We start from the raw sequence: 72,089 nt of genomic DNA, 5'->3' as shown, positions 1-72,089 counted from the left end.
AGCAGCTCCTGCTGTGCCCTGACTGCGGCCATGTCTCCGCACAGCGCTCCGAGGGAGGTTTTAGTAAGTAATTTCCCCATGGGGATCAATAAAGTATCCATTATTATTATTATTATTATTATTATTATTATTATTAATGTCCTCAACCTCCTCTGGTGTTGGGCCTTTCTTGGGTGGCATACTGAAGCGAGAGCACGAGGCGGCCACCACGAAGGACCCGGAAGCGGAATTTCTGATGATGGCGCCTGGCTAGGCCTGCTGGCTGATGGTGGAGCCTGGCTGTGGCCTGCTGGCTGATGGTGGAGCCTGGCTGGGTCTGCTGGCTGTGGCCTGCTGGCTGATGGTGGAGCCTGGCTGTGGCCTACTGGCTGATGGTGGAGCCTGGCTGTGGCCTGCTGGCTGATGGTGGAGCCTGGCTGTGGCCTGCTGAGCCTGGCTGTGGCCTGCTGGCTGATGAAAAACCATCCTACTTTGACAAAACTTCCTACCCGTATTATAATTTGACTTTGACTTGCGACTAAACCTAACCCTACCCCTAACCATAACCCTAACCCTAACCATAACCTTAAGAAGTATTCTGGATGGGTGAGAAAAAAAGAAGTTAATTCGGCGTTGGTTTTGTGCGCATGTGCCACGTCTGCGCAGAAACATTGGGTAGGATGTGTTTTCAGGTAGGATGGATTCCCAGAACACCGGCCCACATAGACTGCGAAGGCCGGGTTCTCAGGAGGATGCAGCCCATGAATTTGGACAAAGCTACGGTTTCATGGTGTGTTTCCCCGTAAGCTTCTTTCTTGAATCTTTCCAGGCATTTCAGATGGATTTATATCTCTTGTGAAACTTTTCTTGCACTAAAGGTATGTCTGCTCAGGGAGAACACAGTGAAGCTGAGAGAAGAGGAGAGAAAGTGAGCTGACGTGAAATAAGAACATCCATGCATCAATCCATGAGGTTGGAAAGATTTGATAAATGACAAAAATTCAGATTTTTTTCCCCCTAGAATTTATTCCTCTTTTGGTTCCTTGATGAATGAGCCTGGAATTCATGGGAAACACTGAAACTTTAGATAAAAGGAGAATAAAGATATCTGAATTGAGAGGGTTATTGAAAAGAAAAGAATAGCAGGATAAGTCTAGAAGACCAATGTCTTGTAAGAGCTGAATATGTTTCTTTTGTCATGCCGTGAGCCAAATTCCATGAAAGTTGGCATGAATATTTTTGTATAGTCATCCTATGTTACTCCTGTTCCTCTGCTGATCCGTTAACGATCTGCCCAGCTCTCCTAGAGTAACTGCCTCTCTCCTGGAATCTCCTCCATGCTCTTGAGACTGTGCTGGGAGACACAGCAAACCTTCCGGCAATAGCACATATTGATGTGTCATCTTGGGGGAGTTAGACCACCTGTGCAACCGCAGCAGGTCCAGGTATCGCCTCATGCTACCGGTAGTGACAGTGACCCCAGCCAAATACAAAACTGGTGAAAAAACAGTCAGAAAAGATGAGAGGGGAAAATATCAGTGGCCTCCACCTGTAAAAGCATTACTTTACTACTTAACTGACCAGAAGTTTGACTGTCTTGATGCTATACTTAGATTAAAAATTGTTTCCTTAATTTTTCTGAGCAGTATATTCGATGATACATGGACAGTTAAGTTGATGCTCCTGAAATACAGAAATAAGCAGATACAAAGATCTGAGCATGTTTGAAAACTTAAATCCTGACTGGGGTAAGGGAACTACAAAACCATGAGACCCCCAGGGTAGCAGCAGTCCCCAGTTGTAACAGGGGAAAATTGTAACACTCTCGGTTTGTTCAGCTGAGACTGCTGAGACTCACTCTGCTCAGTGGGAATCTCTTCCTGCCTCTGGAAAAGGAGTCGTATCGTTCAGCCTTGGAAGTTGGTTTGAGTCTTGCAAAACCAAACAGGCCAGCATGGTCAAATGGACTGGTGCTCCTTCTATTAAAATAGAACAGAAGCCCAATAGGATGCACAATAAAAACATAATTAGACACCAATAATGTTAATGCTTTATGATATGCTTTTACTTCTTGAGATCCAGTGAGTTAATACAGTATGTTACTCTCAATCTTAGTATTGTGCTTTCTTACATGAAGTTTAATATTATAGCCTTGTTCTTATTAGTATAAATATGCCCTCACCCCCAACCAGTCACAGCAGATGGCTGAACCTCCCTGAGCCTGGTTCTTCCTGTTAAAAGAGATTTTTTCCTTCCCACTGTTACCAAGTGCTTCCCCATAGGGAGCTGTTTGACTCTTTTCTTTGTATCATTGTAGGGTCTTTACCTTACATTATAAAGTGCCTTGAGGTGACTGTTGTTGTTATTTAGCACTATATAAATACATTTGATTGGAATCAAATTGAATTACTAGTTATTGCTTATTATTATTGCACACATATACTATATAGAATACTATTGTATTTCCACAGGCAGTTTACAGGTATTAAAGAACCCATCTGCTCTTAGTACCCAGATTCAACAGGACACTTCTATGAAATCTGTGTTTCAGTTGGACAGAGCCGTTGCAGTAGCCCCATGAGACAAGGGTGGTCATAATGTTTTGACTAATGAAGAACCAAGTGAATAGTTATTTGAGTCTTCTCCTTTCCTCTTCCAAATAAGTGGGTCAAATGCTGATCTTTTTATAAATGTCATGGTATTTTCAGTAAGCAAAATGTTAGATGTTTTAAGAATGATTTCCCCGAAAAACATTAAAATCAAAGCTAATGTTTTAGAAAAGTAAAGTTCAAATTACTTGTGTGGAAAAAAGGAATAAAAGCAGTAAAATCCCCTTTGTGTGATGTAAATCTGTGATATCAAAGGAAGAATCCATAAATGCAAAATAGTACAACAGGAACACTGAAGGCAATCTTAACACCATTTACTACGGTCCAGATAACAATATGAAACGCGTGTGGTGTTGCAGGCGCCGTGGGTTTTGGTGGTCAAACATAGCCCTCCATTCTCAGCAACACATGAAGAGCAGACAGAGGCAGCTGAGGGCCAGAGCGCTCTAACTCATTGCCAGTCAGTGTGGGGTTGTGTGATGATAATAAGGATAACTTCCTCCAGGATAATGGAGCCGAAGCATATTCAGGCCTCAGTGTGCGCTGTCCCCGAGGATGGCCCTGTCTGCTGTGAATATTCTGCATTTAAATGGTCCATTAGAAGCCAAACAAACACAGACAGGCCTCCATACTAATGACCAACGGGGTCCAGGGGTGAGGTAGGGCACCTGCCATGTCTGTGTGTCTGTGTGTGTGCGGGAGAGACGCAGACAGTGTGTATAGGGAGATGATGTGGTGCGTTGGAAAGAGATAGCGAGAATTTAAGTGTGCGTGTGTTGGACTGGGAGGCTGATTGTGTGTGACATGGGTCAGGAGGGTAGAGCTGGAGCGGGGTGGGGTGATTGAGAGTATGAGCTCTCTGGCCAGAGGGGAATCCTCTCCTCGGTCCCAGTGGGTGCTCATTTGCATGTCTGTCCCATTTATGTGTGTTTGCATGCTCTCACATTATCCATCTTTTGAATAACATGTCTTTGTTGGCTTGAATGCATTTGCGTGTGCATATATGTGCATATTGCCCATCATATTGTCATGTGCACAAGTTCATGTACATATTCACTTGAGTGCATGTGTGAGTCTGTGTGTGAGAGAGAGTTGCAGGGGTTATTCTAATAAGAGGATGGTAGTTGTGGACCCCGGGCCCTGGTCGGCCCCTGCCTCATTATCATTATTAATATTTGAGGAATAGCCTGTGCTGGGTGGACAGATGCCCTCTTCTCTCAGCACACAGCAACTCATGAAATGTGACAGGGCTTGTCCTCGTCCACCTCTGTAGAAATATGAGGATTGAGGTGTCTAAACCAGGGGGAACCGAGGTTCAGCTAGAGTTTATCAGAAAGAAATTGCGGAAGGATACATACATTATGACTCTGCGGCTGAAATGTAAATTCTGATTAAATAATGGTGCTAAGATGCATTGAAGACTTTTGGTTGTATCTAGTTACCAGTATGATGTGATGAACATGCTAATGTGCTTTTCTCTGTATAACTCTGGCTAGCTAAACAAACCCACCACGCTGCACCTTCTGATTAGCTACAGCTACACAAGTATTTGTCATCTGAATGGTAATGACTCATTTCTCTGTATCTGTGTTGATCAGAATCAACTATTAGAGAAAAACTGGATGATTTAAGGCTACGTTCACACTGCAGGTCTTAATGCTCAATTCTGATTTTTGATCAAATCCGATTTTTTTTGTCTGGTTGTTCACACTTCAAATAAAATGTGACAGCATACGCGCTTCAGCAAACGGTTCACGGTCCTCAAAGCGGCCCGCAACGCGCTCTGTTTATGGAAGTAAAAATGGCGGCTACAGAGCTAGTAGGTGTTGTTACAGCAGTCTATCAATTCTCTACATATGCTAATCAAGTGCAAAACCTCAGTTTCTGTCCACTGACTCGCTTCCGCTGCCATGCTTTCTCGTTTGTCTTCTCCGGTGCCGTCTGTCTTGTGTCAGTGACGTAAAAGACGGATTTAATGCGACAGACCATTTGAACAGCAGTCGCTTTCTAAAACATCAGATATGTATCGAATTCAGTACCATGAAACTGACTTAGGTCAGATTTGAAAATATCAGATTTGTGCTGTTCAAACTGTCATTCCATGATCGGATATGGGTCGCATAGGATCAAAAAAGTCGGATTTGATGCGCTTTCACCTGCAGTGTGAACGTAGCCTAAGTGTCCCAAAAGCTTTCAGATTAATTGCAGTTAAATTCGGTACACATACTTTTGACCTGAAATATAAAAGGTTTGATTACCTTTGACATTTGATGATACGACGAACATTGAGCAGTCTTGTCAGCCTGGGCGTTTCTTTGGGCATCATGTTATGATGGTTAACTCTGTAAAAGTATGTCATGTACATGGCAAATGAACTAGTACTTGTATCGTATCGTACTACACAATGCAGACTGCCCTGCCATACTGCAACTGAACAACTTTCTAAGTTTGAACTTTCTTAAAGTTTCTTAACTTACCATGGTTTAGGAAGAGATCTTTGAAGACTGCGGGAGTTATCAGCGATTCAAAAGTTGACCTTTTTTTTTTTCCATTTTTTAAAAAGTTGGTTATTCAAAATCTGTCAGTCTGACTGGAATTATTATTATTGCATTATGTATTTTCCATTTCCATTGCTAATCTCAATCCATCTGGGGAACCTGGGTGCGGAGTGAGTTGTATCCTCTCTGCTTACCACACTCACAGACTGGGTGAGATAGACAGATAGACAGAAGCGGAGAGACAGACACAGCGAGAGAGGGAGGGTAGTTGTTTGCACCATTAAATGCTGGAAACAAATGCAGCAGTTCTTCAAACAAGTGCCGACTCCTCTGTGATATATTTGCATATTCATGAGGAAAGGTTTTCTCTCTCTATTTTTTGTGGGTTTTTTGTTTCATATGCTTCTGTGGTTGCAGGGGGGTGAGTTATTGGTTTCTTGTGACATTCTGGGTGTTTTTTCCTGAATGCCAACTACACAAAATAATCCAAGTAATACAAACATATATATGTACGAGTTCACAGTTTACATGTGCAATGATGCAAACCTCTGTTCTGCAAGACTTTCCTTTTATGAACTTCAGAGCTGACACTTGGTCCTGCTACACCTCTACAGACGCATAATCTACATATAGAAGCTACGGTGATTCTCTGCTCAAGCCACAACCAAGCAAGAGGCCGCACACACACACACACACACACACACACACACACACACACACACACACACACACACACACACACACACACACACACACACACACACACACACACACACTCTATTTTTTTCCGCAGTTCAAGTTAAAAATCTGATCATCTTTTGATTACTCTCAACATGTTTTTGTTCCTATCTGTTCACATCTCTGTATTCATACTTCAAGCAATGTACAACAAATACACTCCTGTACACACACCCATGCACAAAGAAGCTACTGTACACACACCCGCACACGCACACAGGCACTACAAAAGACAGTGAAAGTAAGACAGCAAAGTAACAAAACGCAGCAGCAGCAGAAACAAGCGGGCAACAAAGCGAAGGCGTGTTATTAATGGAGCATTGTCGAGCGCGGTGTTTATTTTCGACACATGTGCTAGTTAACGCCAACAAACACTCTCCGTGTTGTACACGAGGCCAAAACAACACGCTCGGGGACCGCACCGAGCCAAACAAATGATGTCTTTTTTTAGTTAATTGTATATTTATACAATAGGAGGCAAAGGGAAAAATTCAGGGTAGAGCGAGCAGGCACCACATGTACTAATAGGATAGGATGTACAATTTGAAAGTGGACAAAGTGAGGCTGTGGATGGACAACATGATATAATGACAAAGTATGAAATTGGTTACCAGAGCCATTAGCAGATTTCAAATTGTTAAATAAACTTTACATTGATCTTCAAAAAACGGAAAAAATATTAAAAATGTTTAATAAGACTAGCAGTAAATGTCCTAATTTTTTCTTGTTGTTATATTTTAAAAAAATTATTGCAGTAATCTGATAACCATATTTTGCTTTGTCTGCTCTGTTATAGGTACAAAAACACATTTGCCTACTGTACGGGTTAGCTTTCATTTGCTGTGAGAAGCCATTTTTTGCCAGTTAAAAAATAACAGGTGTTATTCTGAAAATGTCCAGCTGGGAGTGCATGACAGAACGTTGGAGGCAGCGTGTTTATTCAGCTTTGAGTCTTTGGTTGTGTGATGGAAACGAGCCATGGAATAGTTGTTTTTCAGGTAAATGGTAAATGGTAAATGGCCTGTATTTATATAGCGCTTTACTAGTCCCTAAGGACCCCAAAGCGCTTTACATATCCAGTCATCCACCCATTCACACACACATTCACACACTGGTGATGGCAGCTACATTGTAGCCACAGCCACCCTGGGGCGCACTGACAGAGGCGAGGCTGCCGGACACTGGCGCCACCGGGCCCTCTGACCACCACCAGTAGGCAACGGGTGAAGTGTCTTGCCCAAGGACACAACGACCGAGACTGTCCAAGCCGGGGCTCGAACCGGCAACCTTCCGATTACAAGGCGAACTCCCAACTCTTGAGCCACGATCGGTGGCTTGTACTTGTTGCTTAACTGTTTGACACACAGTGGTTGTGTCGTCACTGCGAGTCACATCCACATGTGGATGCCTTTTAAAGTGGACATGAAACATTATATCTATAAAGGCTAATTTACACTGTGGATCCCTGCTCTCAAAACTGACATAGATTTACTACTGAAATACATGTTTAACGTTTTTAGGACATGTTTAGTGCCATCTTGTACTAGCACAGAACGCAATGTCACCAGGTTGGTTGGCTGCGGTTAACAGGCTTACATTAGTTTGTTAGCTAACTAGTGACAGAACTGAAAAAATCTATTTAGTTTTAGTCCTCTTTTTCGGTTGTCGCACCTGCAATGCAATGTATATAACTGTGACTGTAATGTGATTGCTGAACATAGTACAGTGTTACTCTAAAAGTGTAATGTGATTACAATAACACGTTACACCCAACACAAGTTGCGACATTTGTACAATTACTTAAGCAGTATGATTACTTTTACATAACCACAGTGCCATCTTTAACTGGGCAGTAGAATGTGCATGCAAATTGTTACCAATATTTTCTGCATGAATTTCCCAGAAACAAATATCCTTCAGACAGAAGACAGCAAAGTGGTGATGTATTAAATTCTGATTAAATATTCACATTTCCTGAGCTCCAACACACCACCAAGTTTTGGAAACCCCCCTGACTGAGAAGCAGATGTAGCACAGACATTGCAGATCAAGGAATAAATACCCACTGCCCCAGTTCTAAAGTCAGAACCAACGTATGGTGATGCAGTAAGGCCATCTTTTGAAGCAAACTGACAGTTTTACACAGAAAAGCAGAAAGAGTGTCAAATATCGTTTTAGGATACCTTTGATGCTCTGGTTTTTATGTTTCTGCGTGTTTACATTTATGCTGCAACAAATAAAGAATATATTTATGTTCATGTAATATATAGGTTGTATGTGTTCGGCTGAATAAAGTTTGCGCCTTATCGCTGTTTATTTCCAGAGTCTTTTACTAAAGACCTAAAGCTCCTGCCGTTCAAACAGGGAAACCCCCCTGCGGCTGTGAGATCCAGCTTCCCCACCTGTCAATCTCCACTCTGCCCTAGGGACATACCAAGTCTGTCTGGGGGTGGGGTTGATATTAGCTGTATTGCCAAACCTTTTTCCTCCCCTAAGTTGTTTATTTTCAGTTTAAGCTGACATTTTAATACACCACTGTGCTTCTTGTCTGATCATTTGCCAAAAATGAGGCAAAAAAAAAAAAACTCCCCTCACACAGTTGTCAGCTAGAGGCAAACAGGCCCAATCTGAGGTTTGACAAAATATAAGACCATAATGATCGCTAGCATGTGTATTCCTGTTTATGTGTGTGTTTAGGGTACTGTGTGTGGAGGGGGACATAGGCGTGTACACGCTAATATATGCCTTCAAGGTCATTATGATTACATAGTTACAGTAAATTTGTGGTAAACTACCAGTTCTCTTTGACTAATGTGGCTTTTTGAAGCCCAGTACCAACATTGCTGGGTTGGAGCTGATGTTCTGTCCTGTAAGTTTCCCATCTTTAGGCAATTTCAGGACAACAAAATCCAAGGCGTAAGTATTTTCCCATGGATGCAAACAAGACACTGAGGTCAACTTTTGAAATCTAGATTGAAGCATTGGTTTATGTAAATTGAAACAACTTTTTCTTTTCTGAAGAGATGGTCACCATCTGCCTGGGATCAGGAAAACCTGTTCTCATTTAAGCACTGCTGTTGTTAGAACTGGAGATATGCACAAGATGTGTTCGGAGCAGAAATGATGCTAACTCTTTGTCATCACAAAGAAAATCCTTTGTAAACTTTACATCCAAAAATGAAGATTTTTTTTTATTTATACAGTTACATTACACTACATAAAACATCACATATGTCTATTAACACACACTAACTAAATGGCAAACAATGGGGCTGAAAAGTGAAGCAGAAATAACCACGTGTTACAACCCAGCAATGCAGAAGAGCATCTTGCTGAACCTTGAAGCAGATGGGCTGCAGCAGCAGATGACCACACCTGGTATGGCTCCTGAGAGCACCACAACTTAAGTATTGATGCTTACCGTGTCCATCCAGCAGGGTAACACCATGTCAAATAGCTCAAATGATATCAAACTGGGCTCTTGAATATGACACTGAGTTATTGTGCTGACCTCCATGATCACCAGGATTTAATCCAACTTTTGTGATTTGGTGGAAGGAGACTTACCCATTGAAGTAACCAGTGAGTTTGCTGTGTGATACATGTTATTCAAGTGGTTTGAATTCAATTTTGATTCAATTTTATTCATACAGCGCCAAATCACAACAACAATTGCCTCAGTGTGCTTTTTATTGTAAGGTAGACCCTACAATAATAATTGTGGTCAGTAAAATCATAGCATTTTAATAGTTCTTTATTTAAGACTGAATATCATTTATCTGAATCTCTGCATCAATCTGACAACCAAGCTGCACCTTTAGATTCACTTCCAAATACTGGTGCTCTGGGCTGCCATGAATAACAGGGAGTTGGCCAATCAGTGACATCATGGTTGCTATGCTTATCTTTCCTACACAGTCTATGAGGCTGACACGTGCAACACCCCCATTTGACAATCAGATGCAAGTGCGACAGCAAATTCTTACCAATGCTGATGTGTTTCTCACATCTGGACATACAGGTCACCACCAGGTACACAATTTCCTTAAAATCACACACACGCGTTCACAGTGTAACAGTGCGACCAGTGACCCTGTGACCTTGTGTGTCTCAATGCTGTAAGCCTCTCTTTCTTCAAAGGCCGGATAATGCTGTCCCCGAGGGCAAACACTCAGTACTAACTGGCCCCCACCTCCATTTTCTCGTGTGTTTCCCCTTCATCCTTCACTATCTCTTCCTCCCTGTTTGCACTCTCCTCCTCCTCTGCTAGTTGGCAACTCCCTCCTTTACAATTCCCAAATCCGCTTTCTCTTTTTTTCCCTCACTGTCCTCCAATATCTAAGTAGTTTTTTCTTCTCTTTGTCCCCCTTGTGCTTATTCCCAGTCGTCTTCTCTCATCCCTTCTCTCTCCCCCTTCCTCTTCTGGTCTTCTTCTCTCTACTTTTTGCATGATGTTCTGTGGGTGAGCCACGGGGCAGAGAAATAATTCAAAGTCTTTGCATATTGCAAGCGCTCTGGTCAGCGGAGGAGCCCCATTGCACTGACACATTAGTTTATCTGGACTGACCCAGCAAACAGCCTACGCCATGACAAATAGCCTGGATGCTGCTACAAACACACACACACACACACACACACACACACACACACACACACACACACACACACACACACACACACACACACACTGAAAAGACAGGCATATGCAGAACACACACTCTGAGGCTGTCTGTGGGCCGGGAAGCATGGGTGCCTGTGGAGCAGACAGCTTTAAAGAAACCCCAACACCCCCCCCCCCCCCCCCCAAAAAAAAAAAGAAAAAAGAAAAGAAAAAACAAAACACAAAAAACAAATGAAAGTGGCGAGGGAGAGAGGGAGTAAAAATAAAGATAAAAACGAGAGAGATGTGCTGTAGCATCCCTTTAGGTAACAGAGTGATTTTCTGCATTGTTTAATTTTTAATCAGTTTGCCTTCCCCAGCATTCCTCAGCTCTTTTTTGCATATTCTGTATATAAATATATAATTAATGTCTGAGAGGCAGATAAAAGAAAAAAAATAAAACCCTCACAAGAGCATCAGAGAATCGTTTGTTGTTCTCGAGAACAAATTAATGCCAACTATAAAAAATGCGGACTTGCTGAGGCCAGGCTTTTTACAACCCCCCTCTCTTTTTGTACAACATCTTGCACATCATATGTTGTTTTGTTCCAAAAGGAAAGGCTTTGCTGGTCATTTTGAGGTGTTTCTGGATCAAACCTTGTCCTGAAGCCAGGCACGGTGAAGACTGTCAGCTAATGAAACAGGACTAGTGATGACTAAAGTGTAATAACACCTTACAGTGCTGTGAAAAAGCAACCCCCCCCCCCCCCTTTCTTCTTCTTCTTCTCCTATTTTTTTTCATAATTGACAAATTTACGTGTTTTACATTTACATGATCGTGAAAGGAATTTTAATAATAAACACAGATATCCCAAGTAAATACAAAATGCAGTATTCAGATGAAGATTTTTATTTACTGAGGAATAAAAGCTATCCTAACCTAACCTACCAGACTGTCTGTGAAAAAGTAAAGGCCCCCTAAATCTAATAACTGCTTTTGCCATCGTTGACTGCAAGAACTGCAGTCTAATAACTGTGTTGTTTCTTATAGTTGTATATAGTTTATAGGCATCTACAAATAAAATCTATTGTTATCAGTGTTGGGCAAGTTACTTTGAAAAAGTAATTAATTATAGTTACTAGTTCTTCAAAAAAGTAACTGAGTTAGTAACTGAGTTACCAGATTCTAAAAGTTTCAATTACTTGAAAAGTAACTATTGTGTTACTTAAAAAAAAAGTTTAACCCTCTGGGGTCCAGGGTATAATTGGCCATTTTTGACTACTTTTGATTTTCCCTCCACATTTCACCTTTAAAAACTATTTACTTTGCCTTGTTTGGCATCATTCTTTTCAGCACAACCTCACGTATCTGAATTTACAGTTATCTTATCATTTTGACATACTGTATTAACACAATTGATCTAAAATCAGACAGAAAACATAAAATCCGAGTTGAAAAAGTTATATTTTTTACTGTAACAACTACAAACATGTTTATTGAATCATATTTCATAACTTTAAATGCAAATATAAATGGTCAATTTTAAAATCCTATGCACAAGTTTTGCAAACAACAAAGTTATTTGCAGCCATATACCTTTTACCTTTTTTTTAAATAACCACTTCAAACTATTTACATAACAACCAGCTGTTCAATAAGACGCCACACAAATTATTTGTGCCACACCAAAAAAAAAATTAATTTCTGTCCACTATAAAGGAGAACATCACAGCCTGATACCTGCAGGTCTGACAGCAGCAGGTGTATCACTGCTCCTGTTTTCTACCTGGAGACAGCAGTCGCCTCATTGTTCTAACACACAACACAAAACTATCCACAACACTGCACACTAACTACACAAGACAACGCATGAACTACACACTCCAAACATGCTAAACGTCACAAATCTCTCACATCTCAAAACTCGCTCTCTCTCTTTTTCTGCTGTCTCTCTCTCTCTCTCTCGCCGTCACTCCTAAAACTTCCCCCTCTTCCACATCAACACAATTTATAAACTGGTATATATCACCTTGTTGCTTTGTCATCTTGAAGTGGTCATGTGATTGGCTTACCACGACTACTTTATTCTTCCTGAGTCAAACAGCAGCACTCATCCGATTGTTTTGCCCCCTAGATCCAGGTGTTGAGCCAAAAAGTGATCGCACTTTGTTTCTGCACATCAGAAGTTCACCTGTTAGGCAGCAGGTCCTGCTGCAATTTAAGATGGGAGGAATCCTTAAGGCGTTGGCTAAACATTGAACTAACCATGTTAGTGAAACTGTCTCTTTACATTAGTAAGTTTGATTTCCTCCATGCCTGTAACTCACCTGTTTTGTCCTCTGCGTAGATATCTCAGTGCCTACCTGAGAAAGAGTAATCTGTGGAGGAGAGCTCTGTCTGGAACCTGTAGGTGATGCTGCTTGGACGTTCACTAACTGGAAATCCCTTGTCTCATGATCTTGTAAATAGTTCACTGTAAATGGGTCCTGCGTTCGAGTCCAGCCTGCACATTGGTTATGACAATTTGACGATCTGTGACAAATAAACAAGGATTCATAGTTTTTCACAGCGCTGTACATTGGAAAACAGTTACAAAGATAATCGCCTGTTTCAATAAATAGTTTCCTTTATTGAATGCCACATATGGAGCGCATGTTTTTTTTATGTCACTGTGAATGTGAGACAATTAGTTGAATAAATAAAGGTATATGAGTATATGAATGAAAAGGAAAAAATGATTGACTACACTTGTACCTAATGTTGCACCTTTTTAACAAGTCTTTTCTTTTAAACCCTAAATCAGTGGTTCCCAAACTTTTTTGCTGGGCCCCCCTTTGTTTTACAAGAAAAATGTTCGCGTCCCCCACCACCTAAAAATCAAGAATAAGGGATACTATTTGCCCGTGATTTGGAGAGCCCAGCACGTGCTCCCGACGAAGGGAAAACCAATCCTGCAGGGAGACCTACCTTGGCACTTGTGCAGGTGAAGCCAAAGGGCAGATATGCTTCACCATATTTTCTAGTCTTTGGCTTAGAATGAAGTTGGTTTGGAAACATATTCAGCAATGCTTCATCTCCTGCTTTGCGTTTGTGTGGGAGCCCCGTCAAAAACCTGTCCATTATGCTAGAAGTGTCCCCGTCCCCCCCCCCCCCCAATAATGGCTCTGCCCTAAATTAAAGTACAAAATCCAAAAGCTAGGACTTCAAAACTGGCCTCCCAGTTATGACTGGGGAGTCAAGAACTGCTACCTAGGACATCAATGATGACACAACCAACATCTGACAAAAAAGCATAATACGAGGCACCAGCATGAGAACCCATTGGACCGTGGTGCTGGACGACAACTACCATCATGTTTTGCTAATAATAAAGATGGTGCCCCACAGAAGTTTTTGCTTTAATTTGTCCACCATCTGTATTTCCACTTTATGCCCACCCGCCCCTTCCTCTTCTATTCCTGGCTTTTCTCCCTCTCACTCTTTGAACCGTTTGAGCAGCAAGGCTCAGGGTGTTAGCAGGGAATTTGTCCAGCTTTGACAGGGGCGAGCCGTTTTTCCTCAACGCTCTTTGAAGAGCGACCGCTTATCGACACTGGGGCTAAGCGCCGGCCTTCTGAGCTCGGGCTGCAGCTCCACTGGGAGCGCAGCGAGGCTAGGCTCCATCACGATCTGGTCGCAAACTCACACGTACAATGTTCAGACACTCACATGCATGCACATGCACTCAAAGAGTGAAAAGCACGTACTCCTCAACACAAATGCGTGTAAAGAAGACACACATAAATTCACAAATCACACACCCAGGAAGACATTTGCAAGAAAGATGTAGTGACATTTGGATATGTGGGGAAGGAGATAATAGGGATGATGGAGATATGGGCACTAGCATATGCACTCTCACACACATACACACAATAACCTTTTCCCTTGGCATACAAGGGAGGAAAACAGAGTAACGCTGGCAAAAGGAAGATCAATGGAGCTTTGTGGCCTCATGGTGTGAAAGAGGTGAGCTGAGGAAGGTAGGATTTTATATTGGGATCTAACATCTATTGTGGAAAATTGACCACAACTTCATTCTGCAACTCATATTCAACAGAAAAAAAAGCATTTCTCTCCTACAACTGTGAACTTCAAACTCCAGAATCCCTTTTCAACTGTAGGAAACTTTGAGTTCAATTGGAACTTTGATCCCTTGCACAATAATGTGACCATGCTCATAGGCCCAGATATGACCGTGTTTCAGTAGGTCATCATGCTCATGACACAATGCGTAGTTGCACGAAGGCCACAGCATTATCTACTGGGAAAAGAATGTCCTGCTACGGTTAGATCAAATTCATATATTTGACTGAGTTCTTGTTGGCTAAACCTTCAGCGGGGCAAATATTTGATAAAAGCTTCTGTAATCTCTGAACTTTAAATAGAGCACACCTGTCCAGAGTACAGACAGAAAATAGAGCTCAAATTTATGGCTACCAAGACAGAACATGCCATAAAACAGCGTAATGATGATTACAAAATGATCATAAATTTGCTTTTCTTTCAGAAACACAAAGGTCAAGATTCATTAGAGGAAGCATCACTAAAATCAGTACGATTTGCTAACCCTGCTACCTTATAAACAGTGTTGCAAAGTGGGAAGCAGATTTATCAGTCAGCTTAGACCAAAACTTCTGGTCTCAGATTTGCTTAAAAACCTTTAAATTAATTAAAAATTCCAGTCTGCAATTAATACAATACAAAATATTACATAGAGTGCACTATACAGGTCATCGGATGTTCAAGATGGGCTTTACATCTTCCAACAACTGCTCACACTGTCAAGGCAATACACCAGACAATTACATCCACGCTCTTTGGTTCTGTCCACCAGTGCAAAAGTTTTGGCGCGAGATATGTGAAGACTTATCAAAGTGTCTGAAATGTAACATTCCAACTTCCCCCTTAGTGTGTTTCTTGGGCAGCTTAGATAATGTCACTTCAGAAAAGAATATAGCCCATATGATTTTCACTGCCCTATGCATAGCCAAGAAAACAGTCCTCATGAACTGGAAAAATAAAAATAATCTTAATTCTAACCAATATAGAAATTATCTATTAGATTACATTAGTCTTGACACAGCCTCTGCCACCACATCAGATCAATTGCTCTGGACTCCTTTTATCAGCTCCATCACCTAGTGGGGGTGGGGGGTCATAGTTTGGTCCCGCCTTCACTGTTGTGATTGGTGTGGGGGTAGGGACAGGCTTAGGGCGTCGGGGGGTTCCCCGGAGGCATCTTCCTTGGGGGGCTCAACCCGGGGTAGCGGTCATGTCCGGTTGGGGGCTCTGTTGGCTCTCAGGTGACTGTTTCCTCGCGGCTGCGTGCAGCGGGGCCAGGGGAGGGTCTGTGCTGAAGGACGTGGGTTACTGACCTGGTAGCCTGGCTGGCCCTGGGTGGGTCCGGGATGGGCGTGAGGTTCTGGGGGCGCTCCGTCTCTGGGCTGGGGCCCGGGCCGGGCCTCGGGGGCTTGGATCCTGGTTGGTGTGTTGCCGGGGTTGTGGGCGGGTGGGTGCATGGGGGCCCGGCCCTGGAGCAGGGTGCCGCCGGTGCGTCGAACCACCTGGGGGGCTCTTCAACTGGTGGGGGAGATGGTCACAGTCTGTAACATCTGAAAATAAAATATAATAAATAATAAAAACAAAGATCGACCAAATGGACCAATACGGCAATGCCACGATGATCCATTTGGCAAAGTAAATCCATTGGGTATCCTTGTTGGTCTTCAGACAACAATTCTGATGGCTAAAGAACCAAATGGGACAGGCGAGAGAAAAAAAAAAAAAAGATTCATTAGAGGAAGCATCACTAAAATCAGTACGATTTGCTAACCCTGCTACCTTATAAACAGTGTTGGGTGTAACAGGTTACAACAATCACATTACATTTATCAGTAAAATAACCTGTTCCGATTATCTGCATGCAATGTTAAAAACAAAGAAACATGCAAAGGAAAAAATATCACTGCACGTTGCTTTTATATTTTGTATGTTTTACAAATCCCTGGTAAAGAACTCTTTAAGCTGGAGAGCTTTTAATATGAAGTGACCAGCTTTTCATGGTTCACAACTTTGACAGTGTAACAAGTCTTTGCAGTGACCTTCCATCCAAACGAGGCATGTCATACTCTTGCCATGCAGTCTGAGAAGAGACGCAAACTATGTCATGATGAGTGAGCCAGCCTTGGCTATAAAATGCAAATAATGGAATGGATTAGACTATCGCTTGAAAGAAGATTAGAGTCCAAGGCTAAAGCCAGGAGAAAGGCCAGTAACATTTGATAAAGACAGAGTGGAGAAAGGCAAGGTAAGTTAAAGAGACGAAGGTAAAAGAGGGATATCGGAGTATTTCAGGGAACGATAAGCTAGGGATTGTCAAAGCAGTAAGACTAAACTAGCTTTATCATTGTGGAGAAATTTAAGGCATTTCCGAGTCCCTCGTCTTGACTATAACGGAATTTTTTCCAGCGCTATTGACGGACGACTTTAAAAATTAGCTTTCACCTTCTAATTGCATCCTTGTAGTGTCTGATTGGAACGATACTTTGAAGATAGTGAGCTCCCAAAATGAATTTCTCCTTCATTATCTATAATCTGTTCCCATGCCTGAGATGCCAGTGCAATTTGAGCTAAATCTGGCTATCAGAAGGACAGGGGAAAAAAAGAAGAGTGAAAAGTGCAAATGAGAGATGAAAATGTAGAAAAGATAAAAATGTCCATATGTTTCAGAGGCTGGCTATCTTTTCCTCTCACTCTCTCTCCTAGTTTCCGTCTGTCTCCCTCTCCCTCTCTGGTTCCAGCACTGACCCCACTCATTAAAGCTGATTAAAACTTTTCCAGCGAGCGCTGTTTGCCCTCAGAAGACGATAACCTCTACAAGGCTGCTACATAAAAGAATAATAGGCGACTACAAAGAGGGTTGGACAAAGAAAAAACCCCTTCGCCTGGGCCCAGCAAGGCCCCAATTGGAACATTTTAGAAAATTAATGAAATTTTAGATCAAATGAATTATAAATTAAGGAGCTGGAGAGAGGAAAAAAAGATGAATAAGTCATAAGAAAATGTACTCTTGCTATCAAACTGTAGGAACATGTTATCCTCCACCAGGCTTGAAGAAACAGGGTCAGGTTCAAGCCATGCGGATTGGGAGGAAAACAAAGGTTCCCGCTCAGCTCCTGCTTTGAAGATAATTGTTGCAACTGCACTTGAAAGGGGACTCTGGCCCCGGCTCCTACTGAGAGCGATCCACTTTGACTCAGTGGCTGTTTTTGTTGTTTTGTTGTTTGCCATTGTTTTTTAGGCGAAGCGGCAGCAGGGATTTGCGACATGTGGGAATGCTCTTTTTTTTAACAGAAATCGCATCAAATGCAAGCAGAAGCCGAATGTGTGACGCTGGCTTCTTTTTTTTCTTTCTAATTAATAAAATTCCCTTTAATGTGCTATTAAAAATAAATTTAAGACAGGAGGCAGTGTGGCGAAGGGTTTGTGCAAAGTTGGAGGCCTTGGAAAAGTTGCGGTTTTTCCTTTCTCTGTGTGAGAGGCTCTGGCTGCCATGCGACAGGACTAACGTGACTATTAGAGACATGTGCGACTTCCCTCTATGCTGGTCATGTTTGCATTCAGAAGCTGTCAAATGTAACTGAAAAATTCATAAAAGTGAGAGCTTGGCCTCTGTCAGTTGTCATTTTGCACCATTAAAGTCTATGGTTACATGTTGCTGAAGTGTTGGTTGAAGCGCTTAACAACAGCACAATCTGTCTTGTGCTAAAGGGAAGGCATGCCACACACTAACACTGCTGAGGGGTGTTAAATGGATCATTAGCGCTGAGCTGAGGAGGTGCCCTTTCTCTTGTGGGGGTCAGAGGTCACAGGCCTGAGGAAACAAACCACTGCCTGATCAAAGAGCGGTCAAGACTGGTCAGCCCCTCTGAGTTCATTCACTTTTATAAGCTAGCCCGAGTGGGTTTTTCTGGGTGTGTGCATACGTGTATTCAGGGGAAAAAATGCTAATTTTTAACACCAAAATTTCCCAATGGTTTAAGGTTGTTTTTTTTCCAAAATTGACAGTTTTTCCATTTCCATTTTCACAAAAAGTTTATGTGTGCGTTCATGAGAACATGATGGCTTTCTTTGATTTTAATGTACATTTTTTAATTCATGTGTATTAACATCTTTCACTTAAATAGAGATCCATGTTCTCCTTACATCTCATTTCCAATTTTTTGGAGACCTAGTTCCATTGGAAATAAAAAAAAAAACAAGATGTTTTGACAGTGGTGCTGATGATAATGGAAGGTTTTTACTCTGTTTGACCATGAACACTAAGCAGCGTCAGTAGTCTCAAAGCACTATTTTCAGCAAATAGCTCATCTATTAGTCTTGTAACAAATAGCTATTAGGTATCACACTGATAGACGTGAACCTTTCCCTGGGGCCATTTTCATCTCTAATGTTTGGATTTTAATTGTCGTCCATACTGCTTTGAGTGCTCAGGTAGAGTAGAAAAGCACTATATAAGAACCAGTCTGTTTACCATTTACCAACATCAGTCTTTTCAGTGAGGGCATTAAAATGTAACGTAAACTTGTTGTGCTGTATCTTGCAAACACAGCAGAGGGAAGCAGTGCTGTAAAGCAGCAGAATTTCCACAAATTTGGATGCAGAAAATGCAGAAATATGTTTGATCTACTGTCAGCTGATAGAACACAAGTAGACATTCAAACAGTGCAAGTGAGTCCTGTATTTTTTTTCTTCAGTTGTTTGGCCACTGCTAGCTCAGTAGCACATTATGCAAGCATACGAATGCAAACAACATAGCAGTTCAGTTACTAACTGCATCATAACTAACAGGTATACACTCAGAAACTCTTTCAGATACATTTCTTAATACAAACACAATTCTTGTTTTTTTAGCCTATTTTTTCCTTTCACAATTGATAATGTGGCTCTTTGCATTCTCTACCTTCACTGGGGAGGATTTTTCATATACTGGGGTAAAAAAAATAGAAACTCTTTGAAGCATTCAAAAAATATTTTACACACATTACTTTGACTAAGTTAGTTTTTGAGTCACACAAATGCTGCTTGCCATCTGACCCAATCCTTGGCCTATTCACCCTTGGACAATGATTTTCATGTGTGAGGCTGACTTTGTGGAAACTCAACAGCTAAATTCAATTACCCTTTGGACCATTATGAAAACAGGTGCAAGTCATTTTACCTTGATGATTAGCTATATTCCCTCAAACTAGAGTGCACTGATAGGAGCTAAGGGCTCGTCCACATTAGATACTGTTGAGCAACACTATTGTTAACCTTCTGAACTCTCCTGCTGGCTAGTGTTTATATCCTGTACCTGTGTATTCTATTGTCATCATCCATCCATGGATTAACATTCACCCATGTTCTAAAATTTTCAGCCTATTTAGAACACCAAGGCTTGACATCTTTTAACAGAAAAACTGTGAGGCTGTAATTAATTTATAAGGTTTCATTTGGAAAGTAAACTCTTCTACTATTTGAAAACGTATTTGGAGTAGTAACAGGCCTAAAAGCTATCTGCAGACAATGAACAGTATCAGAAAGTGATATCCTTAAGAAATCTGAGAAACCCCTGAAAACCCCTGACACAGGACCTGATAGATATACCTGGTTCTTACTCTTCACTGAAGCCTCACCAGAAATCTTCTCAGTAGAAGGATGGCTTTGAAGAAGCCATTGTTGAGGAATGAAAACAGGAAGAAAAGGCAGAGGTATGCGAAAATTACTTAGAAGTAGACTAAAAATCAGTGGTGATTAATCCAAATTTCATATTTTTGGTTCAAATCATCTTCAGGCTTTATGAAGGAGGTCAGGAGAGAGGCATAACACTGACTATCTACAGCCATCTGTAAGACACAGTGGAGGCTCTGTCATAATTTGGGGCTACATTTCAGTCAGAGGCGTTGGGGATTGGTGGAATTATAAATGCAGAAGTTAGATTTTGTTTTACCAAGGTACACCATCTGGGAAATGTCTGATTGGCAGCTTAATTAACAGCTTAATTTCAGCTTGACAATGATCCCAAACACACTTGAACTTTATCAGTCATTGACTGGCCTCCCCAGAGCCCATACCTCAACATTACTGAAACAGTATAGGATCATGTTGAAAGAGAATGGAACAAAAGCTTGCCAACATCCAAAGAAGAACTTTGAACACATTCCTGAAGGTAACTTAAGGAAATGATCAGAACACTTGCCTAAGTTAGTTGTGTTGAAGACAAAAAGTTGTCATACCAAATATTCACCTCTTATAGACCTCATTCCATTTATGTTTGCACAGTTTAGTAAATCGCTGCGCGTCTTTCCCATTTTCCTAGCAACAAATAAAGAAATGAAGGGTGACTTGAGCCTTTTGCACAGTACTGTAAAGCGCTACAGAGTCTGGGCGACCTGCAGATTGAACTGATGATTCTCTGTATGTCAGTCATTAGTACTGTCACTATGGTTCTTGACTAATTACGCATTTGGTGGTTTCATGGGCAATCCTTCCGTCTGCTTTATATGTTATAGTGACCGAAAGAGCCAATGGTAACAGCAATGCATTTGTTTGATTATCCATTGGTGGTCCTTTTTGCTTATCTGTAAGGGCAGTGAACAGCAGCCAGCTCCAGGTCAGCTTTCAAAGTGGAAGATAAAGTGAAGTACAGAGAATGGTTGCAAACGGCCTTTTTGCACTAGCAGGTATCGCTGTCAAAATCCCCCGAGGCTGACATGTTATTCCACTGTTTGAGCCAATAACTTGCCCTTTGAGCCATCCAACTGCGTGTCTGAGACAGTGTGTTGGTTATTGTGTTTGTGTTCAAGTATAAAAGAAGGCCAAATAAAACATTCTCCTCCCCTTTGTACCCTGACATGTGTGTTTGTATGTGCGTTAAGAGAAAGAACGAGAGAGAACGGTAATGGATAACGCCTACTCTCACATAGCTAGTGAGCTCTAACACACAAGAAAAAAGCTAAGCTAACAATAGATAATCGGACATGGGGTGCTAGTCTTCTTTACAATAGACCATCACCAGCGCTCAGAGCTTGTTACTGTATGCGCCTCAAAAATTAATGTGCCTCTCCCTGGCTGCTCTGCTACATGCCAAGCTTTGATATAAGGTTACTGTGCTTAGGGTCCCACCACAGGAGGGGTCCCAACTCTAGGAGTATGGTGTTTCATGTCTTCCTGTTTTAAATGCCCGCACAGGCTCCTCTCCTGGACCTGGGCACCCCTAAAGGAGCAAGTTCTGATCAAGGTCGTGCTTCTATTCTCTTTTGTGTTTAACAGTCAGCAAAAGAAAAGAAAAGGGCTGTTTTCACATTTTCTTGCAGTCATGCCAGTGTTGTGCAATTTTGGATTTAGGAGAAGGAGGAGGAGCTTAAAAATTACCACATCATGAGGTAGTTCATTAACATTATATATATACAGCTGTGAGCGCCATTTTTGGTTGTTGGGTGAATGTGTTTAGCTAAATTTCTAGACAACATGGTTGTGAGAATTACCATTATAGCTAATTAGTTAGCACTAGCAAAATAAGATTTGCACATATTTGCAGATAGCTAACAGCAAATGTGAACAAATAAGGTCTGAACCCAGGGACATGCTGCTCAGGGTACATGCATCCATGCAGTGCCTGCCTTAAACTCTTTTCAGACTTTCTAATAATTTGTAATAACCACATGTAAAGCCATAATGCTAATACTAGCTAGACCCATAGATTATAAATAAAGGTTGAACATAGCAACTGTCACCAATAGCAATTAGCCATAGCTTAATACACACTCTGTGTAATGTTTTATTTTGTTTTGGTGTGGGTTTCTTAAAAGGATCCATAATTTACAAAATGAAGACCATATATATTAAAAAAAGACTTGACTCAACAAAAAAGACCTTAAGGTCATTAGTACAATGTTTACTGAGAACGTAAATAAATAAAAAAAACAATCACTTCTTTATATGCTTAAATAGAAACAGTCCTTTTTCTACAACCTGAGGTGTTGCCCCCTACTGGTCATTAGAACAAACACAGGTTTAGGGCCCTCTCACATTCATCTTTCATTTACAGCCTATGTTTTACTTACGTGTATGGCCACACCTAGTCTCTGTATGTACCATTGACCCCGTGTAGAAGCAACCAATGCGGAATTAACATAGTGGGTATATAACTTTAGCTGCTAAATTTAATTTAAATTTAATTTCCAAGTTCAGCATAAAGCTAACAGATGCTAACTGTTGGAACGATTCAGGTAACTTAGTATGTATCACTATTAACAGATAGCAAATTGCCTAGTTTTAGTTATTGTATTATTTTATTAACAATTTTCTTTATAACGCTGTTTTGAAAATGTTTTACTTTGTTATTAGGGAGCAATAGTGGTTAGCTAGTTTTGCAAGCAGCATATTGTTAGCTCCCACATATATTAAGTGGACCAATCTCTAGCTCGTCTTCAAATTAACTTCAGAGTTTGGTGTTTCCTATTGAATTTGCTAAAGAACATGTAGCTTAGCTTAAATCCCAAATACTGAATAATCAGTTGCATCTTTTTCTTTAGAAATTTTACACCTTTACTTGATGGGAAAACTAGAGAGACGTAATAAAATAAGAGAGGCATGTTCAGCTTCAGTTTATATTTGGTGTTTAGCATTTAACTGACTCAGTCTGTATATTGTGCTGAAAAACCAAAAAGACAGGATTGGAAGAATACTCTAATTCGGTTAATTAATAGGAAACACTCACTGCGGGGCTCAAAGGTCTGATGATATTTTCACATGTGTGTCAATAAATGGTTTTGGCATGAACATAACTAACCTCATTGCTCATATGTTCTGTCACAGAAAGTGAGGAGACTTCGGTTCAACTTTTCATGTTTCATCCGTCTATTCTTGGCAGAAAGGAGCCTTATTACTGCATTTCAGTAAAAGCTCAAAATAGCCTGCACTAAAATGACCTTTTGGACAGAGGAAAACATATTTGCGACAATACTGCTCCCCAGAGAGAAAGTTTAAGATCATCTGCTGCTTAACGTGTGAAAACTGTAACAGGAAGTTGGCAGGCCCCTCACTGTTCTGACATATGCAGACACCCCCCCAACCCCCCCCCCCCCCACACAGGGATCTGTCAGTCAGTTTCAGGGGCACAGCTGCAGCAGGGCATGGGGAGAATTAGCCCCCTACTGTGCCCCCCATCACACCCCACCCGTCCATCTCCACCCACCAGTCTTCCTTCCCTCCCTCCCTCCAACACTCATTCTTCTGCCCATTCACCCCCCTAGCCGAGGGGCCATCTTTTCCTTTGGTCCTAATCATGGATTTTTCTCCAAATAATGTGGTTTATTTTAGTAAAGGGGGTGGGTAGGAGCCAAGCTCGTCAAGGCTGCCCCTCTCTCCCATTTGAAACCATACTGTATGTGCTGCAGGGAGGTAATGTGACAGGAAAATGCATGCCTCCGATGGTACAGCTGCTAATAATGTCAGGTCAAGTGGTGCTCTTCTCTCTTGTGCAGTTTAGCATTGATTTGTTTCATCCGGGTTCCTAAAGTTCATTGCTTCCCTTCAAATTTAAATCTGTGATGGGCAGTCGGTGCAGGGATGGAGGGTAGGAAATGTGGCTTGCGGTCCAAAGAGTGAGGGAATGATTATGTCGGTCAGCTTTTGTGTGCATAAGGGTTTAAGGGTTCACACTAGATTAGTGGCTGGAGGATTAAATTAGGGGACTTCAAGAAAATCCCTCAGAATCTGCTCTGTTTATCCCCATGTAGGCAAACAGAAGTTTACGTTTCACCATAAATACTCTACATCTGTGGTTAAAGCATGTTAGGTTTTTTGTACTTTTAATTACCCACAGGCCTTCTTTATACGTTTCATTTTTAATACAAGAAAAGTTCCCGTTTGCTTCTAATCCCATATTTCATTTGAATATCCACCAGGTCACACATGCTTTTCTTTGGCCACGTGAAAAGCCGGAAACTAGAGCTTTGCAGTTTTCTGTCAAATGATTTTCCATTGGGGTGTTGTAAACAGGCAGTGAGGAAATAAACCAAACCCTATCTATAACTCTGATCCTAAACTTAGATGGGTCACTTGTGACTTTGTGGATGCTAAGAGGTTAAACCAGCAAGTCCACTGAAATTCATATACTTGTAGCACTTCCGACTGGAGCACTGTACAGGTGAAAGACATCAAAAACAGAAATACAATTGTTCCCCATGCTGTACTTTGCTAAGAGAGGCATGATCACGGCATCACGATTCACATCATATTTGCACTTTGCACTCTGCATGTGTCAGCCTTTCACAGTATGCATGCATTTTCCCATCTACTTGGAGAGCATGTTGGTACCCCTGCATTCAAATCTAGCATTTCCTTTCATGTATGGCCTTGCACCACATGGCTGACCACAAACCAGCCTCCAAGAAATCTCTAAAATAAACATCTGCACTCTCTTTGAGCATGTCTCAACAACCATATGTGGTGCTCTGGCCCGTGTTTTACTGAAAGGTCCGGGGCTCTTAATGGCCCTGACATCTTGTGTTTAGGCAAAAAGGATTAAACCACTCTTTATACAGTACCTTGTTTTTTTTTTTAAAGAAAGCATCCGCTTACCAAATCAGCGGGTGAATGCTTGCAAAACTCAAATGCAGGACCGCGTAATGACAGCCAAGACCTCCGGTAGAGAGGCCACAGAGGTTGTAAAATAATGTGAGGCGGCAGGGAATACGGGATGACCAGTGCATAAGTATGGGTTTCTTTCTTAGTTATTCATGTCTTTATGTGTGTGCAGGCCTTGTGATCAGTGAGCCCCAGAGTGGAATGGTCGCCTCAAATAGAGTGCGACAATAGGCTTCATAAGTCAAAGTCTGAGAACCGTGTGACAATCTGCAGCACAGTGGGAAAGGAGGTGATACAACACTGGTATCAGGGAGGACGCTCGAATCCTCTCCTCTATTTCGAAACCACGCTAACCAGCCGAGTTTATGACAAATTGTAGACCAAGTTAAAGCAAATGACAAATTGCAAGTTTCTCATCCCACTGCGGTAAACATTTGCTCTCTAAGGTTCAGTTAATTTCTGGAGAGTCTTTTGGCTGACATCCAACTCCTAGGGTTTGGTCATTTTTTATTAGCATCTGTGGTCTCAGTTTTAGACAATTGTGCAGCATTCCATCACATTTACAAACCAGTTTCTTCCAGATGTGCATTTGGTGGGTTTGTAGATTAATGTTGACTTTGATTTACTACGCTCAGTAATATGCATATAATAATATAACACGGTTTTAATGCTGCTGGACAGGAGGTTAACCGTCAGATTTTATATACCTAGAACCCAAACACCAGTACCAGTTGCTCCTTGTAATTAAATGAAAATATTTACAAAAATGTCAGGGGTGTACTCAGTTTTGTGAGATGAAAAAATGACTCTCCCTCTGCTGTTTCTGCAGTTTACTGCAATAACTGTTTCTCTTTGCAGTAGTTTCAAATGTTTGTTTTGTTATGGCATCACAAAAAAAAGAAATTTGGTGGAGGCCAGAATACTTTGAGGCCTAAAAATGTGGAGTGTAGAAACCAGTGAATAATATCACAGTGGCTACTGCATATCACCCTTTCTTAGCTATACCTTTTTTTTATGGGCTGGTTGCGGCTCGGGACGTAGAGCTGGGGAACTACTAATCAGAAGGTTGGGGGTTTGATCCCTGGCTGCTTTTGAGTGAATGTGTGAATAAGGCTTGATGTATAAAGTGTTTTGAGTTCCCTTTTCACATGCAGTGCATGTCATATAGACGACTGCATAATGTAGGCGACAAAAACAATCTACTGAAACGTCTTGCATTTACATGCAGTAAAAATAGCATATTCTAAATACTATAAGTATATCCTTATTAGACTACCTTTAGTGTTCAACTGTTTTAGCATCACATGACAAAATACTTGAGAGTGGAAGGAGAACACAGGGAATTTACTTCCTGTCAAAATCAGAGCCTAAAATTGCAACAAAACATAAGAAGTGTTAACCAGCAACTGTTAAAGCCAGCTGCTGCATGCTCTCATAATATGCAACAGCTTGGTAATAGCTTTATATTGGTAACACTTTGGATATTGCTAGTAGAGTGGGTAACACAAATACAACTCAACTTTTCACGTCAGTACCTTCTGAAAGTTTAATATTAACATATAAGATCCCAAACTAGTGAACCAACCTGGCAGCAGGTGACCCCGAACACTGATGATACTGTTTTCTTTTATAGAGCAAAGGTCATCTCAGTTATGCCGATGGTGAGCTCTTTCAACAGATTACGACACAAATGCATTTTTCTCCAGTATAACACACAGGCTGAAGGTTAGAGGGAAGATTGCTGCCTGCTGCATCTGACAGAGATCCTTAAAGTTTTATTTATTCATTCATTTTTGGAAGAAATCCAACAATTAAAGAGTGAAATAAACTAATATGGCGAGAGAACAACAGCATAGGATGCACCCCAATATTCACTAAAGAGAAAAAAAAATAAATGATGAACCTCTGTAGCCAAAAGAAAAATACATCCACTGACCCCACCCCTCCCCCACTTATGATTTTCATATATCCCCTAAGGAATTCTTATTATTTCTTGGATAGCTGTGTACTGCAGTAATCTATGCATAAATGTATGTGCACAGTGTGTTATGCTAATGGAGGTGCATCACGACTAAATAAAAAAAACCTTCAATGTGCCGTCTGTTCCGAACGCACTCAATAAGCACAAAAGCCCCCCGAGTGGCAACGAAGGACAGATTGCGCCAAAACCAATTATTGCGCCTTTGTTTTAGCGGTTGTTAAGTCCACAGATCTCTTAAGAGCCGGAGCCCTGTTCTGATGTCTTTGAGTCAGGGTTGTTGGTGGATGGCATTAGCCACAGCTACAGCTACAAAGAGCCAGGCGGCGACGGGGCCTGAGCTCCGGTCCAGATGGCACACTGCCACCGCGACCTTGTCAGCACCTGCTCCCCAGGCACTTTGTCCGGGCATCGCTGGCGGGAACTGAGACAGACACATCATGCCACCCCATCGCCATGGCAGCTAATGAGACCCGTGCCTGCTTAATTAAGGAAACCAGCTTAATGCAAGAAAGAGGCAAGGTGGGGCAGGAGGGGGGACATAAAAAAAATAAAACACACACACATACACAGAGCATATGCTGGACTGCAACCAACCAAATCAACAGAAATAAATAATTGCCCCCCCACCCCCCCCACCCCCCACCCCACACACGCACACACACACACAAAGTGATCGCTACTGCCAAAATATCATTAAAATTGGAAATGTAAATCTCCTTATCGGCCTTCCAATGTCATGAATTAGCACTACAGCTCCACACATTAAATCAAGGCTAAAAATATTCAATTAATAAATGAATGAGTGGTGATGAACTTCTGATTATTTTGGGCTGCAGTCCAAGTGAACCTTATCAGGGAATGTCACCTTGGACTGGGCCTCGTTGGTGTGTTAAATGACATCGAGGCATCCTTCTATATCTGCTTATTTATTTCTTTCTCTTAAAGAGCACTCCGTATCGTGAAAGTCTCTCTGCTGAGATGATGGGGGCTGTCCATGTTTATGCCTGATTAGCTGAAGCACCAGAACACGTTCTTTCTTTAGCTACAGAAAAAAAGGCAATAAATCATAGATTTTATTAAATTCCAAGTAAAGCCACGTGCCTGTGATGGAATTACGCTCTTTAAAATGTTACACGTCAGCCCTGCTCCTCCCTTTGCACACACACACACACACACAGATTGCACCTTTTCCTCCTCTGCCCTCATTAAACACACACACTTTGCCTTAGTCTGTAGGACATAAATGCCCCTTTAAGAATGACAGCCTGTTCCCCCGAAAAAGAGAAGATTTGCAGGAAAAAACTCAAAAATTCAGTGTCCCTCCACATCTGAGGGCCCAGAGAGCGAGGGAAGGAAGGGAAAGGAGAAAGGAGGAGGAGAAGGGAGGAGAGGGGGGGAGGCTAATGTGCAAACTTGTTTCCGTCCTCTACGGCTCGCCCATCATTTATTCAGCAGCTCGGCGCTCGAGACGGGCCACTCGCATTTGCTTGATACTCAATTATACATTAGTGTACATCACTTGGCAATCTGTTCATATCAATTTAATTGGATTTTAATATTGCCTCTGATCTTGTTGTCCAATTAACAGTGCTGGCTGGCAATAAAGCAGAACCACACACTATGTGACACCTTTGATCCCCGCCATATGGAGCCCTTCCATTGATTACCGGCACCGCCACTGAATTTCACTCCCTCAATATGGCCTGTGATGAATGGAGGTGGAGGGGATGTGTTGGGTGGGGTGTGAGGTATGTGCGGAGGCATCATCATCATCATACACCCCCCCACCACCACCACCACCTCTACCACCACCTCCACACCCACCCAACCACTACTGATGTGATAAAAATTTCACTTCACTGCGCAACTTCATTTATTCTGTTGACATTCGCCTCTGATTAAAAACAATAAAAGGAGCGAGAGAAAGAGTGAGTGTGAGAGAGAGAGAGTGAGAGAGATGATGTGGCCATGCCCTGAATAGCATATGCAAATCCAACCCTGGGCATCTATCTTATGGAGGCAAAAGGGACCGGCTGCCTGCTGCCCACCTGGCACACTGGTACTGTCTTCACAATGACTTCAAACTAAAGCAATAACTTTTTCCTCGCTGTTTCCTGCGTCCGCTTTTCCTACTTATCTCTCTACAGACATTTTACACTGAACAAAACCTTGTTGAAAAGATCCAGATCCATGAGCAACAGTGTTCAAATACTCTGGTATTTTGTAACAAGTTACAAGTTAAAATATATATCTATATATGTTGAATATATATGAACAAAACAAAAGAACAAAAAACAAAAATAAACAAAACGAAACATTTTTACTTCTGAAATAGGGAAACTCGCCAGGTGCTAATACAAACAAAGTCAGAATCTAACTTTCAATCTCTTGTTTTGGATGCTATGATTTTGGTAATCATCAGTTAGGGAAAATATGCATTCTCCGTCTGGTTGGCAAATGGTTGCTAGGTGGTCACAAAGAGGTATGCAGTGCTGCACTGAAACCTTCCTGCAATTGCTTTGGTCAGTAACAGTGCTTGAAGGATGAAAGATGGCGACTTGTCTGTAAACACTTGTCAACTACCCGCTGAGCGGCAGTGAAAAGTGAGATGCAGACAGGCATGGAGACCATGAGAGAGCCCTTAATCAACTGAGGTAACTGACACTCATCAGAGGGCATGGCCATGACTGTCCAGAGCTCAGTGCAATACATATTGACATTAACTCATAGATACACTGTATAAAAAGGATATAAATTTCCTGTACACCTGCCTTCCTCAGTATTTCTTAAAAAATGTCTGACTGGACCAATAATATCAGTGTCAACATCTCTATGTTTACAGTGCAATCACCTTTGGGAATAGTGTCTCTGTTTTTCAACCATGTTTGCAGGGATGTGTCTGCATTTATGAAGCAGTTGAGGAATGACCTATCCATCTATTAAACTTTTACTTTTGAACCAATCATAAGTCAGTTTGAGTCTTGAAGGCTACACAAACATGTTTTTGTCATCTACCAAAGAGTAAACTGCTGGGTGGGTAAACATGAAGTGAATGTTCATGGTTATTTAGTGCTGAGGGAGGGGTTCTTCTGATTAGTACATGATGTATCCTTTTGTTCCTTTTCTACCATCTTTTTTCTGCACATCTCTATACCCTGTTCTCCTTTTATTCCTGATACAAATGAAGCAGCTGATGAAGAAAAATGTGAAACAAGGTAGAGAAAGAGCAGAGGTTTGGGAGTGGTGGTGGGGGCATACATTTTTTATAGGGACTTACATGAGTCCTCAAAGTGGAGAACAACAAAAGCAGCCTGGATATGAGAGCGGAGAAAGCTCACTCGGCCAGTGCAATGGTAGTTGTGGTGAAAGTGTTCCACCAGTCGTGTTCACACGGAGCTGGAGGGCAAGCTGTGCTCCTAAGATGTGCGTGATGGTGGAGGAGTGGTGAGGGGTGGGGGAGGAGATGGAGATATCAGGGTGAAATTGAGGAAATGGAGGGGTGTTGTAGGAGGGCAGATTGCAGAACAAGGAAATGGGTTGAATGCTGGCTGTTTGGAGGGTGCGGTTGGGAGTAGCACATGCCCTAGTAAGACATCTGAAAGGGCTTTGAAGAACTATGTGTGCACAGACCTGTGCTCAGTTTGACCCAGTTGATAGTAAATGCAGAGGAAAGGAAAGGTGTGTTTTCACTGAGGGGAAAAATTCTAACTTGCCTGCATGCCAAGTCACTCAGTGTGTGAGGCCTGACATCTGGTCAAGTGGTCAAGGTTTCTCCATCTGTTTTGCTTACAGCTAATGACGATCTATCCAACTATCTATCTATAAACAACAATAAAATGCAGAAGACATCTGTCCCATCTGCACTTCACCTATTTTTGGAACGTACGAGGATTACACCACTTATCTGTATGTGTGCCATTCTCTCTCTCTTTTTCCATGTCCCTGTTTAAAGCACCACTGAGTGCCAGTCTATCATTAGAATAATTAATTGTTCAACCAAGTGGCATATTCAGAGAGAGCCACTCGGGCAGAAGCAACAAGACAGCGGTTAGTGAGGAGGAGGAGGGTGAAGTCAAGCGTGAGAGTACAAAACACAAACAGGTTTTCCTGTTATGAGCCTGAGCAAGCAAGGAAAATGAAAGAAAAAAGAGTAGACAGAGGAGGAAATTATGCCTGCTCTCCTGTAATTTGTGTGTATGATGAATAAATTAATCAAACTCATCTTTTGACCTTTTGATCAGGGAATAGACACAGATGAAAGATTTGTTGTTGTTTCGTCTAAGCTGTAGGCTTAACGTGAAAGATTTACTTTTTAACTTTTTCATATAGCATGGGAATAAAGATGTGTGGAAAGTTGTTGACTTTAAAAACTGATAGAAAGTAGAAAGGCGTAACTAAAAACTGTGCAAAAGAATCAGTAGCAACATATAAATATGTAATCTGCAAATGCAAACTAATATGATGTAAAATACTGTATTAAAGTACAGAAGGCAATCCATCCAAATAGTTCAGCTATAATTCCAATCCTAGTTTAGAAACACATAAAAAAAATTGTCAAAAGCTACCTGATGTTTTGAAGTAAAGTTTTTTACCTATTTTACATATTTAGTGCTTCAGCGCAGCCTCATATCTGACATGTTAAGACTTCAACACATTAAGTACAGTAAACCTGCAGGATTTCTAATGGCCAGCAGGGGGCAACTCCTGTTATTACAAAACTTGACACTAATTAGCACCATATATTTTGGGATAATTAGACAGTTTCTGTAGTTTGTACAACACTACAGTGGATTTTAAATCAAATGTAGAATTGCTGCTTTAATTCGTGCTTTTTTCATGTTTATTGTTAGGAATTACAGCCATTTTATACAGTCCCCAAAATGAATGGGACAAACTAACATAATGTTGAATTAAAGGACTGTTTTTTAGTACTCGGATGAAGCTCCTTTGCAGTCAGTGACCGCATGAAGTTTAGAGTCCATGGACATCACCAAATGCTGTTTCCATTCTTGAGATGCTGCGCTGGAGCTTTACTGCAGTTGGCCTCGTCACCTGGTCTGGTGAGTTGACCTGGTACAAGTTCATCTTGGGTTAATCTGTCCAAAGAGTAGGCTCTTTAAATCTAATCTTGCCTTCTTTTTCCTGAGTGTAACCAGTGGTTTCACCTTGTTGAAAATCCTCCATATTTCCGTTCATAAAGGCGTCTCCTGATTGTAGACAGAAATTAACCAGACGTTAGAAATTAACCAGATTGTTGATTTGGCTCTCTGATAGGCATATTATGGTCTATCAGCCTAATGATGGCCTCCCTTACTTGCACTGACATCTCTTTGGGCCTCACGTTTAAAATTACAGTGAAAAGCTACATAATACAAATTCAAGACTTTGAAAGAACTTAATTTCTCATGAAATGATGAGGCCGCATCTGGCCTCAAACTGCTTGTTTATCAATTGTCCCATTAATTCTGAATACATGGGGGGGCTAACTTGTTGGTTTTTCATTTAAAATCCTTGGTGGTGGTGTACAGAAACAAAATAGTGTCTTTGTTCCAAAAATTATTGCCCTCTGAAAACACAGTCCCAGTGAGTTTACAGTCTCAATCCATAATATTATAAAATACAACATGATGTTCTTTTTCTTACAATAAAGTCTCCATTAGTGTCAAAAAGCAGGGCATGGTTTAGAGTGGGGCCACTTTGCAGCTGACAAGTTGGTACTGGCTGAACATGCAGTGTCCTGCAGTTTCAGTCAGACACACAAACCTGGCAACACTGAAAACGCTCAGCCGGAGGCTTTTAAAAGAGTCTGTCTATTATTAACACCTAAACGTTGTTGTGTGGAGCACAAATGCCTCTTTAAGCATCTAATTAATCTGCCCTGCCACTTTACATTGTTATATATATATATATATATATATATGAAGGATTAGCTAATCTTATACACAGGCACATCTGTAAACCACTTTGAAACCCTTCTCCACTCCGGCTTCTTACATCCTATATCTGACTTACACACAGAAAGCTGCTGTGTTCTCTGTTGGTTGCTGTGTTGGTTGGTCTGTGTTGCTAGCTCTCCGTGCATTCACAAAGTAAGGATAACGATATGTGTTCTCCTGCTGTATGGAACATAATGTCAGAAATTCCAAATGACTACAGTGGTCATAGCTGAGCTTCTAGTCATTATAATGATACAAAATACATGCTAACCCATAAAACAGGGAGCCTGAATTGAGCATTCCCCAAACTCTGAGAAACAGTACATACGTGAAATACGAGAAACTGTGCATATAAGAAACTGTGTTATACGAGAAACTGTGTTATGCACTGGATAGTTTTACAATTCGCCATAAATCCAGTAAGTAACTTCTGCAAAACTGTAGCTCCTTCTTCAGTTATTTACTCTTTAAAACTCACATTCAATTATTGCTCACAACTATACCATCTCTCTGTCTGGAAAGACTGTCAGTTTTCAAGTTTCTTTGGCAATAATCCAAACCAAGCTATATCTTTTTTCTTTTTCTTTGTTCACTTGGAACTCTCCCTTTTGTATTTTTAAACATCCTATTTACAATACATAATTTTAACATACTTAAGACACAATCTGCTATAATTATCTTTGACTTATCAATATAGCCAACACCTTTGTATGACAAACTCACAGATGAGAGCTCTTGATCATAATGTGTAATGCTCTAACTTGCTTCAACTGCAGTGCCTGGATTGAAGTCAGAACTGACACCTTCTGCTTTGCCTGGATACTGCCTGAAAGGGGCACACAAGGTGTGGCTGATGTTGTCACCTTCATATTCCATTAGTACAGCCTATCTCCACCCTGATAATGTGCCATCTTCCAACAAGACTGGGCTGTTGATTGTAGTTTTACACAGAGCTTTACTGATAGAGAGCAAAGCACGTGTTCCTTAATACTGTTTGTTGGAACTGAATTTAAAATTTGTCTAATAAAAACATGTACTTCAAAAAAACAAACAAACAAATTCTGGCTTGTTTTTAGTGTGTCTGAACAAAGCACTTTTAATTACTTTTTAAAAATGTCCTTTTCTTCTAGTTCTTCAGAAGAAGATGAAGATTATGTAATCCAGAGACCGAACACAACAAATGTATATCTGTCTATCTGTCTATCTATCTATCTATGGTAAATGGCCTGTATTTGTATAGCACTTTTACTAGTCCCTAAGGACCCCAAAGCGCTTTACACAACCAGTCATCCACCCATTCACGCACACATTCACACACTGGTGATGGCAAGCTACTATCTATCTATCTATCTATCTATCTATCTATCTATCTATCTATCTATCTATCTATCTATCTATCTATCTATCTATCTATCTATCTATCTATCTATCTATCTATCTATCTATCTATCTATCTATCTATATATTCTTAATAAAGTCTTTGGTGCTTTGTACTCCTTAGGTCAGTCATGTCAAAGAAAAGTTTGCTGGTAGCGCTTGACTACTTAGTCTGGAGCATTCCTGTAGATGATAACACAAACCCACAATCTTCCTAGTAGTGTCTCAGCAAATTCACTCCAAGGTTACACCATGCAAAACTCAGAGAAACTGCAAAAACCTAAGTATTCTAAAAAAGAACATGGCAGCATGGCTTAGGTTTGCAAAGCTGCATTGAAACCAAGTGCAAGAGGTTTGGAGCAATATCCTTTGGATAGGCAAGACCAAAATGGAGATGTGGTGCATTATAGCCAAATGCCTCATACCAGCTTTCAAGCATGGTGGTAGCGGGGTGATGATTTGGGTTTGTTGTGGCAGGACCTTAAAACTGTACATACACAAATGCCCGCAAACAACAAAAATCAATCAAATCAATCAAATGAAGACACACAGTGAAGAAGAATGGGCCAAGTGTCCTTCACAACTATGCAAGAATGAAAACTTGCTGCTCAAAGTGAATATTGAAAGCTACTGAATCATAGGGTGCACTTAGTCCACGGTCCTGTGAACAAACAGGACTGTTTGTGATGCATATCCTGTCATTTGGTGTAGAATGGTATCAGCTCAACCATCAGTCGATGTGGCCTGCCACTGATATCAGCTGATCTGACATGAACTTGACATCACCATGTTCAGTTTGTGGGAACAAGTCTGTGATGAAAACCTTTATAAAACCAGGAATCATGAATTTGCCATTGATAACGTCACGATTTAGACTTTGCATTGCAAAGTGGAGTAAGTTTTGATTTTTAAAGCGCACATATTGCATATTCTGTTCCATACTGTTACAGTGTTGGACAAAACAAAACGATGAAATCAACATATGTACAACTAGGCCCTGTGAGCGGAAAGCTCTGGATTTTTAGATTTTCAGTGATGGAAAGCAGCATCGTTTCAGTTTAGTTTAAGTGAAATGTTTTGGATTTTGCTGTATTTGCATGCAGCCTCAGGTTGTTGGAATTCTGTGTATTTACTATCAGACCATTTACAAGACGCATTGCATCTATAAGGTGAAGGAAGCCCAGTGACAAAAGATCTGATGTCCTCGTTCTACCTCAATAATAGTTCTAAATGTTTTCCATATATAAAAGCATTTTGGAAATGAGTTTGGTCTGATGTAGACATGTTCCCATAAAGTGCTTTAAATCGCCTCATCTGTATCACGCAGAGCCATGGGAGGAGGGCTAGTGGTTGGGATGGTAGATATGTGGATGAAGGGTGGGGGTGTGCAGGGTGGCTGCAAATGGTTGGGAGGGGGTACTCATCCTATTCTTATCTGCAGTGTCGCCCAATCGATAACTAGGACATCTAGATAAGGCCTCGAAAGCCTTGTGCACACACAGTTATCCCCTGAACCACTGAAGGACACACACACGCAAACACACACACGCAACTTCATAGATGCTGAAGACCCACACACAGGAAAACACACAGCTTGAGCACACTGTTTGCACACGTACACATGCTTAAATGTAAATTCACACTCCCCTCTCTGCTCTATCCCACAATCTGTTGCCTCCTAAATCACCCTCCCAGCACTCCGCAGGTCTAGATACACATTTCTGATAGAAGTCGGAGTACTGACTGCCACAATCTCCCTCCCATCCTGCCCATCACTTTGCCACGGAATTCGTCGCTAAGCTGTGGCGTTTTTACGCTCGATCGGTCAGCGACTATTTCCTCTTGTGGAAGGCACATCTGCTTTCTCCATCCGTTCTCCAACCGTTAGGGTCCCAGAAGGCAGTGTTAAATTAGGGAACACTGCAGCTTTATATAGTGTTATGAACCAGCTATAATCTGTCTCTGACGTGACCTGGAGACCCCGTAGAGAAACAAAGAAGGAGGCTGTAAATGGATATGTGTCTTTTTGTTTCTGCTTGTAGGCAGGAGAATATTGCTTATATTCCACACGCATACTGTACGTTGGACTGACTTGACATTTTTAATCTCATTTTGATGGTGCTAAGGCCACATCTCACAGGAGTTCTTTTTGATCTTATTCTGAAATTCAGAGCAGCCCTTACTCTTTCTCTTTACCACTTCCTTCTCACTCTTAGCACTCCTCCCTTCTTTCTTTAAATTATCAGTGCAGCTTGTGTGTAGGTGTATGCGTGCGTGTGTGTGTGCAGCTGGATGACTGGCCAAGGTCTTTGAACACTAAGACCTGGATGAAGGATTGAAAGGCCCCTTGAAGCCCCTTCAGCCAACGCTGACACCCTCCGGGGGCAGAGGAGCTAGGGAAGGGAGATCAAAACCAGAGAGAAGAGGCCAAGAGGTCGATGTGAAGCAAAAGATCCGGGGAGTATCTACAGTCCAAGGAAGTATCTGTGGTCTCTGCAGAATTTCTAGAAGGGTCAGCCCAGTGAGCAAAAAAGGCATCAAAACTGGGAAGAGTGTGCTGCTGTGAAATGTCGGCTTCTCCAGCAGAAGAATGGGTTGAAACATCGCCCTGAGGGGCTATGCCAGGTCCAATGGCATGCAATCCCTGTGATGGTGCGGCATAGATATCATACTTGAAAAGTCAGACGCCCATCGAATTCCTGAATTCTGAACTTTGGATCGCCAGTGGAAACCAACTTCATGCTGGTTCATTCGCGCTTAAAAGGCCCGATGAGCGCTCACCCACATTTTGCTCCTGGGGTTCATTAAAGTCTGTCATGGTCTCTATGAAAGGAGCAACAATGAGATGAAGTAGAGATGAAGCAATTTTCGGTCCCTCTCATTTCTCTTTGTCTCCTCTTAAAGCATCTTGTTAAAGCACAAACTGTTTCAAAGCCTCTTTCAATTGCCTCCCACTCGCTACTTTACAATTCAACGAGGAACAATTAAACAAGTGAGTAGCCCCAGCCATGACACTAAACAATGAAGCACTGTGATGGCAATCAATAACAAGTCTGCAATTCACCTCTCAAGGTCGGTGAACTCGGCAGCTCACTACATGGGCTCATGGACATCAACTGCTGGTCCGAATGAATCCTGGGCTGAATCCTCTGGTAATAATCTTTAATTCCTATCCACAATTAGCCTGCCCTCTTCCCATCCATCACAGGCCAAAAAAAGGCACCTGGGGCAAACAAGAATAAAAAACAAAAAAGGAGTCGAAAGAGCATTTCTCATTTAATTATTCATCCATTATTTCAGTAAACAGACGTACAGCTGGATGAATATTTTGGCTGTAATCAGCTGGACTCTCTTAGAATCTTTGGATTTTGCTCATATGCCTTTTTTTCCCCTCTCTCCTAACCTTCATCAGTCCAGTGTAGAGCAGCTGAAGACACATATGGGCATTGATTTTTGCCCAGAGCCATGTGGGCTGAACTCAAAGCGAGCTTGTCAGAAGAGTCAGCAAGAGGGGAGAGTGAGAGAGAGAGAAAGAAAGTACGAACGAAAGACAGAAGGGAGGACAGAAATCTCCCCAAACAAGCATCTGACAAAAAACAAGGTGCAGGCCTGACCGCCTGACCCTCACTACTTTGGACACCAGAAAAAAAAGAAGGGAAAAGAAATAAGAGGGAAACAAGAGGAAGGAGGCAAAAATAACAAAAGAGAGCTGCTTTCATTTCCCTAATTTGTGCTCGCTTTTTCTACATTTTCAACAAAGAAACTAATGCCCACTTCGAGTGTGTCCGTTGGGCCACAATCTGTCGGCATGCTTTGATGTGCTCATTGCAGCTTCCTCTGAAGTCCTGTACGCTGAGTTCCTCTAACAAAGGGAATAAAATAGGAGGATAAAGAAAAAGGAGAGAGCGAGAGAGACACCTGTTTTGTATTTGGCAAGGCACTGCTTGTATTCCTAGCGGACATTCTGCCTTCAGCTCTTATTCCTCTTGCTCTCATTCCCCGTCTTCCTCCTCTCCAGCACTGGTCCTTGTTGGAAGGTAAAGACTTGGAGAAAGTTAATGATCAAACAGGTAAATCTCATTTTCGTTTGATGTTTATTTATGTCTTTTCTCCATCCCTGCAGCATTCTACCTGAGACCCCACACGGGTTTATTCTTTTTTGCTGTTTTAAGTGCCAAAATGTACCTCAGTCAAACTCCCAAACAGGTGTGCATACTGATACAACAGAAACTAACTGTAAATTATGTCAAGGACAAAGCAGTTCCTCAAAAAAACCCTTTAAAAACACATTAACAGATGTTTTGGCCACTTGGCGGCAGTACATAAATTCATATAGCCTACACAACACTAAAATATTTGATAGAAATACATGCTACAAAGTTTTATGCCAACACTTGCCTGTTTACATACTCAGACAACTGTGTTATTTGTGCTTGTGGCCTACTGCTACACATACCACCACTATGTTCTTCAACTACGTGTTACTAATGACAGATTGTTGTACTATCAGAGCTATTCCACTGAAAACAGAAGTAACTGTCTGGGGCACCAGGTCATTTACCCGCGGACCCGAGTTTCATTTCGACATGACGTGAACAGTAAATTTAAACACCAGTGACACAACAAACAGGAATGAGTTGATGAAACTTTCAGATTCCACACACAAACGCTACTCTCATGTTCTTGACCGCAGTGTTTGTATGGACTCAAAGTCAGTTGCTATTGCTATTCCCCTTCAAACCCTTGAATTTCATGTAGTTCAGTACCATTCAACTCAGATTTACACGCATGCTGATGCTATTTTCAAATGTGTTACCATATAGATAAAAAAGTTATAACGAGCACAATATATAATTATAGAACATTTTAAAACATGCTGAAGACCTTTTTCCCAAACTGAAACTTCAGTTTGTTTTTTTTAGAAATAAATGTTTATGTCTGTTTTTAACCCTTTTTTTTTAACCTTTCTGGTTATCTGCTGTTTATGAATTCCTAAAGCAATTGGATATAACATACTTCTGTCTTTTACATTTTATTACTGGCTATGGAAATAATTTGCATCACTGTTTCCGGTATGCAGCTACTAAGTGGTCATTTGAACCCTGATTGGTTTCATATATAAATCTCTTGGAGTGGAGTGCTTCTCAATCATCTGTGTACACACATGGTGACTTTTGTAATTTTAATAAATCCAGTTAAAAGTTGTTAGCCTTTAATCAATGAAAAAATTTGTGCTGTTTTCTTCCTCAAACTGAATCAACAGATTCAGTTTGAATGGATTAAAAGTTGGATTTGTTTTAACAAGTTTTATTTATCCCCTAAAGTAAACAGGTGATGCTCATGCATCTGTGCATGCTACAGCCACATGGGGTATGTGTACATAGATGTGCTCCACATGTACACACTCAAAAACACATCATCAAGTAAAATAGTTGCATTTCCTTAAATGTAATGAAAAAAAAAACTGACTTAATGAGAGCAGGATGGACATGGATCAAATGTCCAATTTTCTATTACTTTGGACAATATTTTATCTCATATTTTAGAATGAGTGTCTTGAGGGCGTCGATAGACAGAATATGAATGAATACTCATATTAAAGATGGCAAAAGTTTCAAACAGTAAGATTAGAATATGTGGAAGTAGTCCCTATAAAACTAGAGTGAGGTGTTCACAAATGCTGTGAACAGCGTTTGCGAATCTTGCCACAGATTCTCGATTGGATTTAGATCTGGACTTTGACTGGGCTGTTCTAACACATGGATGTGTTTTGTTTTAAACCATTCCATTGTTGCCCTGGCTTTGTGTTTAGGGTCGTTGTCCTGCTGGAAGGTGAAGCTCCGCCCCAGTCTCAAGTCTTTTGCAGACTCCAAGAGGTTTTCTTCCAAGATTGCTCTGTATTTGGCTCCATCCATCTTCCCATCAACTCTGACCAGCTTCCCTGTCCCTGCTGAAGAGAAGCCCCCCCAGAGCATGATGCTGCCACCACCATATTTGACAGTGGGGGTGTGTTCAGAGTGATGTGCAGTGTTAGTTTTCTGCCACACATAGCGTTTTGCATTTTGGCCAAAAAGACCAGAGCACCTTCTTCCACATGGTTGCTGTGTCCCCCACATGGCTTGTGGCAAACTGCAAATGGGACTTCTTATGGTTTTCTGTTAACAATGGCTTTCTTCTTGCCACTCTTCCATAAAGGCCAACTTTGTGCAGAGCACGACTAATAGTTGTCCTATGGACAGATTCCCCCACCTGAGCTGTAGATCTCTGCAGCTCGTCCAGAGTCACCATGGGCCTCTTGGCTGCATTTCTGATCAGCGCTCTCCTTGTTCGGCCTGTGAGTTTAGGTGGACGGCCTTGTCTTGATAGGTTTACAGTTGTGCCATACTCCTTCCATTTCTGAATGCTCGCTTGAACAGTGCTCCGTGGGATGTTCAAGGCTTGGGAAATCTTTTTGCAGCCTAAGCCTGCTTTAAATTTCTCAATAACTTTATCCCTGACCTGTCTGGTGTGTTCTTTGGACTTCATGGTGTTGTTGCTCCCAATATTCTCTTAGACAACCTCTGACGCTGTCACAGAGCAGCTGTACTGACATTAGATTACAGACAGGAGCACTCTATTTAGTCATTAGCACTCATCAGGCAATGTCTATGGGCAACTGACTGCACTCAGACCAAAGGGGGCTGAATAATTACGCACACCCCACTTTTCAGTTATTTATTTGTAAAAAATGTTTGGAATCATGTATGATTGTCGTTCCACTTCTCACGTGTGCACCACTTTGTGTTGGTCTTTCACGTGGAATTCCAATAAAATTGATTCATGTTTGTGGCTGTAATGTGACAAAATGTGGGAAAGTTCAAGGGGGCCGAATAGTTTTGCAAGCCACTGTATCTCTTTAGAGAACGTGTTTCTAAGATTTTTAAGTTTGAATACTATAATTGTAGTTTTTTGAGGTCATCCAGGTCTTTGTCTTGAAGACATTCCTGCAGTTTAATTCACTGGTGTGTGTCATGCGGCTTCATGGATAGATAAAGTTGGGTATCATCTGCATAGCAATAAAAATGTGTCCTACCCCTTCTAATAATATTATACTAAGAAAGGCATGATTAATCTAAATAGAATTGGTCTTAAACCATAACCCTGAAGAACTCCATAATTCCCCTTAATTTCTAAAGACTACCCACTTACAAGGTAAATAATAACAGCATAAGACAAAGTGGCTGGTAGTGTAAAAGCACTTTGGTAAGTAAGACTAGAAAAATGTAACAGAAACACATGAACAACAGCGCATTCACCTTTTAACAAAATGCATCTTCATCATAAGATAAAGATGGCACTATGTGACACAGTAGCCTGAAACCCATCTTGTGCACAGTCCCACTAACACCCTGTTGTTCAAACCCTCTCTTTGCAAGGTGGAGCATTCAGCAACAGAGTCGTCTAATGGGAGGAGAGCTTGTTTTAGACAGAAAATTTACTTAGGAGCTGCAACACGGTCCAGTATGAAGCCAGAAATTAGTGTAATAGGTCCCTTTTAACAGTCCCTTTAGAGTTTCTTCAGTGATCTGCTAGTGCTAAACTTTCTTACTTTCTTATTATTACTAAAATAATCTTTAAGACAACACTTGTTTAGAACCACATAAATATGTGGAAACTGCTTGCTGTTGAAATGGTACACTGCAGGTCCACTTCTACACAGCTAGATTTCTGTTGTCTGAAATCAATCACCGCCCTCCATCTGAGAGAAAGAGACACACACACATCCCTTTTTTCACATCAAAGGTGTGTCTGTGTTTTCTGTGTTGTGTAAGCCTGTTCTTATTCTGTACACTTGACCTTCTGGCACCAAGGCCCAGTTATGGCTGAGAGAGACAACAAACAAAGAGCAATCTCTATCTCCCAGATCATTACGCAACCGACGCCGGGGAAGGCATGGTACAGAAATAGCCAAAGGGCAAGGTGGACGGCCCATCGTCAGGGCTCATCTTTCACACAGCCTGTACACCTGCATGCTGACGTGCTCACACACACACATGCACACACACTGATCTATGATTACAAGCCCTCAGAGAGACATACATTTACAATACTCAAATGCGCATACAGTAGCTGTTGACGTGTGTGAAAACTTCATGGACAAGTTTCAACTTGCATGAAAGGGGACGGACAGAGAAAGGCCTACAACCCTTCAGGCTTATGAAAACCTTTCAAATTACATTGGATAAGCTCAAAATTACATGGAAGTTGAGCTGTGAACAGAGTCACTTCTGTTTGTTCTAAAAAGATGACCTTTTAGAGATACAAGGCTTGCTTCAGGAACCAGTGAAACGGAGTTGTGCCCACAAATACCTGCGTGTCCAGAGCGACATCACCTTAGCGAAGTAGCCATGCCAGCTAGGCAAACGAGCATGCAGTAATACTATTTAATAGCCTGGTGTGGAAAAAAGTATTAAAAGAGCAACATAACTGATTTTGTATTTTGTCACTACAAGTGTTTTTGCATTTCAATCCACAAACAACACACTCATTCCATACCTTAACCTTTGTGTGCATGATAATGGTGTAAAATTGCATGTGGGAAGAGGTTAAACCAACACTTCAAGCATAAAGAACAACTTTACTGTTACAATACCTAATACAAACAACATTTCAAATAGTGTACTGTACATTTCCTGTCTCCCTCCCCTCACCCACAACCAGTACCCCTGCCCCTCCCTGAGCCTGGTTCTGCCAGAGGTTCCTTCCTGTTAAAAAGAAGTTTTTCCTTCCCACTGTCACAAAGTGCTTGCTCATAGGGGGTCAGCTGATTGTTGGGGTTTTCTCATTATAATTGTAGGGTTTTTACCTTACAGTATAAAGTGCCATAAGGTAACTGTAACTTTGCACAGTTTTAATAAAATTTAACGTAAAGAAACTGAATAAAACAAACCTCACTGAGACCCTGTGGAGGAGGTGGTCTCTGTATGGTTCCAAACAAACTCCAGAGCAGTTTTTTTATGTTCTGAAAGTGATCTGACCCGCAATTGAATCAAGCACCAAGCGTACATTACAAGTTTGATCTTAAAAAAAAGTCCCGTAGCCATGTATGCTTCATATTCGCAATATGGGAATTTACTACAGATGTGCAAAGGTCTTTCTAGCAACTAGGAGTGAACGTAAATTTTCTGTTTTCTCACACAGCACCTTCTTCCTGTATTTACTTACTTTTGCTAAGTAGTGACTTTTAGTTACTCCCGGCCTAGCCTCCTGGCCAGTCAGTGGGGTGAACGTTTGCACGCTCAACTCGATATTAGTAGTTTGGCCAAACAAGACATGTCCAATTGTCCAGAGTCAGAAAACCCCTGCTGTGAGTTTAACAAGGGACCATTTTACATGTCCTCGAACACAGATGCTGCAGTAAGACCTGGAGAAGGAACACACTGGTGGAAGATCTTTTTTATCCAAGTTCTGGTTAACAAAAGCAAACAGTGGGGATGGAGGCAGGTATATACTCAGACAGAGAAAGGAATACCTCTGATGCGCCTTTGTTAGAGGAAGTTTCTAGGAGAAAGGGAAAAGACTGGCCTGTTGCATGTCACTGGCAGTTCACCAACAGCTCAATAGTTCTGTGTTTTAGATGTCCTGATATGAGCGTGCAGGGTCTCGGAGGGTTAGGATACCAATAGTTCCTTACTTTGTAATAAATGTAATACAAAAAATGCACACTTGCTTCTTAAATATATTGTCCTTCTTTGGGCACATGCTTGTTAAATCAATTTGTACTGCTGACTATTTCTACCTTTTCAGTCCTTTTAGTGAAAAGAGAGACTGCACTTTATCTCAGTTCAGCAAATTCAAAGCTGGAAATCCACAACAATAAGTGTCTTTCTATGTATGCTACTTTGAAAGGATATCAAAGGTAGTACTACAAAGTCATGCCAACTGTTAAATTATACTGGCATCTCCAACCTTGTGTATTTTCATTGTTGCATCAGAGACAATATAAAAAGTAGGTATGACACTCAAGTCCTGAATAGAAATAGAAATAAGAATCCTGTAATGAGAAAGGTGGAGGGCTGTGCTAAAAACACCAATTTAACAGCCAAACCAAAAAACACATATGTGAGTTGTGTTATTGTAAATATGTATGCATGCAGTAGAGGTTCACAACAGTTTCAACTTTTTAATGGCAGGCATATCTATTTGTTATAGTTGTAAAGACAAGAATATAAGTTTTATACTAAATAAATTAAGTGCTGTTTAAAGTTTTTATTCACTTTTAGAGCTGTTTTAGGGTGAAAAGGCTCAACTTTTTAAGAGGTTTTAGCAGATTTGACCAATGATTTTACACACATTTTGAACATTGAAATCTCCTAACACAATGACTGTAGCACACGTGTATGTATGTATATATGTCTATATGTGGCCTATCACCTAATTTACAAAATGTGAATGAAACTCAACATCTAAGTTTTTAATGTTTCAACATTTTTGAATAACACTTATTGTAATTACAATACTGTTTTGTTTTTATATATGTCTGGTACGTTTACAGCAGTGTTGAATAATGTACATTTTAAAAAAACAACAACAAAAAACTATATTTTTAAAAAAACAACAACAAAATAAGACCCAATCTTTTAATCTTCAAACAAATAATTATATCCATTTCATAATCCCTCTACAAATGCAATGTTACGCTCTCCTTTTCCATTGCTCTCGCATGCTCCACGGACGTCACCTGTATGTAACTTCATGGTCACGGAATTTTGTTTGAGTCATCACTAAATATGGAATGAAGACTTGGAAAAGGACCACAGGCCTGGTAAGATTAATGACCTGTCCTCTTTTATTTAAATAGGGGTTTCAAAGTGATGGTAAGATTTGATTGTAGGACGACTAGAAGGTTTTGCTTTCCCAACCTTATTAGCAGATCTCTGATCAGTTGCTTTGGTTCAGTGTTATCAGAAATAAAAGAAATGAGGCCAAGGCCAAGTAAATAAGACCAAATGGCAGAGAGTCAGGGCCTTACTTCTGAGACATCAGCTAGCAACACCATTCTGTTAGGGTTATTCATTTGTTTATTAGGCTGTGTTCATGGCTGGCCAGTAACCAACCATCAAAGGCTTTGCCCCAATACTACAGAGCCATCACTAAAATAAAGCAGTGTCTTATTTCTCCCTCTCTCTCACGCTGCCATCTCTCACTCATCCCCTTAGGGTTTCTCTATGAAATTAAAATAAAGTGAATGAAGTTCCCCCTTTGAAGAATGGACAGATATAGAAAAAGGGCTAAAACGACAGAATGGGAAAGAGACAAGGGGGAAGAGTGAGCAGTTGGGGGCCTTGTGAGGAAAGGGTGAGCAAGGGGCAGAAAGTGTGTATGTGAGAGAGAAAGAAAGATTTGAGGGGCTGGGGGGCAAGCAATGGGAGTGCAATTAAAAGTGCACACACCGGCAAAAATCTGGGTGCTTTCAAGGCAGAGTAGCCGCAGACCTCTTCGGGGAACTCATCACACTAAGGCTGTGTGTTTGAAGATGTGGTGGGCTCTGCTAACTGTCGGTTTATAAAAGTCCAGGAGGTACTGCAGCCCTCTATTAGGCCTCTCTCAGCCCCCTGCATTCTTTATTTTTCCTTTCATTCTTCTTTGCTCGACTTATTACATACAATTTGAAGCAATGGCCAAGTGTCGAGAGTACTGGGTCAATTAAGACCTGGTTTGGATTGATCTTGGACCTCTTTATGACTATGCAGGGTGACAGGAAGCGCAAGGAGCCCTGGAACAGATGTTAACACTCTGACAGAACCCTGGGATCAGGGTTCTGTCAGCATTATGGAGTCAGTCTGATGTCATGATGACAGAGAAGAGACAGCATAAAACCACAGTAGTGAGCTATAATAGCTAGTCAGCTGTGGATAGTCTGTGCACATTAAAAATCAAAAGGTCAAGTTTCTTTTGTTTATAGGCCTGGATACAGGGCATGACTGCATCAGTTGTCAGGTGTCCTATCCCAGGCAGCTAGAGTCGATGTGCATCTGCTAGGCCTCATCCACTATTACAAGTTATCAAATGGGACGATGGCGCAGAGTGATACTTGTTAGAGGTACTGGGGGGGGGTTTGAATCTGACTTCCCACTTACTCCTAAATCAGGTTATTTCTGAAGTATAAATCTCCTGTAAAATTCAAACAGTAGATGTTTGAACTGTTGGTTGAACATATATTCATATAGTTTAATTTCTCTTGTTGGACATAATGGTGCTCGGACTTTTTCCCAATGGTATTATTTAAGTTTTTCCACGTATCCAAATTTTTGAGCAAACTCCCTCCTCAAACGGCGCCACATTAGCTGGTTGAGACTTTATGCTAGCCAAAAAAGAGAGAGCTGGTTTCCCCAGTGTTGGATAGTTGGACAGTGTTGGTGAGTATAAGCAGACTTGATTACTTGTTTTCCTGCCTATAAGCACATCTGTGTTTTCATTTTCTGTCACAAAGCTGTCGGACACAGAGGACCACTTATGGCAGTGTGTGTGTGTGTGCGTGTTCCTTGCAGTATCTATGAGCCATTATCTCCTTTCCTCACCTTGCGGAGGCCATAATAGCCAGTGATGGATCGCAGAGCTGACGTGTCTAATTGCATTCCTTTCTACTCTGTTCTGTAATGACAGCTGTTTTAAGGGCAAACTGTACCCACTGTGACTGTCAAACACTGTACAGCATTCAAGACACACATTTTAGAAGACACATTATTTCTGTATGTGTGCATGTAATGCAATATCTCCATTTTGTAAAAAGCTAAAAGTTGAATAATGAATAATTTATGCAAAGCACCTTACAGTTGTATAATGATGGCTTCGGACTACATAATAGGTTTGGATTAGGTGATTATAAAGTCAAAATCCTGTCTTTTCATTACTGAGGGACATGACTGACTACGTGTTGCTGCCTGATCGATCATGCTGGCTGTCTTTCATAGCCTTTGCTGTGCCATCAGGAAAAAGGGAGAAGAACTACTGCAACAATTACACAAAGAGAAACTGGTGATCTGAAGCACCTCCGAACTGGTGACCATTTTGCTTTGTAAGCTCTCCTGCTGGCAACCACAGCTGGATTGGCCATCGGGCATACCAGGCATTTGCCCGGTGGGTCGCTCGTGATTTTTTGTTTTTATGGGCCGATGAGGTTTTATTTCTTTTTTTAACAGTACAGATGAATGGTGGTGGATTGGCCAGTTGGTCATGATCGACTCTGGGCTGCAGCCGAGGAGGCTGAACTTTAAAGTTGAGGTGAAAAGGAATGCGGTTTGTCCCGTACTTCCATTAGAAAGTTGCTAATTCAATCATGAAACTGATCAAAGATCAGCTGATCAGCTTTTCTCTTCATCTTCTGCTGCCAGAAAGATGAAACCAGCAGAGGTCACGCAAAACAACAGCAGCACGTTTAAGCTTGATCAGCTGTTGTTAGAATTGATTTAATATTACTTTCTCGTATCAACTGATGTTTGCTGGAGTCACAGCTGTAAAAGCTGCTGGTCATGATATCGGTTTGATTATCTGCTGAGAGGGAAACATGAAGATGAAACCAGGAGATGTCCTTACTGAACCATCAGAGCTGTGACGGAGAAACAGGTTTACCTTTTAGGTGGCATGAATGAGTTGAAGGGAAGTTATGAACTGTTTCCGAGAGACAAATAACACCAGGATCCTTTTCTAAGTAGCTGACAGCTGGTAACTGTGCAGGGGCGGGTCTAGCAAAGTTTTGCCAGGGGGGGGCAGGTAGGGCATTAACAGGGAGAGGTGGGCACAAAGAAATACTTTTCTTTCTTATTCTCATTTAAAATGTCTCGCTTTTAATAAATAATTATCTGAATCTTACAACCAAAGTTTTTATCTGATGTAAAATGTATAGAAATCCATTATTGTATGTAGTAAATATTAAGTCTAGTACATACCCTAGTAAGTTATAGTATTTTTTTTTCTTTGGGAAGGTACGATCTGTGCAGTCTGCAATTCTGTTGAAGAAAGACGTTGAATCTATTTAATTACTGGAGAAAAATAATTGATTTCTCTGCATTTGTTTTACACATGCATTAAATTAAAGTCTGTTATGACAATTAAGAATCTTGAAGCGGAAATGCTTTTGTTTTTCTTGCTTGGAGTTGGAAACCCTATTAGTTAGGTATATGTAATTATTGATTTGATTGTTTTATATTTTTGCTAAGTACTGTTTAGAATACACCAGAATAAGGGAGGATGGTGTAGGTTTAAGTTTATTATAAAGGCTTTATTGCTTTTCCTAGAATAGCTGGTGGGCCGGTCTCTAGTCTCTGTGTTGTACCAGTGCCAAAGACTTCACGCCCCAAGGACCTCAACAGCTACAGGCCGGTGGCTCTGACATCCCACCTGATGAAGACCCTGGAGCGGTTGGTCCTGGCTCAGCTTCGGCGCCTAACAAGCTCATCACTGGACCCACTTCAGTTTGCCTACCAGCCTGGCATTGGCGCGGATGATGCCGTCATTCACCTCCTACATCGTTCCCTCGCTCACCTGGAGACCGCTGGAAGCACTGTGAGAATCATGTTCTTTGATTTCTCCAGTGCCTTCAACACTATTCTTCCCTCGGTTCTGAAGGACAAGCTGGTGAACTCTGGAGTGGACCATCACCTCACTACCTGGATTTTGGACTACCTCACCGACCGACCACAGTATGTGAGGACTCAGGGCTGTGTGTCGGACAGGGTCGTCTGCAGTACGGGGGCCCCACAGGGAACGGTTCTGGCTCCGTTCCTCTTCACCATCTACACTGCAGACTTCTCCCACAATTCCACCCAGTGCTTCCTGCAGAAGTTCTCTGATGACTCTGCAATAGTCGGCCTCATCACTGATGGGGACGACAAGGAGTACAGAGGACTGACTCAAGACTTTGTGGACTGGTGCCAGCTGAACTACCTCCAGATCAACGCCAGTAAAACCAAGGAGCTGGTGGTAGACTTCCGCAGGCACAAGCATTCTCCACTGCAACCACTGAACATCCAGGGTATGGACATTGAGGCTGTGGACAGCTACAGGTACCTTGGTGTTCATCTGAACAACAGACTGGACTGGACTCATAACTCAGACGCCCTCTACAGGAAAGGGCAGAGCAGGCTGTACCTGCTGCGGAGACTCAGGTCGTTTGGGGTGGAGGGCCCACTCCTGAAGACCTTCTATGACTCTGTGGTGGCTTCTGCTATCTTTTATGGTGTGGTCTGCTGGGGCGGCAGCATCTCTGCTGGGGACAGGAAGAGACTGAACAGGGTGATCCGAAGGGCCAGCTCTGTTCTAGGATGCCCTCTGGACCCAGTGGAGGTGGTGAGTGACAGGAGAATGGCGGCTAAGCTGTCATCCCTGTTGGACAACGTCTCCCACCCCATGCAGCAGACTGTGACAGCACTGAGCAGCTCCTTCAGTGGGAGACTGCGGCACCCACGGTGTGGGACGGAGAGATTTCGCAGGTCTTTCCTCCCCACTGCTGTCAGACTCCACAACAAAGACTTTAACTGAACAAACACACACATCCACACATGTGCAATAACACTAAGTGCAATAATCTTTTCTGGCATCGTTGTATTTTTACTCAGTTGTATATAGCATTCGTATTCTATTTTTATCTTATTGTATATTTTTATTCTATTTTATTCTACTGTATATAGTATATTATTTTATTCTATTCTGTACAGTTGTGTACTGTATTTATTCTTATTGTATTCTAATTTTTGCGTCATAACTTTTGCACTGTCCACTTCCTGCTGTGACAAAACAAATTTCCCACGTGTGGGACTAATAAAGGTTATCTTATCTTATCTTATCTTAGTCAAAATGCCCGGGCCGATTTTTCGTCCCAGTCTAGCTAATATGCTTTATTAGCTGCTTCGGTAAAAAACAAATCAACAATGCAAAAAAACAAAAAAAACAAACAAACATTGCAAAACAACATACTGGAAAATGGTTATTCATCACTTGATTGCTTCAATACAACACTTGGGCACATATATGCGTGATGTTTCGTGGCTGTTTTGATATCGCTCTCTCTCTTAACCGATCAAATCTCGCTGTGGTTGCAGCTTTAAACTCGGTATGACCCAGGTTGAGAGAGGGGGCCCAGTCTGGATCGCATCCCAGCATTTTGTAGGCTGGTTTTCCTACAAAACACAACAAACATTAGCCCGCAAAGCCACAGTGAACAAAGCAGCATAGCGCAACGAATTCAATTCAAATCAATATAAGATTTATTTGTAACCTACATCAACAATTATGTTATGATAAATTACATAATAACTACAACAGAAGACTTACCTTTGTGGAAATGCTTGGAGCAGACTAACATGTGAGCTGGAGTGTTCTGAGACGTTATTTGGTCTTCGAATGGCTGCAATCCAGGCCATCTGTCGGCTCTTTGTTACTTCGGAAACACGGCTTGAACAATTTCTCTTCCACGACTCAATCTGATAAAAAACAATCTCTTTACCCGTCGGCTTCCCGTGGCTGTCATGTGACCGGCTATTGCAGTTAATAATACAACAGCTTTTTGCCATTTTTTGTGTTTCTTTTTATCGCTGTGTGACTGTTTTCATGTGAAAGCCTGCGTGCGCTAGTACCACTTGCCACGCGTTCCCAGAATTCTTTGCGGTTTTACCCTGCAATGACGTCACATTTTCAATCTCCATAGGCTAGCTCACTCATGGCTGACGACCAACGGCGGCAAACCCCCAGCCGCTTTTTAAAAAAAAAAGAATTTCGGGGACGCCCGCTGCCATGTCATTTAATTTGTTCAAATCATATTTAGCCAATAAAATATATGGTTTAGTTTCTGTGTGAACGGGGTGGTGGAGTCCTCATGGCCAGCGAGCTCCACCAAACACACAAACAGAAGGGAGAGGAAGATCAGAGAAGCAGCTACAGAGCACAAGCAGCAGAGCAGTAAATATGGGGGTATTTTAAATACCAAGGCAGACTACAGTCTGCAAGAGTCATACCAAACAGACTTTAACCCTCTGGGGTCGACGGACGCGCCGGCATGTCAAAATCACATGACCAATTTAAGACGACACAGGTACAAGATGCAGTGACTCAGTCTTGGGTCGAAAGTGTGGACTTCAAACTATACACCAGTTTTTGAATTGTGTCGATAGGCCACGTAAAACCAGAGTTATGATAAAAAATACACGCAATATTTATTTATTTATTTTTTTGAACAAACACTCTCCACTTGCGGGTAAAAAAAAAAAGAAAAAGAAAAAACACCCCTTCCCTATTGGTGTTAGAGTTTACCATGTCAGCCAATCAAAAAAAATGATATGGCAACATGCGGCACTTGGTTGTTTAGGAGAAGGGGCAGTTTTAGGAGTGACACCCGCGACGGAAAGCGGGAGAGCAAAAGAAAGAGAGCGCAAGTTATCATATGTGAAACATTAGTGACGTTTAGCGTGTTTGGAGGGTAGAGTTAGTGTGTTGTGTAGTTATTGTTTTGTATTGTGTGTCAGTTATACTGCTGAATGTCACATTTGCTCCGAAAAAGCCATCAAAAGCAGATTCCAGTGTAAACGCTGTTCCCACATGCAAAACAGGACTGATACACCTCCTGTTGTCAGACCTGCAGGGTTTAGGCCTGTGCTGTTATCCTCTGCCTTATACTGAACACAAACTATTTTTTTGGACTGGCACAAATAATTTGTGTGCCTTCTTATTTGATGCAGCACACCTGATTGTTCTGTAAATAGATTTAAATGGTTATATAAAAAACGCCTGAGGCCTTGGCTGCATTTTTAGGTAAATAGTACCATATAACTTTGTTTGCAAAACTTGTGCATGAACCTGAAGTTCCCAAATTGACATAAAAATTGTTAGTTTTCAAAAAGTGTGTCCTCTATTATAAGCTAACGAGCAGCGCTGTGTGTTTGGCAGGTGGCAGGTCATGACGGACAGTTCACCTCTCATCCCACTCATGGCACTTTTTGTTATAAATGTTGTCATAAGTGTGCTACATTGGTTGTGCATCAAAATTACTTTAAAAAAACCTGACAAAACCATGAGCAATTATCTGGAATAACTAATTTTAACATCTTATTTCTTAAGGCTGTATTTTTAGCAACAACACTTAATGTGTTTTTAAAACAAAATGGTAGGTTTATAAATGAGTCTGAGTCTTATTTGATTTCCTTGTTTTAGGTCTCAAACATAGTCCAGCATTGACGAACCATCAGTTTGGAAGGGTTACTGATATTTGTTCGTGACGACGAGACCAAACTCTTCTTAACATGTCTGGTGAGTATGCAAATCTACTCAATCTTCAGTTTTGGTTTACAGAGACTTATATATTATATGTAGTGTTGTTAATTTTGCATAGGATACAGATCCAGTTGAGAGGGCAACCCGAGGTGTTACGGTGGGCATCCTCACTGTTCTGGAGGACTACGTGGGACCCAACTCGCAGTCCACAGGGGTCAACACTGCCATTGTTTTGGAAGAGGACATTATTCTTGATGATCTGCCAGACCTTCCCACTGCCTTTGCCTACCGGTTTGGCCTACTTTATGGGCTCAACATGGAGTTTCCCAAAGAACTCAAGTACACATTTGTTTGCTGTATGGAAACCAGATAGAAGAGTTCACATCCTGCCATCTGATGTTTTGAATCTGTTTGTTAGTGACTATCAATCAAGATAGGTTTGATATTCTGACTGACAATACCACACCTTTAAAATTGGATGACTTTTTTTGTTTTTGGAAAAGGACTTTATTGGCTGAATGTTGTCAGTATGTTAAAAATGGCTCATCTCAGTGGTGCAGTTGTGTTTGAACACAATAAAGTTATTTGAAAATCAACATTGTATAAACATTCATTAATACAACAAGGAGCACCTCATGAAAACTATAAAGGATACTTTTTCTAGACTTTAGGAAATTGATTGGCAAAACAAAAAAAAATATGTTGCGTAAACTTTAGGAAATATGTTGCCAAAACTAAAACTAATACCTTGTGTAAACTTTAGGAATTACATTGCTAAAACAATAAAATATGAGTTAAGAAAAAGCACAGTTATTAATCTTGTAAACACAAAAACATTAGTTGAAGCAACTTTTCTCCTAAACTTGAAATTCTAAGTTATCTATCAGAACCTAAAAACGTAAATGCAGTGGGTTGCCTTGAGTTTTTAAGTTTTCGCAACATTTTTTTTTTACAGTGCACTAGTTTTAAATCTAGCAGAGTGCTTTCTTATGTGAGATTCACATCTGCAGTTAACAAATCAGCAGCATCTATGTGATCTTGTCATATTAACATGGACCAAACTCTGAGGAATATTTCCGACATCTTGTTGAATCAATGCCAGAAAGAATCAAAACCTTCTGAAGCAAGGCATACCTAATAAAGTAGCTGCTGGGTGTAGTGTTTTGCAAGAAAGTAGGAAATAATGCACAAAGGGAAGTACAGGAAGGGAAAGGGGTGAAAGTAATTAAGGTAAATAACAGGAGTGTTTGGGAGGACAGGGAGTAAAAATTGATCTATAAAAATAGAGGAAAAGAAGAGTAAGACAGAGGCAGGAACAGAGAGAAATAAATGGTTATCGTAGAAGGAGTTGGAAAAGTGGGACAGGGAAAACAGAAGAGAGGGAGGAAACAGATGGGGAAAAAAGACGACAGCAGAAGACAGAAGAGGAACGGGAAAGAGAAACCAGAGGGTACACGAGGAGAGCTCGTGTTTCTTCATGTCATAGTTAGTGTTCCCGCCACGGAGATTACGCATAAAAGATGACCAGTCATGGCCGTGGAAGAGCTCAGATCCGGAGTGGCAGAGTGAGGTCTGAGAGGACGACTCAACAGGCCATTAGTGCTCCATAAATGATAATTTATGCTTCCATGTTGAAATCCGGCCACGGGAGCTTCATCACCGGCTCCTTCAGAGTGTCTTCTGCCACTAATTACGGGGTCAAAAAAGCAATTTGTACCATCCGAGAACAGCCCCCGTTCTTTCCCACGTTCTCCTCTCTGTGTCTCACACACACACACACACACACACACACACACACACACACACACACACACACACACACACACACACACACACACAGAAAGATGAAAAACACACATAAACACCTCACACATTATGCAAAAGCACCAGCTGCTGGTAACACCTCCCCAACAGGCTGGCAAGAGTGCGATGAGAGAAAGTGGTGGCAGTGGGGATCATAGATGGGTGGGTGGGTTGGATGGTGGGGTTTTAGGTGGGAGATGGAGAGAAGGAGTGAGCGTGATGGGAGGACAGCGAGCATAGCAAGTGCCGTAATCAGTTGTGTTTAAAGGCCCTATCCCCACAAAAAAACATTGAAAAGTGTCACTGTTGCTATTCTAATTTCATACGTATTCACAATTTTTTATCTTCTTACAAGAAGGAAAAAAATAATCACGAGTCACTTCCAAAAAGGGTGCAGGCACGGTGGAAGCTGCTCCCTCCCTGCAGCAGCTGAGGTTGCAAGCTAAATTTTTCTGGATGCACGATGTGGCAAGGGAAGTGGTTGACTGGGTAACACACACACACACACACACACACACACACACACACACACACACACACACACACACACACACACACACACACACACACAAATACACACCATGGGCGCACAAGAGTTGCGTTTGCATGCTCTCCCTAGCCTTGCTCACGATGTAAGGGACAGGCCAGTGCTTTCAGAGGCGTGTCAACTGGACACATTAACTCATAAAATACCCCCCTTGCCATGAAATATGCAGTGGCGGGCCACGAGGATGGAAGTTGACTATCCATTATTGATGTAAATGAGGAGCTCTCCCACGGCAAACGCTGTGTGAAACTGTCCTTCTGTGTGTGTGTGTGTGTGTGTGTGTGTGTGTGTGTGTGTGTGTGGCAGGAGACATGGGGCTTTGTGGGTTGCATTTTAAGTTATCAGACTTAAGGTTATATCTCGTGCCATCGTGTACTCAGGAATGCAGTTAAGAACAAAACCGAGACAATGTAACATGCAGCGTGCCCCAGAGTTGGGAGTACATTAAGAGCTGTGACAGGGAGAGCCGGCGAGGAGGCAGAAGAAGAAGGGGAGAGAGAGAACGAGCCAAACAAGGTGAAATCTTTGTCTTGACACAGGCATAAATTGAAATCTTCCGTACTGACCTTGTATGAATTGATAACGTCCTGGCACTTCAATAATGGATACCCCCCCCCTCACCACACACACACACACGCGCCAACCCTCTTCTTTTTTTTTTCACTTTTCTCATGGGCCAAGTAGCCCGATGTTTCATTCGGCTGGCCTGCAAGCAGAATTAATATTTTACCGAGCATAACCACCATCTCTTTCTCCATCAGTGTCTCTGACATGCAAACGAACAAGACGATCGCATTCACGCAGGATAAGTGAGGTGAGGGTGATAGTATGCTTTGCTATCACCCCCACCCCACCCCCACTGTATCTGTCAAGCTCTAATTTGTCTTTGTCTTTCCAACAGATGATGCAGGTACAGTAAATGTGCTGGTGTGGGGAAATTGGAGAATTTCTCCGTCACGCTAATTAAATTGCGGATTGCATTGTACACGTGTTCATGTGTTCCAGATATAGTTGACACATGTAGAAAGAGTAAATGAGACATCTGGTTTAAGAAGCTGTCAGTCTGTTGTTTGGAGCTACTTATTGTGAACAAATGCACCCACTAAAGCCAAAACACAGGAAGCACTTCTTTCATATAGGAGGGCTGGAATCTTAATTTTTGACGACTTCTGAATAAGAAGTGTAATTTTAAAGGGGGAAACAGCATGAGGAAATCACAGGAACAAAAAAAGTGTGGTTTCGAAGAGTGAATGTGAAAACCGACCTGCAGAGATTGCACTCAGGTAGTTAAAGCTGGCTGTTAGGCTCAAGTCAGGGCTGCCAAATCTCACACACTGAGACTCACGCTATTGACGTTTTTCACAGGCTCTCACACCACATGTCCTTTTTCCTCATGCAGTGAAAAAAAAACCTCTAACTTGTAACATGCAACATGAAAAGAGGGCAGTAACGGCATAGAGATATACTACACAGAACAGGCAGCACACTGCGGCAGAACATATCTCTAAATCCATCATAGTGTAACTTAATTTTATGCATGCAACTCAGCCAGTGGCTCTTGATACATCTCTTCTTGTCTTCTTGCATCCAAGCAGAAATCACTGTGCCTGACAGATGAAGCCAGAACAGTAAGAATAAAATGCAGTTCCTGGAATGGCCACTTGAGGCTGACTCACAAAAGAGAGTGAATCCATGCATGTGGCACAACTTTCTACAGTCAGTGTTGGGAAGGTTACTTTTAAAATGTATTCCACTACAGATTACAGAATACATGCCCAAAATGTATTTTGTAACATATTCCGTTACGTTACTCAATGAGAGTAACGTATTCTGAATACTTTGGATTACTTAATATATTGTCATGCTTTTTACAACTACATGAATGTACTATTTCTGTGTGATTTATTACTATTAAGGTTACTCGCCATACCAATACCAACTAGATGTTAAAATCTTAATATAAAATGAGTAACAGTAGGGTGGACATTAGGTAAGGCTGCACTTTTTGCAGCAATCTATAGAAAACTATTCTGCGCGTATATAAAACAGGTCTGCTGTTCCGAACCGTAGCAAAGGGACCTCTGGCTAATACGTCGGGTTCGTGTCGGGCTCGTAGCTGAAAACTAGCTTTACTTTGTGTCTGGGTCAACTTTGCTAGAGAGAGACAGAGAGAGGCATTAAAAGGCTGCTCCAACTGAACTTACTGTTTCGCACGAAAACAGAACACACTGTACAGTCGAGTGTTAATAGCTTACTGGGCTACACTGCCCATGAAACTACATTATTTAGGGCTATGCCTGTAACACTCTGCCTATTGCCTTCATATTGAATTGTTTTTTGAACAATAATTTTTTAAATATTTTGTCACGTCATTATGTGGCCGCAAATAGAGGTGACATGGGCCGCGAGATTGAGACACAGAGCCTCTTAATGCGTGTTTTCTTTGGGTTTCTACCAGCGTGGAATTACCAAAAATAGAGAGGGGACAGCCTAATATACGAAACAGGAAAAGACCGCCGTGTAATCCATTTATTTCAACAAAGTAACTGTATTCTAAATACCACCTTTTTAAACGGTAACTGTAATGGAATACAGTTACTCATATTTTGTATTTTAAATGCGAAATGCATAATAAAATTACTAGAATGCAGGAAATGAGTCTATGAAAGAGAAAATACTAAAGTGGAGCTAAGATAAACACGCAAATTTAAAGGATTTGTTGTAGTTATGGGCCCTTTGAATCTAATGCCCAATTTATACCTTGAATTAAATCTTAAAAACTATGACATATTAAGCTAACTTATCAGTTAAATTGAACAGTCTCAATTTTCAAACATCGATCACATAAGCTAAAGTCTGTTGTTTTTCCGATTGTATGCAAAGTCTATCACAATGACTAAACACTGTAAAACCTAAAAGGAAGGTTTTAATTTTTGTTGTCATTTTAAAGCCTTTAAATCAAAGATTATTTTCCACTCATTTACATTACTTGTGTATACATACAGTAGTCTTTGCTTATTAATGTGGGATAGTCAAACAAGCTACCTATTTCAAACTATATACTCCAGTTTCATATGCTAATGGGAAAAGAAGGGTTGCTCCTTTAATTAGTCATGTAGCTAGCTGATGTGCTTTTATTGCATCTGGCAGTTATGAAGAGGATTGATGGAAACATTTCTCAAATGAATAACCAGCTGAAGGGCCTAAGCAAAAGGAGATTCCAGTACTTATTATATAGCCAATTCTGAGTGTGCAGATGATTTGGAGACGTAAAATGGCAAGATAGGTCTGAAAGATCTGGCATCATAAGAAAGCACCTCACTCCTACACAGAATGTGCTTGACAGCCAGCACCAGCTAAATAAGCATGATTATGTCCAACTTGGCAGCTGAATCACTGTTTAGAGACCTCTCAGACCACTCTGTGACTTCATTCCTGAAAAGGGATCCAACACTGCTGACAAATGTAGTGACTTTTTCAGGCCATCTAAGAAAATATTGAGTTGGGTCCCAGCACTTGGCAACAACTTAGGGTGGCTGATGATCACAGCTTTTCCCATCATGTGTTAAAGTATGTGTTGCAGTGTGTGAAGAAGGCACGATCGCTGTTACAAACATGCTCAAATAGCATATGAGATTAGATGATGAGTAACTTTTGAGCTCATAGCAAAGGCTACCTAGTATGATGAGGACTTGGCGAAGCAGATTAAAAAAAGTAGCAGCAGAAAAACAAGTTGCTCTCCAGGCGAGCTCTTAAATCTGAATATAGGTGAGGTCCAGTAAATAATTAAAAACCTACCTGCTTGTTTGTATGTTTTATAATCGCAGCAACGGATTTTTAAAGAAAAATAAATGACCTGGAGATAGGAAAGGTATAATTCAAAATGCACAACAATTACAGGCAGTAAGAGTTATCTAAGAGTCCTTGGGCAGCTACTTACTTGAAGTAGCAGATCCACATGTGTTTCTAATCTTACTACAATAGTTTTCATATTTCAAACACTAGAAAATATTATAGTGACTTCCAGTAAGAAGTACACCTTCATATTCTCTTCATGAGACAGGATGAATAGAATGTGTAAGTGCTTAACAAAGGGAGGAATGTCAATGTGGGATGTAGTCATCAGAACATGGATAGAATATTTGCTTTAGCACTATATATACCCAATGTCTAGAGCTAACATAAAGTACTGAGTCTATTCGCTTCTATATGAATGAGGCATTAAAGATACCACATACAGCAATCATAAGTCCAAAAAGCAAAACCCCATTCTATATGTTTCCTATTATGAGGGAAGTTGATAATGTGGTCACATATTAAAGCGAATATGTAAAACACACAGTGGAACCATGGATGTCTAACTTTCTATACACACCAAAACGTCTTCTTTTGACTTCAAAAGTAACATTTTCTAGTTTCAGAAAAATGAATGCTTATTGATGTGGCTAAACCAAAGCAACAACCTAATCCTATCCCTACCCTTGGTAGTTTGGTGACTGTAAAGAGTCCAAGCAAGCTTGTTTCACAACAGAAAGAGAAAGGTGTGGGGATAACTAACTGGGCTTTTTGTTTCAAATGAACCAGGCAAGCAGTGGAAGGTCATTATACTGATAGAGGATTTTCCACATATTAATTTCTATAGTTTACTCCAGATTTTAATTGTAGCTCTCTGTATGTATAGATCAGTCATGTTTTTCCTAATCATTTCAGCTAGCCTCTGTCCCCATTCACATACAAAGTGCTGAAAAATAGAATAGGAAGGAACTTTTAGTTGTCAAGTTTTTAGCAGCGTAATTTGCATTACTCCAACTTTCTAAAAAAATTTATTTCACTTTACGTTCTTCCAAAGGGTTTGTATTCAGCTGTGGCACTCACTTCTAGACACTGGATGACTGATCCATGATCATTTTGAAAGCATTGTTGCTATATAAAAACCTTAATGCGTTAGAGTGTTTTTCAAGAATGTAATGTGACAATCACTCAGGCCTTTCCTCCCCGCCTCTTCAGGGCCAAATCAATGGCCATTGTTTCCCTCCTTTGACCTTGCCAATAAGCCAGGGGACAGAGCTTGGATGTAGTTACCGCTGCCGCTCTCCTACAAAGACTTCAAGGTCATTATCTGATTTATGCTGAGCAGAGGAAGGAACTCATAGCCTCTGGTTTTTCCTTTCTTCTGTCTAACCTTTTTCTTTCCCGTTCTCTCCCGCTCATTCTTTCTCTACCATGCCTTCTGCTGAATGGCAACCCCTAATCAAGCCCTGACTGGAGTCTTGATTTTAATCACCCTTACACACTCCTTTGCCAAATTCCTACAGGCAAATAGCCATGAAAAATTTGCCAGCATTTCCTCACCTTGTGCTGTGCAGCTATTTGTTGTCCAGCTTTAAACCGTGTAAAATAATATATTATTGAATTCCGGGGGAGGAGAGTAGAGGGAATGCAGGGAGAGGGAGGGCAAGGCACAGAGGGAGACCAAGGTCGGCTTGTTTTGCCCGAGGAGCTGTCGATCAATATCATTTGGTCAATAACTTCTTTATTACTACCACTATCACTCCAAGCAATATAATTTTAGAGTTAAAACACTTTTTTTCCCTCGATCTCTCTGCCTCTAAATACTGTTCAAATATTGAACCGTGTGCCAACTAAAATGCAAGGCACCATCACATAAAAGCCAATTGATGCTTTGCCATTCTAATGTTTGCTATTCAAACATATTCATCTGACGGAGGATGAAATGAGATGTGCTCCATCTCCATTATCATTTGTCCTTATTTTATATTTCACATATTGATTAGATGTGTTTGCATAATTATTGATTGAGGGCATGACTTGCCAATGTCTGATGATACTTTAATAGAAGTATAGAAGTGGCAGCTTTAGAGAAAACTTCACTCACAACCCCTGTTGCCTTGGGAAGGGCGCTGGGAGCCAAGAGAAAATTTACAGATGGAGCCAAAGTCAAGGATGGGCAAAAGAAGAAAAGGGCTAAGAACGTTAATGATTCCCACTCTTATAAGTTTTCCTACAGCTCATATATTTTTAATTCAGTTAAACACACTTTTATTCTGTCATGTTTGGTATCCAGTGGCATTAGCTGTGTTTGTCAGGTGATAGACACCACAAATCTTTTAAGCATTTTAGTTTCCATTAATCTGAAATCTGCTGAAATATCAGGGTTTCACAGTTACCACAAATTTCATCATCTTTATTGTAATTTCACAAACAGTCAAAAAAACCTGAACCACTCCCCAAAGTTCCCAAAGTTCCCAAAAGAAAAGTGCGAAGTCTCTGCTGTGTGGCAGGCAGGAATCAGATCCTAAGTGCATGACTCAGAAGACAAGGCGTAAAACTCAAAACAGCTTTGCTGCCGAAGCTCGCAAAAATAACAAACTTAACAAATCCAGGAGCTAATTATCTGACAAGCAGTAACCTACAGGAAATGCATGAGGAGGGATACACACATAGTTTAAGGGATAACAAAGGGAACCAAAATACACAATATCAGAAATACAAACTAGGAAACTCTTAATCATAACCGAAACTCAAATACCTGGGGACCGCAGCAAAAAGGGGATTTTTTTGGTAATATCATTTCATTAGAGTGACATTGTAATAGGTTTCTATTCTATACAAGTGGTCATCAGAAAGTTCAGGGAATGGGCCTTTAAAAAGCCAATCAAAACTCTTTACCCTAAGTGCATCAAAGTTTTCCTTCAACTCGATTTTCATTTTAGGGAAGCAGTTGAAGATACAGATTAAAATCTGAAGATCTGATTTGACTAGCAAAGACTGTATAAGTGTTATCCAATCAAAACCTTGTGTGCCTAGGCGGTTTCTAGATCACTTCCAGCGGATCTTAAAAAGATGTTGGGAACGTTGTTACGTTTGTTCAGCTGTTATCTGCCTTAAAATTTAAAGCTCTGTGAGCTAACTCAAGTGCAAAAAGACAACATTTAAAGCGCGGGGAGGTTGAAGCTGCTGGTCAACAGTCTTTGTATTCTTTTTGCTATCACACTGACACTCCTCATACATAGAGATGGAAGCAGGTCCCCAGAATCAGCATACCAGCAATGCATTTCACAACTCAATCTCAGTGATTACTTATTTCCCACCACAATTTTAATACAAACTAATTACGTATTAAAGCTATCAAATAAATGTACGGTTAGGTTAGGGTTAGGGGTCAAGGTTGAGGTTAGGGTGTGTGTTTTTATATTGAACTACTTCACAATGCATATAAAAGACTGAGGTGGTCACTATGAAGTCACCCAGTGGAACTGAATTGTGCATTATGACGCTTCAGTGTTGTGGGCCCCACTATGTTGGTTCTTTCAAGCCAGAAAATGTTTGATTGCTAAGTTAGCTAAGACTAAGACCTCAGCCAAGGATACCTTAGTTGGCCAATCAGAAGTCTAGAAGCCTGAGATGGAAAGAGTAAGCAAAGATGGCGCATAGAAGAAGTCTTTCTAAATGGAGGGACAGTAACTGTGTTTGTATATGTAAGCATGTAAAAGCTGGAGATAGTAGGATTAACAGCAACAGTATATTGTCTATGTCCGCCATTGTAGAAATTCATCTCATACAAACAGTACGGTGGTGTAACATTTTGAAAATTGAAAACCCTGGCAGGAGTTTCTAAAAACCTCTGTTTTCAGTGATCCAAAATGCCATGTACGTGTGGACGTAGCCTGAGCCTTACCAGTATCCAGAGAATAATAGAAATAGTAAAATAATACTATTCTGCTGCCCTCAGATGAATGTATGGCTATTCACCCTATGCAGAGAGCTTAACATAAGAGGAGATGGTTCCAGGAACGACAGGACACATCGCTTTGTCTTTGTGTCTTTAACTGAAGACCGTTTTTTCCTCTTTTAATTTGTAAGACTGTGAACATACAGTAAAATAATACGTAGCATCAGTATCAACATATTTTGTAAACAAAACAGAAGTTAGCAACATAGCTTTCCTTATGCTTTACATTCACCATTAACATCTTTCCTTATACGTTCAAATAACCTTTTAAGTAACATGAAAGTAACAATCTTACAGAAAATGAAGTTAGACATTGCTTACTTACAGATTATGGCTCAACAAACTCCCCAACGATGTAAACTGGGCTTAAAGTTGTGCAGCTTGTTTTCTGCTCCATGCATTTTCTCACACTGCCCGCGTGAACTTTGCCTGCTGCTTACAACACATCACCAAAGGGGGCAGTGTAGCGCACACCAAACAACCAAAGAAGAAGCCACAAACTGAAGGGGTAATACTGCCCACTATTGGGAAACCTGAGAAATGCGCCAGCCAAAGAAACCCAACAAAGTAACAACCGAGGGGCAGAATACTCCCCGCCTGACATCCATGGAATGTCACCCTCAACTAACATGTAAAAGGCAAGTGACATACAATGAAACAAAGTTTCTGCTTCTAAGTACAATCCTTAGACACCAATAGCACAACCTCACTTATAGGCCTTATGTAGCACTTGTTTTCACCCTTGCGGAAAATCCTCACCTCTATCTTCCTTACAAGCCCATCCTCACTGGGAAAGGTTTTGGTGATAAGTCCAAGTGGCCAGTTGTTCCTATGTTCGAGTGTCTCTCTTAAAAGAACAACATCTCCTGTTTGTAGGTTAGGCTTTACTGTTTTCCATTTGCGGCGGTCCTGAAGTCCTGATATGTATTCTTTTTTCCATCGTCTCCAGAAGACATCAGCGAGATATTGTACGCGCCTCCATTGAGCTTTGAACAGATCACTGTTTCCAAACTGACCTGGTGGGATTGGTGGGGTCGTAACCTTTTGCGTGAGCAGCATGGCTGGGGTAAGGATGACTGGGTTATCTGGATCTGCAGAAACTGCTGTTAACGGACGAGCATTCACTATTGCAGTGACTTCAGCCATTAAGGTCACTAGTATTTCATGGGTAAGCTTTGCATTCCTGTGTTCTAGGAGCATTGCATCAAGGATTTTGCGTGTGACCCCAATCATTCGCTCCCAGGAGCCAGCCATATGCGACGCATGTGGGGGGTTGAATAGCCATTTGCAGCCAGAGTCTTCAAGAAAGCTGTTTAGTTTGCTGTTGTAGCAGCCCTGTTTGTCTATTTGCAGCTCTTTGCAGGCACCCACAAAATTTGTCCCACAATCGGACCTAAGAAGTTTGACTGCACCTCTGATGGCAAAAAAACGACGCAGGGCATTGATGAATGATGACGTGTCCATTGATTCTATAACTTCAATGTGAATGGCCCGTGTACTCATGCACGTAAATATGACTGCCCATCGCTTTGTATCCGCTTGCCCACCACGCGTTTTTCTGACAGTGACAGACCAGGGACCGAATACATCAAGCCCTACATGTGTGAACGGAGGGTCAGTGGACAGCCTATCCTCTGGTAGCTCAGCCATAATCTGTTCCTGCTGTCTGCCTCTTAGTTTTCGACATGTCACGCAGCTGAATATCATTTTGCTTGTTGCTCTTTTTCCTCCCACAATCCAAAAGCCTGCAGCTCTGACTGCTCCTTCAGTAAAATGTCTGCCCTGATGGCATACTTTCACATGGAAGTGTCTTATAATGAGCTGGGCAAGGTGGTGTTTGGCAGGGATGAGGATCGGATTTGTTTCATCTGAAGTCAACTGTGCTCGTCTTAGTCTCCCACCCACTCTGAGGATTCCATTTGTGTCAAGAAATGGGTTCAGTTTGCTAAGTGGGCTTGAACTTTTGAGGGGCATACTCTTTTCAAGCTGTCTTATGTCTTCTGCATAGACTTCTCTTTGGACAGTGCGAATGATAATGATCTTAGCTTGATCGAGCTGCTTTTCAGTTAAATGCTCACTACAGCTGTGCCAGCCCTGACAGGTGCCTTCTATGTTCTGCTTAAAGGACTGAACAATGTGTCGGAGTCTAGATATAGCCTTCAGTAGTACATTCCAACTAGAAAACCTTTCGAATCTGGCACTACTGAGAACATTCTTTGCAAGAGTGGTAACACAAGTAGTTACCTCCTGACGCAGTTCGTGGTCAGTCTCTGGGTCTACAAGATCAAATGACTCTGCCTGAGACTGACCTGTTTCTGACTTGGTAAGAAAAGCGGGTCCACTGAGCCATGTGGAGGTAGAAAGGTGCTCAGCAGGTAATGCGCGCGTGACATGATCAGCAGGATTTAAGTGAGTGGGCACATAATGCCACTGGTGAGCTTGTGTGGATCGCCTGATGCGTTCCACTCTGTTGTGCACATAGATGTAAAAACGCCTCTTTGTGTTGAAGATGTAACCAAGGACTACTTTGGAGTCTGAATAGAAGCTCACCTGATCAACTGCGATGTCCAGCTCATCCACGACCAACTCTGCCACCTCGACAGCCAGGACCGCTGCACAGAGCTCAAGTCTGGGTATGGTGATGTCTGGTCTTGGGGCAAGCCGTGCCTTGCCGAGAAGGAAGCCCACTTCATTATGACCATCTCTGTCTGTGAGTTTAAGGTAGGCAACAGCGGCCACTGCCTTGGTAGAGGCATCGCAGAAAACATGGATTTCCTTAGTTACTGCTGCAGAGAGTGGTACTGAGGTGAACATTCTGGGAATCTCAAGTTGTTGTAGATGTTTGAGAGAGTGTTTCCACTGTTGCCACTGTTGTAATTTGTCTTTAGGGAGTTCAGTGTCCCATTCACGAATGTCAGTGGAAATGTCTCTGAGTATGACCCTGCCCTCTACAATGACAGGGACAGCAAAGCCGAGTGGGTCGTACACACTATTAACGACTGACAATACTCCACGCTTGGTAAAGGGCTTCTCATTGACGGTTATCTGGAACCTGAACAAGTCTGTAGACAGGTCCCAGCCCAAGCCCAAGCTTCGCTGCATGGGTGTCTGCCCAAGGTCAAGGCCCTGCATGTCAGCTGCAAGGTCCTCACTTGAAAAAGCGTTTGTGATGGTAGGACAGTTGGATGAGATTTTATGCAGGCGTATGTTACACTGAGCCAGCATCTTCTGAGCCCCACAGAGAATGTTGATGGCCTCATCAGTGGAAGGAAATGATTTTAGTCCATCATCCACATAAAAGTGGCGTTCAATGAACTCTCTTACATCATTGCCGTGTTCTTTTTCTCCCTCCATCGCTGTTCGTTTCAGTCCGTAAATGGCCACTGATGGGGAGGGGCAGTTCCCGAACACGTGGACTCTCATCCTGAATTCCTGTACTTCTCCATCCAGATCATGGTTTTTGAACCACAAGACGCGAAGGTAGTTGCGGTGGTCTTCTCTGACAACAAAATTGTAAAACATTTGCTCCACGTCGGCCATGACTGCATATGGGTCGGACCTGAAACGCATCAGAACTCCCACAAGAGTATTATTGAGATCTGGCCCTTTTAGTAGCACATCATTGAGAGAAACATTGTTGTATTGCGCACTTGAATCAAAAACCACCCTAATTTTTCCTGGCTTCTGAGGGTGATAAATGCCAAAACTAGGGAGATACCAGCATTCTTGTTCTGGAGCTAAAGCTGGAGCTGGTTCAGCGTGGCCCTTACTGAAAGTTTTGTCTAAAAACTCAACGTAATGTTCTTTCATTTCAGGTTTCTTTTTCAGTGTTTTGCGGAGCGTCATTAAGCGACTGAGGGCTTGGTCCCTATTGTTGGGTAAACGCTGTCTGGGGGAGCGGAATGGGAGTGGAGCTACCCAATTGTTCGCCTCATCTTTAGTAAAGTCTCTGTGCATAATTTCCAGGAATAATGCATCTTCTACTGACAGAGCCGTTTTGTCATCATCTGCTGTTTGCTGGAAAATGTGTCTGCCTACTTCTGCTTGTGTCTTCTCGAATTTAGGACAGCTTTCTGTGTATTTGTCTTTTATATAGATTTTGCTTGCACAGGGGCTAAGGAAGGTAGGGCGCCCGTTATTCAGAATGTCTGTCTTGAAAGAGTTTACTGTGGGTTTGTGGGCACCTGAGAGGCAGACATCGCCTACAACCACCCATCCCAGATCGAGGCGTTGGGCATAAGGTGCACTGTTTGGACCATTTACCTGACTGCGAACCTTGTGAGCTTGGATGATGTCCCGGCCCAAGAGGAGGAGAATGTCCGCGGCTGGGTCCAGAGGAGGGATCTGTGAAACGAGTGCGTGTAGATGAGGGTGAGCTGACACAGCCTCCTTGGTGGGTATCTCATCTCTATTATCTGGAATGTGATCACATTCTGTTAGTGTGGGCAGCACCATGGACACTTCCCCATTTACATCCTGAATAACAAAATTAGTTGCTCTGCGTCCTCCAGCCTCTGACAAACCTGCACATGTTTTCATGGTGTATGGGAGCATAGCGCTTTTTACATTAAACATGTCGAAGAAAGCAGACCTGGCTAAGGATGAGTTGCTTTGATCATCCAACATGGCGTACATCCTCCTTTTCTCTTCAGGATTTGTGCGGGGATACACGTCGACTAAACAAATCTTAGAGCACGATTTGCCTTTCAGAGCTGGGCCACACACCTCTGTGCAAGCAGTTGTGGTTACAGGGCTTGAAGGATCAGACTCCCCGCCGTGGCTTTGAGGCAGGAGGTTAGAGTCCTTGGTTGTCCACAGAGGTGGACCAGCATGCATAGCAGACACATGAGCGTCACTATTACATTCCGAGCATTGGATAATGGCTTTGCAATCGTTAGCTCGGTGACCTGTGGAAGAACAACACTTATAACAAATAGCATGTTCTTTGAGGATGCTTTTCCTTTCATCTAGTGTTTTTGACCTAAAACCCCTGCATTTGGCAAGTGAATGGGGCTTGTGGTGAATAGGACATTGTCTGTCTGGGTTGAGAACTGACGTTCGAATTGTGACATTTGTTTGACTAATATCTGTTCTGTTCACTGCAACCGCACCTCTGTATTTAGTTGGTTTCAACAATGGCTTATCAGGTTTTGGAGCTACTATGTTTGGACTTTGTAACATAAAGCTAGGATCTGTTTTCATTTCTGCATAATCATTTATAAACTGAACAAAATATGAGAAAGGTGGGTAAACTGCACCGTTGTCCCTTTTGTATTTTGTCCCCTGTTTCACCCAGGACTCCTGGAGTCCGTAGGGGAGCTTTTCCACTATCGGGTTTATCCCCCTTGGGGTGTCCAGAAAGCTAAGGCCGGGTAGATAATTTTCACTTTGTGCATACTCTAACTCCAACAGGAGATCTGCAAGCTCCTGCAATAAGTGAGTGTCCTTATTAGATATTTTTGGAAAAGACTGTAAGCGTTGGAAAAGTGACGCTTCGACTACCTCTGGAGAACCAAAACTTTTGTCCAGGCGTTGCCACAAACGTTGAAGACCTGCGTGTGGGTTGTTCACATGGACCGCCCTGATCCTCAGTGCATGTTGTAGTGACTCCCCGCTGAGCCACTTCGTGAGAAGGTCAAGCTCTTCGCTGAACTTGAGGTTGAGGCCTTCTATGGCGTTGCGGAAAATGGACTTCCAGGACAAGTAAGACTCAGGACGGTTGTCAAAAACCTTGAATCCCGCTGTCAGCAGATCACGGCGTGCTAGATAGGCTGTGAGATCTGAGAGTTCAGTCTTTGGAGGCAATGAAGATTTAGGCTCGGTTGAAATGTCAGTTTTTCTGTTTATAGGAGGGGACTTTGGTTGCTTCTGATTTACAAAGTCAGTGAGATGTTCACCTGGAGAGGAGGCAACTGGTGGTTGACTCTGTCGTAGATGCTGAGCGTCGTTATTACCAACCAGTTGTCTTGTATCAGGCTTTCCGTCTTCATTAACTACCAAGCTGCGGTTAGCGAAGTGAGCGTTCACATAATCTTGAGCGCGTCTGATGGAAGGAGGTGTTTTAGAGGAGACTCCTTGTTCTGTGAGGTCAACGGCGTCATGCTCCTCATCGGCTGCCGCTTCCAGGACATGAGCTGCGGCGAGCGCTGCTTCAGCCTCACCCTCCTTCTTTAGAGCGTTTAGTGTTGCCTCGATGCGTGCCTTCTCAACCTCCATGTCGATCTGGCATTTGGCGTACTGTGCTCTAGTGCGGGCGGCTTCTGCTTCTGCTCTGGCTCGGGCTGCAGCTTGACTGGTGGATGAACGACGTGAAGAGCGTGAAGAGCGTGAGTGGCACTCTGACCGGACCACCATCTGGGAGAGAGGCGGTGACGCCTCAGGCTGAGACATCTTGGGTGCTTGATAGGTAGATAATCTTCTTACTCTGCTGCCCTCAGATGAATGTATGGCTATTCACCCTATGCAGCGAGCTTAACATAAGAGGAGATGGTTCCAGGAACGACAGGACACATCGCTTTGTCTTTGTGTCTTTAACTGAAGACCGTTTTTTCCTCTTTTAATTTGTAAGACTGTGAACATACAGTAAAATAATACGTAGCATCAGTATCAACATATTTTGTAAACAAAACAGAAGTTAGCAACATAGCTTTCCTTATGCTTTACATTCACCATTAACATCTTTCCTTATACGTTCAAATAACCTTTTAAGTAACATGAAAGTAACAATCTTACAGAAAATGAAGTTAGACATTGCTTACTTACAGATTATGGCTCAACAAACTCCCCAACGATGTAAACTGGGCTTAAAGTTGTGCAGCTTGTTTTCTGCTCCATGCATTTTCTCACACTGCCCGCGTGAACTTTGCCTGCTGCTTACAACACATCACCAAAGGGGGCAGTGTAGCGCACACCAAACAACCAAAGAAGAAGCCACAAACTGAAGGGGTAATACTGCCCACTATTGGGAAACCTGAGAAATGCGCCAGCCAAAGAAACCCAACAAAGTAACAACCGAGGGGCAGAATAACTATCTTACCTGAGACACACAGCTAGACGCTGTTCTAACTCTCTGAAACCCTCTACCACCTCAGATCTGACAACAAGAGTTCAAACTGCCCCTCTAACATCCTGAAATATGTATGAAAGCAGTGACAATACAACCTCAACTCATGGATCAAACCATGAAATTCTCACTGCTTCTGACTTCTCATGAGAATTGGATGGACCCAGAATCTTAGTTTCTCACTTTTCTTATTAGCAACATCAGGCTTAATGTCAACTTCATGTTTTTTTCCAAAGTGTCTTCTTTCAAGACAAATTTTTGTTTTCATTGCCTATATACGTAACACAGCAAGCTCGGATATGACAGGAATAATTTGAATTTTGTGGCATTTTTTCGCAAAGCGTTCAGTGTGTAACGACCGTAATACTTTAGCCTAACAATCCTATGAACCACTGCTCTCTAACCATTAGGTTTCTCCAATGCAAAGAAAAAAGATAAAAACTTTCAGATATTTCATACACTGTACACATTCACATTCATACTGATCATATCTCAGCTTTAAATACTCAAGTGCATTTTAATCCTGGAGTGTCACATAATGCTGCTTTGAAACATGCCTGAGAGATAACAGTCTTGTTTTAAAGCCCTTCAAAACTTACAATAACAGTTTTAAAGGTTTAAAATCCCCGAGACCCTGATTGGTATCACTCTGTTTTTTTCACGTTCTTGTGCTGATTTGTTGGGTTTTTCACTTGAGGTGAGCATATTTCTTTATGTAGTAAAAAGGCATCTTGGGGGTATGCAGATTGCAGTAGAATGATTATGACTGACTAATATATGCAGAGTAATAAAACTGAAACTGGTTTGTACTCAGATTTCATGGATTTCAACCATTTCCATGCACGTATTAATAAATGAGACCCATTCTTATTTTCCTTCACTGATTGAAAACTTATGGGCAATTTTAAGTGACAAATGGGAAAAAGTGCATAGCACCCTCAAGTATATAAGTCTGACTTGAAGATTCTACATTTGGAAAGGAAAAAAACAGACTGAAGGGAGAGAAAAGCCATTTGAAGGAGAACACCGAGGTAGAAGAAGAAGTGGCAACAGCTGATTTCAGTTGCGCATATTAACAGGCGTGTTTATTTCTTCCTCTCTCATTACATGAATCCTTGTTACAATGAAACGTCAATTAAAAAAAAAACTGTAAAAGGAGAGGAGGGAAAAATTGAAGGATGGTGATCTGCTGGTGAATGCTGCTCTTTGTTTTTGAACCGCTAAAGAAACACACTTGTTCATTGCAGTGTGCAAACACTTACATGCATGTCAGCGTCAGTGTTGTGCACAGACACACTGTACTACTTATGCAGAGTATGAAGATTCACACTATTAATATTTGATGAGCAAAGGCACACAAACACCAAAACACACATGCAACACATCTGATGCAGACAAATGCTGATCAAAAGAAGAGATCATACACACACACATGAACCCACACCGGCCCTTCTCACACCCTGTGGGGGACTGAAGGCCTTAACCTTGAAACTCTAACTCCGCGTCAAGCAAAATGCTTCCACATTTTCCAAAAAATGCACAAAGAAGCTGTGTATGTTTTCATAGCAGGCCTAACAGGACTGAGAGGGCTCTGACCTCAGAGTCTGTCTTTATCTGACTTAATCTTTAACACACCTCCTGGCAGTGCAATACCCTGGGGTTGGTAAATTTTCTTGACCAAGGACATACATGAGCTAACCTCCACTAAAGCTGCACTTTGTTTTGGCCATTTGGTAACAGTTGCCTGTTAAAACATTAGTACTCATTTCAAGTTGTTTTCTGGCCGCCTAATGATTATAAGTGGTGTTTCCTCTCTATTTATAGCTCCGTTTCGGTCCCAACCAGCTGAAATTATATATATATATATATATATATATATATATATATATATATATATATATATAAAAAAAACACCCAGCACGCCCCTGCGGGCGGTTTATCCTTCAAGCTCGGGTCCTCTACCAGAGGCCTGGGAGCTTGAGGGTCCTGCGCAGTATCTTAGCTGTTCCCAGGACTGCGCTCTTCTGGACAGAGATCTCCGATGTTGTTCCCGGGATCTGCTGGAGCCACTCGCCTAGCTTGGGAGTCACCGCACCTAGTGCTCCGATTACCACGGGGACCACCGTTACCTTCACCCTCCACATCCTCTCGAGCTCTTCTCTGAGCCCTTGGTATTTCTCCAGCTTCTCGTGTTCCTTCTTCCTGATATTGCTGTCATTCGGAACCGCTACATCGATCACTACGGCCGTCTTCTTCTGTTTGTCTACCACCACTATGTCCGGTTG

General features: G+C 41.7%; 1 protein-coding gene across 3 annotated transcripts; it reads right to left on the bottom strand.

Moving 5' to 3' along the window:
* Positions 1-12,263: 12,263 nt before the first annotated feature.
* LOC308388075 (uncharacterized protein) lies at positions 12,264-69,751 on the bottom strand. 3 transcript variants are annotated; one of them, XR_013970048.1, is made up of 4 exons: positions 69,504-69,751; positions 63,067-69,310; positions 15,843-16,079; positions 12,264-12,957 (listed from the first exon to the last, which is right to left on the bottom strand). XR_013970048.1 is itself a non-coding variant. In XM_080868564.1 (2 exons), the coding sequence occupies exon 2, from the start codon at positions 69,129-69,131 to the stop codon at positions 63,414-63,416; it is 5,718 nt and encodes a 1,905-aa protein (XP_080724690.1). In that variant the 5' UTR covers positions 69,132-69,310; positions 69,504-69,751; the 3' UTR covers positions 62,803-63,413. The 3 variants fall into 3 exon arrangements, 1 of the variants encoding a protein (XP_080724690.1); XR_013970049.1 differs by lacking the exons at positions 12,264-12,957; positions 15,843-16,079 and adding an exon at positions 62,796-62,873; XM_080868564.1 differs by lacking the exons at positions 12,264-12,957; positions 15,843-16,079 and having other exon boundaries at positions 62,803-69,310.
* Positions 69,752-72,089: the final 2,338 nt, after the last annotated feature.

The sequence above is a fragment of the Rhamphochromis sp. 'chilingali' genome, assembly GCF_963969265.1.
Source record: "Rhamphochromis sp. 'chilingali' genome assembly, chromosome: 20".
NCBI lineage: Eukaryota > Metazoa > Chordata > Actinopteri > Cichliformes > Cichlidae > Rhamphochromis > Rhamphochromis sp. 'chilingali'.
The sequence above is the reverse complement of the archived record's forward strand: the minus strand, read 5'-3'. Positions and strand labels throughout refer to the sequence as shown.

Excerpts from the sequence above, each read along its gene's own strand:
- LOC308388075 (XM_080868564.1), bottom strand. The coding sequence starts at position 69,131 with ATGTCTCAGCCTGAGGCGTCACCGCCTCTCTCCCAGATGGTGGTCCGG.